At 32.8% G+C, this 59,208-nt stretch overlaps 9 protein-coding genes across 9 annotated transcripts; 5 read left to right on the top strand and 4 right to left on the bottom strand.

The window, feature by feature from the left end:
• Positions 1-5,115: 5,115 nt before the first annotated feature.
• On the top strand, positions 5,116-12,747 carry TRIADDRAFT_24341 (uncharacterized protein; the record flags this gene model as incomplete). The annotated part of the gene is made up of 36 exons (XM_002111873.1): positions 5,116-5,222; positions 5,756-5,812; positions 6,227-6,293; positions 6,772-6,861; positions 7,042-7,170; positions 7,344-7,427; positions 7,510-7,641; positions 7,748-7,802; positions 7,913-7,998; positions 8,096-8,175; positions 8,322-8,399; positions 8,539-8,659; positions 8,775-8,837; positions 8,947-9,018; positions 9,101-9,153; positions 9,239-9,314; positions 9,383-9,442; positions 9,513-9,563; positions 9,656-9,724; positions 9,796-9,890; positions 9,990-10,056; positions 10,159-10,197; positions 10,312-10,368; positions 10,458-10,526; positions 10,607-10,680; positions 10,764-10,833; positions 10,906-11,064; positions 11,175-11,231; positions 11,315-11,410; positions 11,480-11,573; positions 11,666-11,733; positions 11,803-11,851; positions 11,925-12,037; positions 12,365-12,412; positions 12,537-12,608; positions 12,685-12,747. 36 exons carry the CDS (start codon positions 5,116-5,118, stop codon positions 12,745-12,747), a joined length of 2,820 nt encoding a protein of 939 aa, XP_002111909.1.
• A 1,946-nt stretch (positions 12,748-14,693) lies between these two features.
• TRIADDRAFT_55400 (uncharacterized protein) lies at positions 14,694-17,708 on the bottom strand (the record flags this gene model as incomplete). The annotated part of the gene is made up of 10 exons (XM_002111374.1): positions 14,694-14,775; positions 14,935-15,008; positions 15,100-15,270; positions 15,407-15,505; positions 15,837-15,888; positions 16,383-16,448; positions 16,555-16,619; positions 16,872-16,950; positions 17,167-17,237; positions 17,544-17,708. 10 exons carry the CDS (start codon positions 17,706-17,708, stop codon positions 14,694-14,696), a joined length of 924 nt encoding a protein of 307 aa, XP_002111410.1.
• A 3,806-nt stretch (positions 17,709-21,514) lies between these two features.
• On the top strand, positions 21,515-23,272 carry TRIADDRAFT_55399 (uncharacterized protein; the record flags this gene model as incomplete). The annotated part of the gene is made up of 8 exons (XM_002111872.1): positions 21,515-21,608; positions 21,868-21,953; positions 22,045-22,097; positions 22,246-22,304; positions 22,435-22,544; positions 22,736-22,814; positions 22,901-22,973; positions 23,140-23,272. 8 exons carry the CDS (start codon positions 21,515-21,517, stop codon positions 23,270-23,272), a joined length of 687 nt encoding a protein of 228 aa, XP_002111908.1.
• Positions 23,273-25,110: 1,838 nt separating this feature from the next.
• On the bottom strand, positions 25,111-34,097 carry TRIADDRAFT_55398 (uncharacterized protein; the record flags this gene model as incomplete). The annotated part of the gene is made up of 19 exons (XM_002111373.1): positions 25,111-25,342; positions 25,563-25,810; positions 25,909-25,989; positions 26,123-26,239; positions 26,455-26,539; positions 26,797-26,904; positions 27,755-27,892; positions 28,265-28,409; positions 28,513-28,886; positions 29,533-29,681; positions 29,804-29,950; positions 30,070-30,126; positions 30,239-30,367; positions 30,680-30,884; positions 31,497-31,679; positions 31,789-31,885; positions 32,002-32,079; positions 32,201-32,290; positions 33,200-34,097. The coding sequence occupies 19 exons, from the start codon at positions 34,095-34,097 to the stop codon at positions 25,111-25,113; spliced, it is 3,561 nt and encodes a 1,186-aa protein (XP_002111409.1).
• A 2,445-nt stretch (positions 34,098-36,542) lies between these two features.
• TRIADDRAFT_55397 (uncharacterized protein) lies at positions 36,543-37,745 on the bottom strand (the record flags this gene model as incomplete). The annotated part of the gene is made up of 6 exons (XM_002111372.1): positions 36,543-36,602; positions 36,695-36,806; positions 36,910-37,004; positions 37,159-37,218; positions 37,316-37,394; positions 37,714-37,745. The coding sequence occupies 6 exons, from the start codon at positions 37,743-37,745 to the stop codon at positions 36,543-36,545; spliced, it is 438 nt and encodes a 145-aa protein (XP_002111408.1).
• Positions 37,746-39,107: 1,362 nt separating this feature from the next.
• Positions 39,108-40,775, top strand: TRIADDRAFT_24699 (uncharacterized protein; the record flags this gene model as incomplete). The annotated part of the gene is made up of 3 exons (XM_002111871.1): positions 39,108-39,291; positions 39,726-40,040; positions 40,549-40,775. The coding sequence occupies 3 exons, from the start codon at positions 39,108-39,110 to the stop codon at positions 40,773-40,775; spliced, it is 726 nt and encodes a 241-aa protein (XP_002111907.1).
• A 521-nt stretch (positions 40,776-41,296) lies between these two features.
• TRIADDRAFT_63834 (expressed hypothetical protein) lies at positions 41,297-43,254 on the bottom strand (the record flags this gene model as incomplete). Its single annotated transcript, XM_002111371.1, has 5 exons — positions 41,297-41,464; positions 41,723-42,290; positions 42,450-42,524; positions 42,991-43,095; positions 43,222-43,254. 4 exons carry the CDS (start codon positions 43,252-43,254, stop codon positions 41,892-41,894), a joined length of 612 nt encoding a protein of 203 aa, XP_002111407.1. The 3' UTR covers positions 41,297-41,464; positions 41,723-41,891.
• A 2,468-nt stretch (positions 43,255-45,722) lies between these two features.
• TRIADDRAFT_55394 (uncharacterized protein) lies at positions 45,723-47,828 on the top strand (the record flags this gene model as incomplete). Its single annotated transcript, XM_002111870.1, has 5 exons — positions 45,723-45,757; positions 45,943-46,132; positions 46,681-46,768; positions 46,812-46,945; positions 47,094-47,828. The coding sequence occupies 5 exons, from the start codon at positions 45,723-45,725 to the stop codon at positions 47,826-47,828; spliced, it is 1,182 nt and encodes a 393-aa protein (XP_002111906.1).
• A 3,516-nt stretch (positions 47,829-51,344) lies between these two features.
• On the top strand, positions 51,345-51,842 carry TRIADDRAFT_55393 (uncharacterized protein; the record flags this gene model as incomplete). The annotated part of the gene is made up of 1 exon (XM_002111869.1): positions 51,345-51,842. One exon carries the CDS (start codon positions 51,345-51,347, stop codon positions 51,840-51,842), a length of 498 nt encoding a protein of 165 aa, XP_002111905.1.
• Between the last annotated feature and the right edge of the window lie 7,366 nt (positions 51,843-59,208).

Raw genomic sequence — 59,208 nt, 5'->3', positions numbered from 1 at the left:
GTAAGCATAGTTGATTTAAACTACTAGTTACTGTAAATTGATCCATAATTCTACCATCTTGTTCTTACTATGCATTGTAAGTGTGAACGGTGCAGGTATCTAAGCCGCCATTTTTTCCATCCGTAAACTCAATGCATTCGTAGTTGGTTTCCCGTCAACTTTGACTATGCTACTACTCGCTATGTTCAGATCAGTGATGTAATAAATTTAAATTTCTTTACAGCTATGAATTATATATTTAATAATTAATTATAGTCATGTGAATACACGCGCATATCTCCTTTCATGAATTGCTTTTAGTTAACACTATAGAGGTGCAATAAGTTCCTTTGCTCATAGATATTTAATACTTAACTAATTAGATATAATTATATGAAGATACTGGTATATCCCTTTTCGTGATAAGCACGTAGCCAATACTAGAGAGGTACTGTACGTTCCCGTACTCAATTTTATGTTGAATAATTAATTATAATCATATGAATATACGCGTCTATCCCCTTTCGTGAAATACATTTAGTCAATGCTATAGAGGTACAGTACTGTAAATTCCCTTACTCAATTCTATCTATTTAATAATTCATTAAATAATCATCATATATTAACACTATAGAAGTACAGTACTGTAAATCCCTTTACTCAATTCTATCTATTTAATAGTTCATTATAGTACTACATCATCATATATCAATACTATAGAGGTACTTCATGAATTCTATCTATTTAATTCATTATAATCATATTTTATACTATATAGATGAATATACGCGTGTATACAGTATATTTGGTTTGGTGAAATGTATTTAGTCAATACTATAGAGGTACAGTACTATAAATTCCCGTACTCAATCCTATTTATTTAATTCATTATAACCAAATTTTATGTAATATTATATAGATGAACATACGCGTATACAGTGTATATATACAGTATATCGGGTTTAGTGAAATGGATGTAGTCAACACTGTAGAGATACAGTATTGTAAATTCCCTTACTCAATTCTATCTATTTAGTTCATTATAATCCTATTTTATATAATATTAAATAGATGAACATACACGTGTATACAGTATATCGGGTTTGGTGAAATATATTTAGTCAATACTGTAGAGGTACAGTACTATAAATTCCCTTACTCAATTCTATCTATTTAATTCATTATAATTTTATTTTATGTAATATTATATAGATGAATATACGCGTATATATACAGTATATCGGGTTTGGTGAAATGTATTTAGTCAACACTGTAGAGATACAGTATTGTAAATTCCCTGACTCAATTCTATCTATTTAATTCATTATAGTCCTATTTTATATAATATTATATAGATAACATACACTTATATATACTGTATATGCACAGTATATCAGGTTTGGTGAAATATATTTAGTCAACACTGTCGCGATACAGTACTATAAATTCCTTTGCTCAATTCTGTCTATTTAATTCATTGTAATCCTATTTTATATATATATATTATATGTCATTTGATGAAGTGCACTTAGTCAACACTATACAGGTACAGTACTGCCAATTCCCTTACTCCATTCTCGTATTTATTATATAATATCCACGCGTACTGTCTATCCCTTTTGGTGAAATACACTTCGTCAACACACTGGAGATAGCGTAAATTCCCTTACTGATTTCTCTCTCATAAATTATAATTAATTCATGAAATTGATATGAACATACGCGTCTAGACAGTAGTATATCGCTTTAAGTGTAATGCACCCAGTCAACACCATCGAGGAACTGTAAGTTTCTCCCTAATTTCGATCTATTAAATAAATCATAACCAATGAATTAGAACAACATAGGCGGCAATCCCTTTTGGTGAAATGCACCCAGTCAATACCATCGAGGAACTGTAAGTTTCTCCCTAATTTCGATCTATTAAATAAATAATAACCAATGAATTAGAACAACATAGGCGGCAATCCCTTTTGGTGAAATACCTTTCATCAAGGCGATAGAGGTACTGGAAGTTCCCTTAACGTCTATAGTAAAGTGTGATACCGTTTGAAGAAACAGTACCGTACTATCCATTTCTCTACAATGCCGTCGTGGTCAAAGTGGATGATGATGACACGTCCACTCCAGGTACCGTACGTGCTGTCGTCAGTGGTAATGCACTCTTACCATAGTGCTAATGCTAGTGTGGTGCTGTAGTCCAACTCACGTTGTCGCTTTTGTATAGTAGAAAACTGGTGGGTGCAGTACCGTACCAGGTCAACGCATCGATACAGGATGCGGTCGTGGCGCAGTGTATTACGATCAGCCAGTGTGTTCGTGGTGTCGTTCAGTGTGATTGGCTGATGAGGGGACGTGGCATAGTGACACTCGAGCGCGTTGCAGTTGACGCCACTGTGTTCCAACAGGACGCCTAGCAATAGAAGACAGTATAGAGCTGCAGCACAAAGCACAACCCGCTATACTGTGTCAACAGATTGGCCCAATGCCCTGTAGCATAACTGCACGTGTGCTACCCAAGCTACAAAGCCAAGGCACAATTGCTTAGATGGCAATCTTAGAGTCTACTTTTACCCTGTGATTTGCCTTTTTCTTTGCCTCTTTTGCCAACTTTCTTTCCCCCCCTCTCTCTCTCTCTCTCTCTCTCTCTCTCTTGAATCCCTTAGTATGTAATAGAATTACGTGGATACATTATTTCCATCTATTTCTTCACAAGAAAGAATCGTCATTAGGAAAAGAGATGGACTTTCAAGCCATTGCTGCATTAAATCAAATGTCTGATCTCTCCATTCCTTCCAAGGTAACCATTTTTCGCTTCTTTGATTGCAATACCATGACTTGATCTACTGTGGTAGCTAAAATTGCTACCATATCTTTTTCAATGCCTACCCTACTCGTTGATATTGGATTCATACTGTACATCACTGACCATGAATTGATAGAAAGGGTCGAAAAAACGATATCATTAACATTGGAAGCATGACTCCATTGACAGAACTATTTCGTCATATTGATACAATACCCTGACCGATGAGCAACAGTAGGATACATCACTATGCAGGTGCATACCAAACATGTTGTTGAAGGCGATGCTGTTTTCCAGTTTCTTGATCGATCTAATCGTTTTCAAGGCATTTCTCATATCTTCCATCTTAGTTCTTATACGGTCACTTCCAACTGAATCTTGTTCTCAGTTCATGTTGCATACAGTACGATACAATGGAATCGAGTTGACATTGACCTTGCATCACCAGCATTGGTCTCCTCCACCTATTAATGTATATTAACTTAAAGAAAGCAATTTAGCTTATTAGCTTATTATAGCGCTAAATCGCTAGGTTAAACTCAGTAGCGATCATCAAAGTTCCATTAGAAAAGGTGCCCGATAATAAGGATGGAATAATCAATGTATTGACTTGAACCAACGTATCAAGACTCTAGCAGTCAACAGCCTTATTATCAATTGTCTTGCCTGCATCCTCATTCCAATGCATAGGATTAGTTGAAAATCCACACCATGGATCCGTTAGTTTTATCTAGATGCTATAGTAGCTTACAATCAAGGGTATACCAATCAAATGGAGAGCTTAGAGTAGATGTTAGCTAACATATCTCGCTAGATAGTCCTTTCAAGGTGCATGTCGCGCTATACCAATTTGCAGTAGGAATCATCGAACGATAGGGTACTTCTATGGATTGCTATCGACTTGATCCGATTGCTATTCCTAGTTCTAAGTAACTTCTTATTTGCTATTAAAATGCATATATACGCGTATTTTCCTCGGTCTGCTTGGGGTACTTGATTGATACATGCATGGCTAATGAATTACCACAGGATATGAAGTAATATAAATCTTACAACAGACCCTTACGATAACATACTACAGTACTAGACAAGGTTATTTAAAGTAATCTTAACATCCTATTTTTTATTCAGAAATTGTTTACACCACAGTGCGGCGTAGCAAACTGAGTTATGGCAAGTTGTAGCCCGGATGGCTTAAAGAGACTCTTTCCACTCAACTTGACTGCGAGATTGATGATATTCTACTACTTACTGTACAACTAATTTCTGGTTGGGTTGGAAGTACTTATTAAACATTTCCTCTGGTTGGTTTGTCTTAGCTCGTTATCCAAATCGTTCGAGTGTGTAGTCTTGTATAACACTGATCATTTTGATGCCCCCACATACAGCATCTATGTTATAATATACAGTAGTACGGATCCAATCGTGATACGTCTATTTTATACCATATTGTAGATAATTAATTAATTTGCACGATGTAAGCCATGATATACGCATAATGCAATACGAATCTGATTGTGATATGCCTAATTGATACAGGTATTGAAGATAATAAATAGGCACGATGCAAGTCATGATATGCGATATGAATCCAATCATGGAATGTATGATGGATATCAATGCTGGAGATAATTAATAGGCATAAAACAAACCATGACATAATTTACGTGACTTCGGATCTACTCATGATACGTACAGTACAGTATATCTAGTTTATACAATATTAGAGATAATTAATCCGCACGATGCAAGCCATGATGTTTTATCTCCAAAAAATGAATTCTTCTTATACGAGTAATTAATAGAATCGTGTAATTTTATTGCGCTTTTGTGATATAATTAAAATATGTATGTAGTAAATTCGAGTTGAAGTACGCGTACGCGTATACTTATACTTCCACAATACTAAAGACACCGGAGAGAATGTTATTTTTTCAAATTTTGTTTATATATCCTCGTTGCTTATTTTACGCGTATTATACTGTTTATGACCAACGATCTAAGATTCCTGTTAGTCTTCTTTTAATAGCCTGAGATAGTCAGATAGTAAAAATTGAACCTATTTATCCATCAGCTGTATTAATTAGAGTAGCCGAAAAGAATACCTTGATTTCATTATTATTATTTTTTATTATCTTACGTAAAGTAAATTCTTCATACTGCACAATGCATCCAAATGCATTACTTCATGTCGAGCACTCTTTCTTTATATGCCATTATTTCTGATTGGAATAACAATGACAAAGTGTCATCATTTTGATTATTCCTAGTGCAGTTGCTAATAAATAACCTGAGACAGAATTTGGTCGTTGTTTGGTAGTATTAATGACATGACATCCAATTTTTTGCAGGAGGTTATACAAGAGTTGGATCGATTAAAAAACTCACCCCAAGGATGGAAATTGTGTGGCGATAGTCTGGTCAAAAGACTTTACCGGTAAATTACTTCTAAACTGTGTCATCTTTCAGTACTTTGCTATAGGCCTTAATGTAAAATATCGATATTAGAATTTACTATACTGTGTAAGTAAGTGCAATAAGTATTGTTATGAAGAAAGAAACAAATGCACTTAGCTATGAACTAGACGCTAAACCATTTACTATTTTCTTCAACATGATGAAAAATTATTCTATAATCTTACTAGTTATGAATATCGATTACTAAAACGAAATACTTCAGCTACTGTACAATATAATTGTAATTTACTTTTATCTGGTATCAATATTTGCTACAAATACTATTAGCTAAATATTGGACGTAAATAAGAAAAATTGTTTAAATTAATCTATGCTAAATTTGCTATCAAAAATGTGGTTTAATTTCTGTTTGATATATTTTTACCAATTCTTCTGATTTTCTGCAAGTCAGTGAATTATGAATGTAGCAAATTGTTAATCCACTCTACACGATGTTATAGATTCACTAACGTACTAACGTTGTATTTACTTATACTTAAAATGATGTACTAGTGATGACTACATGAAATTTATGTGTATGCAAGTACTGGAGCATTACTTAAAAAACAAGTAAGTCTATTGTTGGCTTTATGGTAACTATCAATTGGAATAAAGTTATTCCTATCCTAACATAAAATATATACAGTTGCATTCCTATTGAATACCCGACAATTTAGCAAGCTTATAAAGAGTTTGGAAATGAATCAGATTTTATTGACAGCAGGATTGAGTGGAAATGCTAAAATAATTTGTATCACCATAACTAAATATGTCTACTGTGTTGAACATACTCACGTAGCTTAAAAAACAATATAAATGTTATTTTCCTTAAATACAGCATATCATGTTGATCAATCATCATTTCGTTACAATTTTAAATTTTATCCTTATTTTTTCAGTTATGATATCACGGCAACGTTTGTTAGGCTGATATTATTACTTGTTAACTTTATTTATAACATTGTCACTTGCAATTACCTATAGCTACTCTTCTGCATCTTACTCTGACCAACAAGTCTTAAAGGAATATTTAATTAGTTGGCTTAGACAGGTAAGTTCCTTCGAAAAATGCTATAACAAAAGCTCAAATATAAACCACTGACGTCGTATATTGTAGAGTATTCTGTAAGGTTATTGTTTTGAATTTGGCTAAGAATTATGAGCCTTGGTGACGATAGTATCTAATACCATAATTATCGCAAAAGACAAAAGTAACAATAGCAAAAACATATTCAAACGTGATGAATTCGTGATAGAAACATATTATTATCATGTCGTAAATGACAAAACAGTCCGGGATGGCTAAAGCCATTAGTAGTTAAATTTTTAGCACTAGATGGGATCTATTGGTAACCTTTAAAGATACGTATTACCTATTAGAATAGATCAACGTACTGTAATAGATATAGTCAGCATAAAAGTGTTGAAATCATTTCTGACGGTGTTAGGCCAGGATTAATTAATTACAGCTTAGTACAATACAGTCATTAAATATGTAATCATTTTTATTAAAAATATTTCGTTAACAGTACTGTTATGAGCCCATTGATGCCAATTATTTAAGAAATAAGATGGCGCAGATCTTCAGCTTGGCCTTCGTCGGCGACTATCCTGATCGGGTACAGTTTGTATACTTACTGTGTGATTTCATTTATTATAGCATTGTTATAACTATACGTTACATAGTTAATTACATTTTCCGATCTAAAGATATAACAGATAGTATTTGATGTAAATGGATAACTTATAAAAATAGATGAGAGACTAATCTAGTAACGGCTGAACGCTATTTTATTTAGTGGCCATCATTTTTTGACGATCTGCTGGGTTTTATGTCAACTGGAATAAATGCGGTGGACTTTTATTTGAGGACTTTATTAGCAATCGATAGCGAAGTTGTCGATCGTGACATCCCTCACACACCAGAGGTATGATAACGCTAGGGTGCTAGAATCAGCTATCCTATTTTATGTAGGGTTAATTTTTATGTCTAAATATATTTTGTAAAAATTGGTATAAAATTGTTACGTTATGAATCGTACAAAGTACTCAAGTTTTATTTTAATGGAATAGCATATAAACAAACTACCTGTTGTTATAGGAACTCGTACGGAACACTGCCATAAAAGATGCGATGCGTATTCGATGTATTTCAGACTTAGTAGAATCTTGGTATCAGATATTGGTAAGCATTGCTGTTGATCGTAACCTTTATTGATTGACTACCGTAATACGAGTAAACGAGTATATTGTTTCTTTATTTTCAGCAAACATACGATAGCTCTCAACATGAATTAACTTGTCTTTGTTTACAAGTAATCGGAGCTTATGTATCATGGATTGATATTAATGCTGTTGCTAACGACCGTTTCATAAGGCATGATATAACTTCTTGTTCTGTCAAATTTTACTTTTAATTTCAATTTTTGTTTCGTTACGACTGAAAAAAGCTAACTATGGTTTACCTAATTTTGCTATTTTAGCCGATTGCTATTGTATCTTAAGGTCGACACATTAAGAGAAAGTGCTTGTGATTGTATTTTCGAAATTATGAACAAAGGTCTCGTATTCATAAGTTGGCAATGATATTTTTAGAAAATGGAAATAACGCGGACTTTTGCACGTAATACTATAATTTTGCAGGTTACTTACGGTTTACTTTATTATAAGTAGGTATGGATGCTGGAGAGAAAATTAAATTAGTTGAATCGTTAGTAAATGTTTTGGACAGTTGTGGTATTTTTGCGTCATTGGGGGTAAGACAAATGATTACATTGTAGTACATTCGAAATGCTTCAATTGTTTAATTGGTTCTAACAAAATTTATGACCCATTTTAACGTATTGTTCTTAGGATATCGATGCTGACTATGCTGCTAAGTTAGGAAAGTTGGTCAATGGTATTGGGACGTCGCTCATTTCTAGCTGGACAAAGTAATGAGAATTTTAAATTTTAATTGTACTTTTTTAGTGATTTATGCCTGAAATAGAAATGCTTACGTATACGTTATATTTATTGTGGCGACAAAATGGATAGCGTTAATTTTATTTATACTGGGAACTTCGATTTCTTTATTCAGGTTGATGCGATCAGGAGACGTTGTAGCTGCTGATCAAACCCTCGAAATGATTGATGTCAAAATTACTTTATTACTTCGGTTAGTATTGGCATATAGGGAAAACTGTTGTCATTCAGTTAAATACAATGCATTGAAATAGGATTAATCAGACTGTTAATCCAATAAGACGTGCTAACTAATTACTCCACTGTTAATTTAATGCTCTGATTTTAATCAGGTTTATGACCAATGAAGACGACGACGTTTCACAGGCTGTTATTGGTTTCGCTCAAAGTTATGTCCTTCTTCTTAAACAATTATCTCCGAATGAATTGCAGCGACGAGAAGATCATTTAAAAGTAACAGAATGTCATTTTGTTGAATTTTGCTAGCTAATGTGATGTTTTTGTCCAGCGTTATTTTTTGTACAGTACATCAATCGTCTAAAGATTATAAACTGCTATAATGATGTAGGGTCTTCTTGAGGCTGTCATATCAAAGTATAAATATGATCAATCTTACGATTTTGAGTGCGAGGTATTGTAGTCATATAGGAATAATAAAATTTTTTATGCTATTTCTTAAATTTGAAGAATAATAAATGTATTTTGGGACAAAGATCATAAAATTATTATTTGATTGTTAGGGAGAGGATGAGATAATGTTTCTTGAATACAGAAAGCAATTGAAAAACTTATTTTATAATATTACTCAGCTAGTAAGTATTTATTTTAGTGAAATAGGTTACAGACTAGCAATTATAATTAATCTACTTCCTTTTCCTGTACGTGGTAACGTAGAACAGAGAACTTGTATTAATGGTGGTTTATCATTATTACGTAAACATCATGAGGTAAGAGTGGTGACTCTGTAGATTTTAACAACAATATTGATTGTCAAGTAATTAACCATTGCTAACGTTGTGTCTATTATAATAGTCAATGGAATTCTAAGGCGTTTATGGATATCGAAGTTTCGATCAAAATTTTATACATGCTCGGGGAGCTTATACCGGTATGCTAAACTAATTTACTGGTTAATTTTACATTATTTCTTACGTTGTCGTTTTGGATACAATCTAGGGCGTTCACTTTACCGATGATTTAAATAGTGCGTCACCGATACAACAAATGATGGTGATGGTGAGTTTGGTGATTTGGTGATTTTTCATATGTTAATTTTTTACTTATTACAATACGATCCCGTTCGCAGTTAATTACATCCGGTATTGATCGCCATGAACACGTAGCCGTACTTATGCAGGTATGTTTTTGTTGACATGTATGACAGTTATGAATAAATCACTGTGTAAAGTTGGACTTAAAAAAATTCTATGCTCATAATTTTTATTTCAGTACTTTGAAACCGTGGTTCGGTACGATAAATTCTTTGTTCTGCACAAGCAGTTTATCGGGCCCGTATTGGTAAGCTCACGCTAACATTTGTTGATATTCAAGGTAGATTATGTATTTACTATAGAAATTAATATTTTCAGAATGCTTTTCTCGGAACTAATGGTTTGCAAAGTACCAATTTAACTCTACGCAGTCGTTCATGCTATTTATTGTCACGATTTATCAAACAACTTAGGTCAGTCAGACATTTTGGTGATAGTAAAAATTCTCGCTGTAAACGTATTTAGTGAAGGATATTAGTTGCTGATATGTAATCAATGCTTACTATATTTAGAAATAGCTTGGATGATTATTCTGAGAATCTTTTGAAGCAAATTCGTCCTCATTTAAGTTTTGAATCGGTAATTTACATTAAAGCGTTTTAAATACGTTAGTTACAAATTATTTGTGATAGTAATACAATGAAGTTGATATGTATGCCACTTTTAATATCAATTGTATAGGTTAATGGCCAGCAAAAAGTTTTAATTGATAGCGATCAGGTAATTAAGAATGTCTTCCAATAATGTTTAAAAGCTCGCTATAATGTTGATATTGCTAATTTATCTCATTTTTAACGTATTATTTTTCATATTGTGCTTTATTTTCATTCATAGCTACACCTGTACGAAGCTGCTGGTATTATTGTAATATCAGGTGGCTTAAAAGTAGAGGTAAATATAGCAGAATTTTGTTATCGTCATTACTTTCTGGAATAGTTAGGAAACTTCCGACATTTATTCAATTTAAACTATATTTATAGGAACGGCAATTTTTGATGAATTGCATTCTCACGTCCTTATCCAATAGATTTAAAGATATTTTGTCAAAGGTATAGATCCTGCTAATTGAATATATTGTTAAGTGAAAGGGTTTTTCTACTAATTGATTACTGTAATAATGTACATTCAGATATATAATGAGTCTGACGCAAATCAACAATTTTCGTATGCTCAAGAGCTAAATCTGATTATGTCCTGTGCAAGGTTAGTATTATAGATATAATATGATAACGTAAAACTACCGACATTTGGAGTTTATAGTTTATGAATAACTTTTATCTATGTAGCCGTGTCAGCAAAGTATTCTCCAGTAGTCAAACTATGCAAGATTGCGGTTGTTCTCAATATTTTATTGAGGTAATCATAATATAATGTGAAATATTGTTGTTTCATCTTTACACTCATCATGATATAAAATTTTTGCTGTAGGTGTTATCCATCTTTTTGCAGTCTTTGAGTGTGCCATCATTTAAGGAGCAAATTCAAGCAGGAGTGCGCCAGTTTTTGCATCGGATGATAATTTGTTTAGGGGAGCAAGTATTGCCTTTCATTCCGACAGCTATGAATTATTTATTGAAAGATCCAAAGGTAAATTGTACTACCTTGACGATAATATTTTATGTAACTATTGTATCGAACTATTGTAATAAATTTTAAATAATTTCGATAGACCTAACCAAATACTTCTTTACACTTAGCCAACCGATGTTCAAGAATTTATGCCTTTAATTAATCAAGTAGTATCTAAATTTCAGGTACTGTATTTAGGGATAAAATCTATTGAAGACTTATTTTAAAATAGTGATTTTGTAATAAAATGCCTTCATCATGCATATAGCGCCAAGTTACTCCTTTCCTGAAAGAGTCTTTTATGCCGATTGTAAATACAATTTTTGCTGCTTTAAATTCTACCACAGATATTGCGGATACGCAGGTTTGTTATTCGATATTTTTATAACCAATTGAAATTGCTGAAACTAACGTAAAATTTTATGTGATACAGGCCACCAAAGATAAGCAACTTTTACATCGTAGCTACTTTACATTTTTATCTACGTTGGTCACTAACGATGTAGCATCGGCAATTCTTGATCAAGGTATTTAATGAGTAAAATTAATACGTGTTTAACTTAAATTGCTCAGTCGCTCGGTAATGTGTTATACTTTTTTATTATAATTGTTATTATAGAAGTGCATAATGCACAAGAAGTGTTGTTAAGTTTAATCCATGGCTGCGTTGATGCAGGAGATCTATCGGTTTGTCAGTACTGAATTTACTAATAATTTCTGTATAGTGCCTAAAATTTTGTTATCTTCGAATTCCAGTCACAGAAGATTTGCTTCTTTGTTCTGCACAAACTGATAAATGCTCATGGTAAATACGATTTTTTATTTAAGTTACTTTTTGTATGCTTTTGTATAAAGTTATAATCCAATAATTGATTTAGATGGAAATAAGAGCAACCTGTTTGGAGAATTTTTATATAAAAATATTATTCCGGCTTGTTTCATTGCTCCTCTTAAAGCCACTTTCGATTTTGATGACAGACAAAGTTTGCAGGTAATTGCCTGACTAATGTAGTTCCTTCTGGTCCGCATATTCGATTTGAATAGATGTACTATATACTTGACTCACGCTCATAAAATACTGTTCATCGATTTTATAATAAGTGGATGCTTTGCAATTAATATGTTCTGTAATGTTTTTCCAGCATAAAAATTCAGTTATTAACTATACGTCTCGTCTTAGTGCTATTCGTGATCTACGTTGGACAGTATTGTAGACAACCTATTTTATCCGCTTTAAATTATTATACAAGAAATTTTATTAAATCCTAATGAATGTGGTCATTATTTTTACTCAAATGTGTTAATATTTCCTGTGAAGGTACTGTCTGAAATAGTTACTTTACAAAAGAGCATTTTAAACTTGGAGGTAAGCAAATTTATAGAATAATTAATTAATAAAAATATTTTCAACTATGGCCACTTTGCTGTAATCGTTATATTTTATGTAGTATCTTTCAATTCTTATATTTATACGTATGTATTTCGCATAGGGACAGCAATTTAAAGAATATTTAAGAACGACGTACTTACCTCAACTTAATCTTTCTGCAGATTTAATTCAGGTAAAAGGATTTGATAGAATCCTAGAATTTAGATTATTAAAAAAATAACGATTATGAACATAATAACGTTATTTAGGCCTATGTTCAAGGACTCGAGCAAATGGATATGAAGTCATTTAATAAGTACTTAAAGGTATAGCACATAAGTAGCTGCTTACTCCTGCTACATATTGTCGTGATATTAATCATAATGTCTAAAATAACATCGATTGCAGGAATTCTGTATGACACTTCGGACGAGGTTGCAGGACATACGGTAATCCCGTGAGACAAAATTACCTGCATGCCGTATAAACTATGCATATGCATGGCCACTATGAAAACCCGCGTAATTACGAGAAATATTTTAATTTTACCTCATCTTGAGTGATTTCTATCGAAAGCTTATTTTTAAAACGAACAATTACAATATCGAGCTGTGACTTATTTTTCTGTATGTAATACAGTGCTATATAATCAGATACAAACTGATTAATGGATCATACTCTGCTCTGTGGAAACGTGACAAATTGACTATTATATGGTATATTTGTTTACTGATTGATCAATTATAATAAAAATTGAAGTGTTTAAATTTTCATGAAAGCACCTAATGTACATGTACAAAGTTAAGCATTTGAACGGTTTACGTGCTATATGATATAGTGTACTTTATATTATAGTAAGGTAATGTCAGCGTTTTATGCTCTTGAACTATGGATGTTTAGTTTATATTCCAGAATTTAAAATGTATAGTGCTCTTTATTTTATGTCGGCGAAAGTGAAATTGATTGTTCGAGTAGGGTATGTAATGAATTGCATCGATTATTATAGTGAAATGCTTCAATTGTACAAAATACATACGCAGTACATCTTTTTTCATGCTGTTACTATTAATATATAAAGTTTCAATGAGAGCATTATATATATACATATAGCTGAAAGAATACACGTTTAAGTTAAATTAGAACTAGATGATGATTTGAGAACAATATCATATCTAAATAACCGCGTAAAACTTTATTGAAGTGCGGATCTGTATTTATTTCAATTAAGTATAGCATGATCAATTAATCTTTGAACTGATTTGATAGTTAATGTTATACTCAACATGTGTAAATAAAAAGATTTATTTCTAAAAATATACACTACTTATTTGTAATGGCAGCGCCTTATTCACCATGAACTTATTAATCAAAGGTGTCATCTCTTGATCATTAGAACATATTGTGTATTTGTGCTAGTACTGTAGGTACCTTACAGTAAGATACTGATTTCTTTCTTCCGTCATTGCAGCATGCACACTACTACCTATTGGATTCCAACTAAATTGGTGAAAATTAATAAAAGGAAATTAAGTTACTCAGTTAGAAAACTTCACTGGTGGTGAAATGGTTTCTGCAGGTCTGAAAGCAATAGTAGTATTACTATATATTATCGCACTGTATGAATTCTTAGAAAAAGACATGATGGATCGACTACATTAAAAATTTGCCCATCGTTTAGTAATTTACAACAATTTAGTCGAATACAAGCTACTGTACGAAATTTACAATGATCATAGGCTGCTAAAGAGATTCCTCACTTTCTAATTATTCGCTTGCGATATTGTAAATACAGTACAGGTAAATACGTCTAAAGCTATATAAATTGTTACGTAAATTGGTGGATTCTGACAGATCTGTTACACCATCGTTGCTAGCATGTCATCCTCAATTCCGAAATTTGAACATTTTGTTTTCAATGCCGTTAACGAACGTTTAAATAGTCTTTATTTAAAGTTTTTAAAAAAGTTACCTAAAATACTACCATCATTACCGCATGCCTAGCTATGTTGTAGGATGAATTATTTATGATAAAGACCTAAACTAGAAATAACCTATCCTTTGGAATAAAGAAATTAAGCTTGTGTCAAATACGGGGGGCATTTTCTGATCATTGTCGGTAACAACGAAAATTTAGATTGTATTTTTATAGTAGCCTCACAGCATACGGGCACTGTAATATAGTCAAGTTATTAAAGTCTTGCTAAAGCTTAGTGTTTCTTTCCGTAACGAATTGCGCAGATTGCTTAATGTTGTAGAAATAATAGCACGATGCTTGAATCTATTGTAAAAAGTCACGCATGTGTTTATTAGTCTCTTCGGGGAATTGCTCGCTGATCCAATGAGTGCCTTCAGCCATATACCTGAAGTATGAATGAATTCATTAGCTGAATCATAATTCAAACTAATTGAAGTGGCATTGTTAGAGATAGTTACTATTTAATACAATGTCTTCCAATTGATTAAATTTATTTATCACTACGTATATTTATTATTATAATTAGTTTATATAATAAACTTACTTTAAGATAACACTATCGACGTATTTAGCAATACCATTATTTAATTCTTTGTTAAGTGCATCATCTTTTTCACCCTAAATAGTAAATCATGTTATTCATAAGTCAAAACTGAAAAATTTTAAAATATTGGTTATAAAAGTTTAGGAGTTGATAATTTGAACTTACCCAGATGATTAAAGTTGGAGCTGTAATTTTGTCATACTTAAATGGTAAAGGTGGGATAAATACATTCTGACGATAATAATTAATTGCGCTTGTTAAGCAACTCGGTCGGCTAAGGTTGTACTTGTAACATTCTTCATCATCTTTAGTAAATATATCCTTAGTTTTAGGGTCCTTTTAAATTATATAAAAGAGTAAGAGTTAGGCTAAAATAGTAAGTTTTACAGTAAAATTTCAACTAGAATAACTATGGGAATTTAATCATAAAGTGTACAACAATCAAAGATAGCTATAACTAGTATTGTCTTACCGAATGAATGACGGAAGTCATAATAATGTCAATCAATTCATAATCAGATGACGATTCCACAAATTCTGGAAGATAGGGGATTTGATAGAAGAAGATGTACTTTAACAGATACGAGTGTAATTCAATTAAAATGATCAAATTACATATAGATGAATATAGATATCCTACAATAGGTTAACGCAGCAATGATACAGTTTAAAGTCGGTTGTGTGCTATTTAGAATTAAAAACATTAGGTATTAAAATGCAGGGTGAGCAGGATGTCGACTCGAATGTAAACTTAATTTAGATTCAATAATGAATGGCACGATTATCGACAAATTCAGTATACGGGATTGACATCACTACTTCTATCCTCATTGAAAACATCTATGAGTAGCTTGTTTCCTCAATGTTATATTTTAAAAGATCAAATCGCGCTACTATCTTACCCAAGATTTTAGCGCTTGAGTTATATGAGTCTCCATGTATTGCTTGAATATCCTAACAAGGTAAATAATACAGTTTTTCAAGAAAATATCATCAGTTAGTCTGGCAGGGGCTGCAAACTCATACAGCATTAACATAATAACACATGGTCGGACAGGTCTAATAATTTTTATATCATTACTATCATATATAGAGAGCGAGATAAAAAACAATCTTTCACTTTGATACGACCAGATGACAAAATTTCAATTTAAGATTTATGGGAAAATCAACGACATTGACTTGCTTGATAGTTATTACATGATGTACGGTTTTCTAATTCATATTATTGTAACATAACTTTAATACAAGGTCGTCACCCAATCTATAACGTAATGTAGTATGTTATTTACTGTGATTCTTCACTTGATATACCGTTAACCGAATTCTAATTGAAGATCATTGATACAATCTATAGAGCCAAATAGCTTCATTTTTACTAAATACAGTTAAACAAATCATTCAGTTTACATTAAAGAATAGTTACATTGTGTAGCAAATAAGTATACCTAGGATGCGGAGCATTCATAATGATTAATTTTTCAAGATATTCGGGATGGAAATGAGCAAAGTGCCTACATTGGATCAAGGTAATTATATATATCAATTAGATAAACTATTTTCCTAATATGCAATAAGAAATGCCTTTAATAATTATAATTAATCAGTGTAACGTTGTACCATGCAATGAATCCGCCCCAGTCGTGAGCAACTAATGTGCATTTTTCATAGCCAAGGCCTACAATCTAATGCGAAAGAAACAAAAAAGAATACGCTTGCAGTTTACCGTCATTGAGAATGATCATGAGGGAAGAATTTTATGCTTATTACGGATTTACTATTTCTTAAAAGTTCTGACATGAAATGCTTGAATTATTAAGTACATTTTCAACAAATCATGACTAGTTGTACTTTGAATCAATTATCCTGTTCCATTATTGTGTATGATTTAGGTAGTTAAATTGCGTCTCGGTTCTGACAGTAAATGAATAACTTACAATGTCTTTAACGTCTTCAATTAACTCCTTGATATCATAATCCTCCATGTGAGTTGGACGTCCAGTGTCACCATATCCGCTGATATAAAACAAAATTTATTATCAACATAAGAGACGTATTTAATGTGCTCAGTAAGGGTAATATAGACTGTAAAATTGACTGCTATCCTTTCTAAATCATCGTTGAAATACGACTACATAGTCGATAATCATTCATAAGGTAGGCGTAGGACATGGTTTAGACTACGATCGTCAATTTATTTTAGTTCAATGTGGGTGTCTATCCAACTCTCACCGATTATCCACTGCAACTGCATAATAATCTTTACCGAATTCCTTTAACTGATGCCTCCAGCAATACCAAAACTATATCCAATAACAAATATTTATGTTGAATTAGTCTCCATTTACAACTCGGTTCCAATTTTTATTCTAGTTACTTTGAATCTCTACATTTACACACGAAGCCATTATAGATTGTTATGCACCCTTAGTACTATCGTGAAAGTGATACAATTATTGATTGGAGAGATTATCCTATTTTGTAAGCGGTATATACGTATGTATGCATATTACAGGGTACAGAAAGTTGGATCAATTTATCAATAAGGATAAAATAATGACAAGTTCAATATTTTTATATGAGTGTGTTGATTCAAAGGAATAGCCGACCTGAGGATATCCATGAATGAAAAGCATTAAGGGTTTTCCTTTTTCTCCATTGGCAACATAGTGAATCCGCAAACGACGGCCATAATAGAATCCATGCTGGCCACAATCAGGTGTAGCAAGTGCAGTAGGTACTAAAATTAGGGTATAATAAATGAGGATAGCCATGATTAGTTACCTGTAGGCAAAACAATCTCTAAAATTAGAATTCATTTTTTGAGCTTGAATAGGGCAAGTATTACTTTATTCTCAAAGTCGATACTAGTATATTTCTTATTACTCATGATCATTTTTATATCATCATGAAAATATAAAGATATCCATGACTACGAGTTGTGTAGAACTAGTCGAGTGTTGATGATGTATGCTAGATAGTATTCATTTTCCAATCAGGTACACCGGTAACAGCATTACAATATTCCATTAGTCTATTTTTAAATCATAGTCCATGCAACTTATTTCATCTATGATTGCACGTTGATTAGCTATACCAATACTGTTCCTATTCCAATGTCCTATGATGTACTGTAGGTTTTCTAAGTGGGTTTATTTGCTACTATGGCGTTATCATCCATATTGTCCATGATGGCCTGTGCAATGAAATAAACACACGACAAGAAGTTGACTAGGACTACAATTAATTAAAATAATACAAGTATCCATGATATTTACAGAATAGTATTTCTGCTTGTCATTTCAATGAGCTTCTAATGTATTGGTATCCTGATGTTCCTATCATGATCATTTTTTACACAGGCTTATTACTACGATTCCAAATTGGATTAGCTGCAAAACTACTCGTATAGACTACAGTATGCCAGTGTCGATAACATCTGTTAGAAAAGTAGAGAGATCCAGTCCTATAAAATACTAGAGTTTATTACTGTAATGGGCTACTATCGTCCTTCTTGTTCTGTATCTATTGGATTGACGATTGCAAATCGACTTTCTACAATTATAATTATCATTGCCCACGACAACGTTCCTACGTGACCCAATGCATTGTATTGATAGTGTTCAAATTTGCAAAATGTTTGTTGGGAAGTGGAGATATCCAATGCTATAAAGCTTATTACTGTAATAAGCAACGATTGTCCTTCTAGTATTTTCTATCTACTTCATATATGATTGCAAATCGATTGTCGATCACTATCCCTGTCCATCATAACGTGCCTACCCAAGCTGCACGTACGAATGTATAGGATCGCGTTTCAATTTACACATTGCAATTGGAAACAGCTTTTCATCCTATCCTCAATCTACAGTATAGTCGTGGATAATTTCAACATAGTAGTTCTTATGTTAGATGACGATAAGAATCGATTCATGCATGGATTCTTCTCGTTGTCATTAAAAGAATGAATTGTATCAAGATGGAAATAATCATCAACAGCATTATCAGCAAATACACGTACTCTCTCTTCTCTTGCGTTGCCAAAACAACTTTGGATTCTTGACAAAAGCAATGACTTGCGTTACAAGAATGAAAGCAACGACGAAAAAAGTATAAACCATGCGAAAGATCAAGGCAAGCAGCTGTTCTGCCATAGTTGATTACTTATGATGATAGTTGGGCGAGTTAAAATGGTGATTTCCAAGTCGATGAGCAGCTAACCAACCAGGAAAGAAGCAATAGATCTCCGCCCCACTCCTGTTCAATTATTATTATTATTATACTAGCAATCGTCGTTGGTGGTCTACTTACCTACGGTAAGACAGACAACTGTTGGTACACTGCCTGCAGTAAAATATACCAATGTTGATGATATACCTCTCACTAGTGTTGAAACTATGGAGGTAGCAGAGAACAGCCTAGGACATAGGACTTAAGCTTAGTAAATAGTAGAATAACATCGAAATAGCAGCCTACGGTAAGATATGCATAACTGTTGTATATAAATAAATAATAGCTGTCATGTATGAGCACAAGTGATGATCCAAAGTAGTAATAGATGTAGTATAGTAAGTAGCTAGCAGTGGAGTAAGTGGCATGGTGAATCAGGATTTTCTCCCATTTTAAATAGCCCTTGGTTAAATCAGGACTATTAAACTGTTGATATGTTTCTTTTTGTTAAGGAAGAGCAAATTTCTTTCTGGAGAAAGGGAAAATTTTCTCTTGAGTAGCCCCTGGCTCAATACATATACTGGATACGTTCTGTGGAAGCATATGCGTATATTCATGCAAAATGCAGCATGTGGCTGCAACTTAATATCTTGGTAATGGCAGAACGTTGAATTCTTCATTTTAATCGACTGATAGACTATCCTTGTACTTTTTACTTGACATTCTGTTCAAAGCAACTCGTTTACACTGCATATCAAATAATGATATAATATAAATGGTCGTGGAAAAAAATCCATCAAGCTACGCATGAAACAGTCTAGCTGTTGAAGAAGAAGCAAGTTGCAAAACACTGCTGATCCACGGCTAATAATCATCCGCTTGCTTGCAGCGATCGATTCGATGATTAATTGATAGAACTAGTAATAAATCCCGGTTATAATAACAAACGATCTGGTTCATCGTAATCGGATTGCAGGCTGCACTTCTACTAGGCCTATCGCACAATTACCTGAGCTTACTATCGACTCACTCAGTCGTTCTGAGTCTACTGTCGTAGAACTGTAGAGTATGTCATAACTGATGGAAGTACTTCTGATTTTGCCGTAATTGCAACTCACAGTCTAGCATACTGCACCATGGACTACTAAATGCATTCCGGATGGATTTAGTAGTCCATGAATGAACACATACCATTGGAGGCATCACTGCGTTACCCTTGCATAATAAAGCTTAGAAATCAAGCTACTATGTAACACTTATTTGAATGCAGTGGAAATAAACTTAACTTAAATTAATTTAATAATATACATATAGAATATAAATAAGGGTTGGCCTGGGATCTCTGCTTACGAATACAGTATATGCTATTCATCGAGTATACTGCATATCAGTCTGTCTTTGGCTCCTCAAATCTGGAGCAGCAAGTCAGAAGTAGAGTAAAAACCAAAGACTGCTACACCGTAGTTGCTGTTAATACCTACGAATGAGTGCTATAAACCGTATATCAGTCTGCCTTGAGCTCCTCCTGAAATCTAGAGCAGCAACGCAGAAGTACAGTGGAGTAAAAACTAAAGACTATCTGTTACACAATATTTGCTGTTAGAAGAGTAGTGAGGCGTGATATATAACGAATATTACTATATATATATATATATAGTATCAGTGACAGTAGTAGACCAAACCTGGACCTTTCTGCTTGCAAATGGATACTGTTAATCATTCTTAATAATATACTCCTAATTATATGCTGTATATGTCTATCAGTCTGTCTTCAATCGACGAAACCTGGCACTTTTCTGCTTGCAAATGGATGCTGTTAATCATTCTTAATCATATACTCCTAATTATATGCTGTATATGTCTATCAGTCTGTCTTCAATCGACGAAACCTGGACTTTTCTGCTTGCAAATGGATGCTGTTAATAATATACTCATAATTCTATGCTGTATATGTCTATCAGTCTGCCTTCAATCGACGAAACCTGGCACTTTTCTGCTTGCAAATGGATGCTATTAATCATTCTTAATCATATACTCATAATTCTATGCTGTGTATGTCTATCAGTCTGCCTTCAATCGACCAAACCTGGCACTTTTCTGCTTGCAAATGGATGCTATTCATCATTCTTAATCATAATATACTCCTAATTATAGGCTGTATAATGTATATGTCTATTAGTCTGCCTTTTAAGGCTCCTTCTCCAATTTGGAGAAATAATTTCTAGGTTTGCCCACAACAATTGAAAGCTGACCAAATGACTACAGTGCATGGCACTGTAGACTACAGTATAATGTATTGGCGGATTGCTGATGGTTACCGGACATCATCTCGGGATTGCCATCGCCATTAGCATCGTTGATGATGATTGTTGCCATCGGAAGTGAAGAATATTAATGTGGATTGGGCCAGATGTCGACAAATAGTCATCAGCAAGAGGGAAATTATCCATCTCTTCCTCCTGCTTTGCTAGCAAAGTTGCAAAAACGAGGGATCATCAACCAAAGTAAGCAAGAGAGTACATCCACTGAACTTTCACTTCTCCTCCGTGCAGAATGGAGTACGATCCAGTATCGTAGACTCTCTTGCCATTATTTCTTTAGGAGAATTTGGAATTTTGTAGTCTTTTTTAAATCATCATATTACCTATTCGTTGCATTGAACAATCACTAGCTATGATGTGTAAATGACAGTAGATAGAGGTTAAAATTGATCAGATATGGATGCATTCTTGATTGATCTTATATGGTTAATGTATGCTTTAGAAAAAGAAGAAGAAGAGAATACTTCACAACAGCCACAACAACATCATCAGCATCCTCAACGACAGGAGCAATTTCAGACCACCAATGTAAGAGAATTCTACGTATAATCGATCAATTGACTGCAATAGTGTTATTGATACCAATGAAATAGCGTATTTCTTGCTATCTCACACACAGCCAAATTTACATCATCTACCTCCACCGTGGCAAATGCTCCATGATGCCAATTCGTAAGTTTTTGAATAGCTACAATAACTCATTTGGATGATACCTAGCAACGTATCTTCGTCATAATTGCCTTGATCAAGCCATGCATGTATATTCAATGGTTGTATTCAACTAAATTTCATTATCCATGGCTTTTCAATATTGATACAGTGGCTGTCCCTATTATTGGAATACTGCTACCAACGAAGTCTCCTGGACTTTACCAAAAGGTTTGCTGCAAAATATGAGCGAGTATTTAAAATCATTTTGCCATAGTATTAAACTGTATAGACTTTACTATCTTAAAAGCGAATCAAGAAATAGCATAACTGCTTTCGATCTATCACGTCCATATTATAGAATTGGACTCAAGTCTACTACCATCAACTCCACCTCAGCCAACTCTAGCCACGCCAATTCCAACTCATGAAGCACTTGGTCATGATCCTAACTACACTTTCAAGATGCCGGTAAAATGAAACTTTTCTCTCTTGCATATCATATAGTTCATGAAGAGCAAATGATTAATACATGCAATGTAGATCTAAACTACAGTCAATAATTAATGCCATACACATTTCTTATCCACCACACCAAAATACCATTGGTATCGAATGTTGGCCTAATCGTGCCTCTATTTTAATCTTGCTTGCTAAATAAGGAAAAGCCTGATATAAATAGGCGTCAGCAGGCCAAAGATAGACCCAAACCGTATACTAAGCAAAATCCTCGAAGGAGAGGTATATCTGTGAATATTCTTTCTCGACTTGGTCGTCGAACGACATCAATTTTAAACATTTTAACCCGCTTCCCGTCTACTTCCTAGATCATCAATACAAACCGAGATCCTCAGATGAACTAGATCCGTTAGATCCATCGAGCTACTCCGATGCTCCTAGGTAGGTTATAGCCTTATATATCAAACAATCAATTTTACTTTTCAAACAACACCGACTTATACCGACCCCTAACGCTAACTTGTATAATATACAAGTATATGGTTACAACAATCTAATGGCAAAAATAGCAAAGAATAGTAAGAAAAATGTTAAATTTTATCTTCAGGGGAAATTGGTCAAGTGGAATAAAAGCGGAAGGCAAAGCAAAAACTGGCGTTGATGAAACTGCCAATGGACCACTTTTTCAACAAAGACCATATCCATCGCCTGGACAAATTTTAAAAATGAAAAAGAAGTAATTGACAACGGAACCTGGTATTCATTTTATCATGGTCAGCTTTTGCGCTACGTACAAATAATGAATAATTCCGTATATGAAGTAACCGTGTTCCCTAGCACATAATATTATTTGCATGCCTATACTGCCTTTACCAATTATATTTGGTTAGCCCAAGCTAATTATAGATGACAATTCTGAATGATTCTATAAGTTTTTTTTTGCAATCCTTAACTTATACAGTACAACTATTACAATCCTGACATTATTTACTTCTTCTTGACTTGAATATAGACCTTGTTCGATAACTTGAACATGGAATATGGAATTAAGGCAATATATTGTAATCTGCTATAGAAATAATAAAATTCTACCCTTGCTCCTGTGATATCAGCAGAAGCAAATGTTATTTTGTACATACCACGTAATGAATAGGATTACATCATATTATGTCACAAAATGTTTTATATGCGGTATCAAAGTGTGTTTATATTTGAATATTATTTTATAACCATACACGGCATCTTTTAAACATCTTGTAATATACAAGTTATACAACAGACCAGTCTGTTCTATTCTTTGTGCTATTGAATTACAATAACATTTGCACTTCAAGATAAAGTATTTTTTAACTCTTATTGCTAATTTTAAATAAAGGAACTTGCCCACGTTTGAAAATTGACGTTTACATGCATAATATCTGTAATAATATATATATATAATAGAAGCCATTTTTTTCTCCTTAATGTGCTATAGCTATCGTTTTGCAGATTATTTATTCTTTATCTATCCAATCTCGACTGTCGTAAAAGATATTCTTCGTCGTAAATAGTCATACGTGATAAAAATTAGGGAGTTTCTAATACTGTTCCGCTGCGATGATGAAGAAATCTATGACGACAAAGAGCTATTGCATGGGTTAACGATATTATGAGAGTATTGGCCAAGGCTTGAGAGAATAAATGACAATATATATATAGAGGAAATAGATACCAATATATATATATATATCTTGCTGTTTATTACAAGTACAGTTGCGCATCAAATACAAAGCTCGATTATGTCAAAATTTACTACAATAACTCAGAAATTTCTACCATTATAAAGATGTAAATAAGATATAGATATACTATATGTACATAAACATATGCTTGCCTAATCATTTTTTAAAATGAACTGAGACATAATATTAAATTTGCTAAAGTCTGATTTCGCTTTTGAAAATTATGACTAATCAAAAATTGTCGTATTGTATCATAGTAAACGAAATTATCGTTTAATTTAGTTACACATTTATATGTTATTCTTTCAAACCTAGATTTGAAGATAAAATAATAGTCAGCTACGCACTGATAGACAATAATTTGCACGTTATAGAAATGATCAAAAATAAATCCATCCATTCAATTATCCTATCATATTGTATATAATTTAAAAAGCTTACTAACTGTAAATAACGTTCATCAGCAGTCAGCTAGACTGCATCAACATTTCTAGTAGATGTGTGCATACAATATTAGGACTATTAAAAAAATAAGCCATCAATTAAATTGATTTTAAGGCTTCGATGATAGTCTTGATATTGAATATCTGATTTCAGTCGTAGTATACAGTACTGTATTAGTCAATGTTATGGAAAAAAAACTTTTATACTATCATAATTTACGGATTTAGTCAAGAATAGAGCTCAATTACAAAATGAAATAAATTTTTACATGATATTATTTAAACGAAAAGCGATGAAAAAATAATGTTGATATATTTCTATAATGGAATTATACCGATTAGTAGACAAGAAGAATAAAGATTAAGGTCTATTTTGTGCTCAAAGTCTACGGCATCGGCAAATTTATTTAATAATCATGTACGAATTTTAGCTGCATTAAGGCTATGGATCGACTTTCTTGCTGTTGAAAGCTGCGTTTCTGGACGTTCTTTCTGGTTTTTATCAGGTTTAGAAGAAACTTCACGTAGAGGAGATTGGCGACTTGTTTGAAATTCTGATTGTGCCATTTTCTTCCGCAAATGTGCTAAAATTTCATCATCATAAGATAGACTGACGGTAATAAATTTGGTGGCCGATATAGTTGTGCTATAAATTCCCAGAAAAAAATAATTTCAGTTTAGTACGCTGGTTGTAAATTTCATTCAGGCATCATCACAATTTTAAAAATCTATATTACTAGTATCGTTGAGATTAGTTTATTATTTACCCTCATGTCTGTATGTATACAGTTAAATCTACGTCATTGCTATTTGTAAATCTCAAGTATTGCTAGTTAATTATCATGCTATTCATAATTTTTCCTTACCCTTTGCCTTGTGGAATTGTAACAGTATCACTATCGGTAGATGATAATGCTGATGGTATACGGGGTAGATGTGAGAAACTTCCTTTGACTGATTTTGGCTTAAAAATGTTATTCCAGTGGGCAAAATTTTCAGTGCCCATATCTCCACCCCATGGCGCTCGAGTTCCTTTCTTACCTCGTTCCAAGGCAAATTTAAAATCTTGCGGTAAGTAGCGTTTTTCAAGAGCTAACTTTCGACAAATGATAACCTATAGAAGAGTGGAGAGAATGCAACAGTAATACTTAATTATAATGTTTAGCTCAACTTGGTACATGAAACTAGTGCAAAAGGACACAAATAGGTTACCTGTTTCATGAAATCTTTCTTTTCGCTACTGTAGCCATTTAAGATATGATCAGCGAATATTAGTCTGCCATGATTATACATCTATAAGTAGATTAGATGAAATGTAACCAGATTGCTCTTTAATTAACCTGTCTGTAAATGACTACTAATACTCTATTTATTGCTATTTTTCAGTATCATTGATAGAATTTTCTACGATTGACTTTAAGCATACCAAAAACATTCCTGGTATTACATGATGTCGCTTTAGTAGTATCGGAACAGAGTGATCGCAGCCCTTAGTAGCAGATACCATATCATATTTCAATAATCGGAAAATATCACGGCGTGCCTATAGTAAATAATAATCATTTTCGTTCACTTCTTTAAATTTAAAATGATACTATAATTATTTTCAAAATTGCACATATCAATCATTCGTATATTATATTTGAATAGGTGATACTCGAAAGTAAAATTTTGCAGAGAATTTGTAATAGTAGAAAGTGGTTATAAATCCAGTCAATGAAATACAAGTTGCCTTCAAATTAGAGATGAATAGTTTACCTGTTGGCATGGCATGGTTCTATTGCGATTCATGGAATAATAAATCCTCTCTAACATTTCTTTATCTTTATTTGCTACAGGAAACCTACAGGGATGAGAGGAAGTCATAAGTATTTAACAATATTGAAAGAATTGACCGAATTTCGTTGCATGAGTAAGTAGACTATTTACTCATAAAGCTATGCGATAGGGAAAAACGAATACATTAATGTGCCTGATATCGCATTATCTGTCTAAATTGTTATCTCAGATGATTTAAGTAAAAGTATTTTATAAAATGATAATAAAGCTTAGCTAAATCCTTTTTTAACAAGCAGTTGCCATTTTCTTAGATGTACTTACATCGATGAGACCACATTAATAATTAACAATTGCCCAGGGTAGGTTTGCTTATTAATAAATTCATCAAACTCCAAGTCTGAAACATAAGGAATTTTATGTGGGCTGCACCTATAAATACGTTCAATTAAGGGATGAGAAATGTTGATAATGTAAACGAAATTGTATCTAATGCGGCTTTCTAAAACAAAAAAAAAATAGTAATTTGCTTGGGCATGTCTATGAAATAATTATAGGCTAGATCAGAAAATTTGATAGGTCTACATAATAGTCCGAAGATACTATAACAATCTATAGTACTAATAAGTAAATGAAAACCGTATTTGACTTTATCTAATAAAGAAATACAACTAAATAGTAAATTATAACATGGCAATATCTAGTACAGTAAATTTAAATTCTAATGTGTGTAATTAATAGCTTGAAAATACTACAATAATTTACGGTACTAATTGAAAATTCCACTAGATTTCATCTATAAATGGTTACAACCAAACGATAAAATTTAGTATGGTAATGTTTAGTATAGTAAATTTAAATTTTAATACATCGAATTAATAGCTTGAAAATACTGCAATAATCTACGGTATTAAATGAAAATTCTATTAGACTTTATCTATAAAATGATTACAACCAGACGATAATTATAACGTAGTAATGTTTACTGTAGTAAATTTGAATACTTATCAGTAAAACACACGAATTTAAAGGAATACGCGGACTAAGATCTGAATCGCTGTCTAATTAAAATCAATCAAAGTCACTGTCATGGGATATTAGGTATTGAACGATAACTTCCTAAATTAAGCAATGGCGAAGTAGCAGTACATGCAATTATACTGATAAATTTTGTTCGAGAAATAACTACATTGTCCTACTTGATTAATCAAACCTAAAGATTAGGCAGAAAGCTATACCATAACGTTAACAAAATCGATATAAAATCGATATGGGCAGTAACCTGCATTGCTCTTGTGCTTGGCCAAGCAAAGACGATCGAATCATAATCGGACAAGCAATACTAGGAGTAATACTTCGCCGTGCCATAATTTCTGAATTAATAACGGAACCATCCTCCAAAATGGATGGCAAGCGAGGGCTAAATGAGGCAAGTGAATAATTCGTTATTAGAAAGAAATAGAATTAAAGTAATGTTTATCTAGTAATCATAGACTTGTTAGAAAATTACTAGGATACAATATTCATCAAATTTGTTATTTTTGTGGCAAAAAAATACCCACCGCACATCAAAGTAATTTTGCATTTAATAATCATCGAAATAGGTAGAATAGAATGTCTACTGAAGCATGATTCTCGATATTTAGTAAGAAGAAATGGATGAAAATAGTTTGTCTTGAATGATTATCAATCCATTAATGGGGATTAATTAGTATGTCTGTTGATATTACTATCTTTATATTCAGATTATATGTCAAATACAACTACCGACTGGGAATTTAAAATAACATACTCTAGATTAATTGGGCTATTCAGGCGATTCCTAGGTTGGAGATTTGCCGATAACGGGGATGATGGTCGTGCTTCGATAATTTTGACACCATGATCACCTTCTAAACGAATTGTAACTGCTTCCGAATCTGCAGCATCAGTTTCATCTAGAATTAGCAAAGATTCATAATTATAGTTAATAAATTAAGAAATAAAATCTTTGATTTTATATAAGCTATGATGAAATCTAAAAATCCACTTTTAACATACTTTTAGCGGCATTATTTGTTTCTGCCAATTTTGTATCAGATTTACTTATTAATTTTTTCAATGGTGCACTTTTAGGACGAATAAGTGATTGCAAACGCTTAGGAATAGGGGGTGCAGAGCAAGATCGAGGTACTCGTAAGGCATCGGTATTGATATTGTCGAAAGAATTAGAGTTGGAGACAAATTTACTGAATTTACTCTTGGAAAATAAGTTTACAATCTTAGAGACTGTCGTAGCCACTCGAAATTTATGATGAGCCGATTTACTTCGAGGATGAGTAGAATTAATAGCAGGATTAGGGTTAAAATTCATAAATGGTGAGCTAATATCGGTTGCAAATCGATAGTATTCTAGCCAATCATCTACAATAGTCCTGTAGTATCATAGAGATCATTATCAGTAAAATATCGTTTAAATTTTGTCAATATTCATGAAATGATACTAGTACAAAATCTAAATCAATAGCCAGCTTAATTATCACTAATTCGATAGTATAGCAACCCTTATGTGTGTATTTCAGGCATTATACATTTAAGAATGATCAAGCTATATCTGATAGGAACGATGGTACATTTGATTTGATAGTTTTTAATGACTTTATATCATCTATAACTGAAAAATTTAGCATCTAATGATCACAGTATGCAGTCGTTGCAATTAAATAGTATCTTATGAATCAATGATATACATCTTGAAATCTGCTTTATGAAGACTAATCATGAAATATAATTGATATCATGTAGTCCAGAGTAAAAATTAAATTAGAAATCTTAAATGATGGCAACAGTATTATTTAATGATTAGTAGTTGGTACTTTCATCAGCTCTACTCTGTTGTGAATATTAATGATAATCTAGACGCAAATAATGGGTTGCACACAGTTGCTTACTTAATTACTCTTATTAAATACTAACTCTATTACTATAATATCTACGTCTTCATTAACTTGATAATTATATATATCTTCATATCATATAAATATTCCTTATTAGCAGTTTCATCGATAGCAAGATTCGTACCTAATCTTTCTTCGTAGTCGATACAACTCTCGATCTGCACGAGTTTCTACACCCATTCGTAGTAGCTCTGGAAATTTTTTGATTAAATCCTTATATTTTTCATCAAATATAGGTTCATCTTTTAAGAATTCTGATCCCATGCGCGTTAACTATATCAGATCCGAGACAGGCAAGTTAGTCATGAAAATAGATCTAATCATTAACCTTGATTTTCAGTAAAATAATCCTTGAATCTGTTAGACTCTGTTCCTATAAGTCTGTTTCTGCTTACTGTTTTCTTTCTCGTTAGAGATCTAGTAGGTTCTATGCTGTCGTTACTGCTGCCTCTATTTTTCGACTTTTTCTTTCCTGAAGTAGGCGATGTTGGGGGTGATATTGTATTCGTTCCGCCAGTTTGATTCAGTTGAGGTTTTCGAGACTAAGTCAAAACATGAACAAGCAAGGAAATGCTAAATTTAGCTTAACAATTATTCTGATTCATTTTATTTGGTAACAGGTCTTTGATATAGATATATCTTATTAAAAATGTAAACTTACTGCAGCTGCTGTATCAGATGAAAATTGTAAATTAGTTTTTAAATAGCCTAAATCCGACTAAAAAATAAGAATAAAAAATCAGTTAGAATCAAACTCATCAACTAAAAGCTTAGTAAAACTACAATATATCAAGAAGATTCTAAATGATCTGTTTCAGTATTAAATTTACCAAATGTTCTGGCGGTTTTCTTGCACTTGTAACAAGGCCCAGATTAAATTTGATCACTTCGTGTTCATTACTATATTGTAGTGTTATATGAGTGCTGGAATGGCAGCGCAGAACAAGATGCTCGTTGAGCTAGCATGAGAGAAAGTAGTAATTAAATGAATTGATTTTTCTCTAAATTTACATTAAATATAGCATTTAAATGTCATTATGGCTTTCATTTACATTTATGATGACAGTATGTTGCAATTTCTTAGTAATTGCTGGCCACTTATTTTTATGAGATGTCAAGCCGTCCTATTGATGAAAGATAGTAAATAGGAAACGTTCCATTATACGCTTAATCAATTTTAAGAATCACAATCGAAGTCATTGGCATTACTTATAGTAGATAAAAATGCAGGAAATATCTTGATGTTTAGGCAATTGCCTTTGAAAACTTACATCATCAAATAGAGTATAATTTTGATCATTCCAAATAAATTTAAATTCTTTGTTACTCTTGTAGCAACAGCCTTTGCCCGATGGGACGGAATACCCAATTAAGGAATGTTCTTCATTATCGTCGTAGATAAAACTATAACACCCTTGCCCAGGTTTACCCAGGCCTGAATTGGCTTGAAGAACAGCAATTTTACCAGTAGGATAACTGTTTAATTTGGAATTAAGGTCAAATCACAATTTATAGATAATTCTTACACCTAAAATCATTGTGTAACCTATTCTATTCTAGTATTCTAGTAGAAGCTTGTGTAGCACAATCCTACTTATTATTCCATATCATCATCTAAAAATTTTCCTATGAATGCAAATTATCGTTACGATACCATTGATTATAACAATAAATTACCTTAAATGTAAAATTAATATTCAAATATTTGATTTATAGCTTGGTAGTCTAGCATTAACAATTTACAGAAGTCTGTGTCTTTAAAATTGCTCGAGATGATAAATACTGTTTACTACAATAAAATAACTTTAGGAACTAAAAATTGCATTAGAGTTATTCTTCCATAAAGATAGTTAAAGTATAGAACTAGCATACTAGAGAACAGAATTATATGAAACAAATTTCTGAAAAATGTATCTATCATAAATACTTGTATACGGTCATACTATATAATGAAACCGGAAATGATATAAATTTAAAAAATTTGGTCACAGGCATACCTTGCTAATTAATTGATTTTTTATATTAAAATGATGAAATTCAATATACTATATTTCCAATAGATGTTATTAGAAGTAATAGTTTGGATACAATGCAGTTTGACATCCGTCTGGCAATCTTGTCCAAAATTTTTGACGTTTGTTTTCTTCAAGTATCTTTCGTTTAGTTGGCCTTCCTAATCGAAGCAAAGCTCGATCGCGAGCTTCGCCATAAAAGCGAATAGCGAATGGTCCATCTTCTCCACGAGCTTTTGCTCCATCCAACATTTGATTTCTTATATAGAATAAGTACAACCAGTCATACATAATAATTATTATAGCAATAACAGATATAACCGGCGATTATTTACTTAAAAGCATAACATTTAACTAAGTCGTCATACCTTTGATTTATCATGCGAGTTAAGCGAGCTTTCAGCCATTCTGCTACACTTTCTTGTTCTGGTTCTTTTCCTTTAATATTGGAATATTGAATCCATCCTATCGTGGGTAAATAAAATGAAAGCGAACTGTTTCAGAAAGCAATCTCATTACCATATATTACTCTGATTGCGTTCATAATATGATTAGTCTTGCTATTTCATTTTATATATTACCATTCTCATGGCACCATCTTGACTGCATTGAAAAGTAAATAACGTTATTGGTGGCTATTGTGATACTTCCGTGGCCCGCTAATTGAAAATATTTAGTATAAAGTAAAGCATAGCAATTTTTTTTTATTCATTAACTTGGTCGATTGCTTACTCATTAAAGCCAAAGTATCAAGAAGTACGATCAAAATTTGTTTACTACCTTCAGATTCTGCTTCTTCTCCAATCATTCTAGGCAATGGTCGACCACCACTAGTAGCAATTCTTCGATAGTCAGGCTTATTTCCAAACGCTTAATAGGAAATAACATGAACAAGCAATTAATTTTATTCAAGTAATAGTAAAAACATCATAAACTGTTATCTAAGTAGTTTTAATTTAACGATTGTCTTAATATTAGATAATATCTTTACAAAATGCATCATTATTAGCCTGTATCAATATACTAAGTATAGTAATTAGAAAAAGTGATCTACCCTAATTCTAATCGATGATAATACACTTAAATGCCCATAAATGAAAAGATTTTGTAAATGGTTACACGGTATAAAATATATTTTCACAATTGCAGTAATTTAAACAGAATGCTGTGAAAAAATACGATACTTACAATATTGTGTTCCAATGTAAATTTAACACTTTTTCAGCTAAACTAACTTTACGATATGTCAATCATTTTAACGGTATCTTGAAATAATGCTAGAGATTGTAATATGTATTTGAACTATTTCAATTTAACTAGCTATTAGTATATTAATTTTTCGGGAATATATTGAAAATAATTACAATTCTGATTTAAATTTAAGCAATTACAGTAGAATGCATTGGCCTAATAGTATATCGATCTTTGATAGCATTTTGAAAAATAATTATGCATTTCGATAACAGCAATATTTAATAAAGGAATTCATCATTCAATGCAAAGGGTTAATTCACTTTTAATGGAAATTAAATATAGTCTAAATTTTTCAATCAATTGTAATCTGGCTAGATAAGGGATACGTAAGGAAATAGATCGACAAATTCGACTGTTGGAGTATAATATAATGTCAATACCAAAACAGATTAAAATCGACGATAAAGAGATAATAATGATATAGTTACAGAATGCAACTAGTTAGCAAACGAAAATTCTTAACAATCGTTACTTCAAGTATTTACGCTATGCATTGAACAAGTCGGAATAATACTCTTCACTTACATCGTGTTCTATCTCGAGTTGTAGATAATCTAGTGCCTCGATCCGAAATAGTGACCGTTTTGGGACTACCTTCATTATCTTTCATCGATTTGCGATTAATATTATTGTTATTAGTATTATTGGTCACAAGAGATGATTTTAGTACTTCTTTATTTTTGTCATCTTTAGTACTATCTTCAGAGTTGATTCGTGATTGGCGTGAATATTTAGCTTTAGACCGCTTTTTACCATGGGATTCTGCTTCTTTAGCATTTTCGGCTTCTTCTTTCTGTCCAAGAGCTAGATCTCGATAGATTGCCGTTTGCCATTCCCTCTTACTATAAACTGCATCTTTAGATAACTGATTAAATGTATAGAAGAGTTGCTTTCTTAAATCATCAGGAATCTGAATAATGATATTCTGATCATGGAAAAGATTTAATAATTTACTAATTTGGACTAAGACACCGGGAAAAGCAAATTTAGCTTCTTCTAATAGAAATCGTTGAGTATCTTCTTCTTCAATATTTCTAAGATCGTACTTTTCATTTTTATTAGCAAGGCCAACCTGAACGTATTGCTCAGTGGGTATAACTGGTAATTCTGCAAATTTAAGACCATTCTCGCCAGTAAAGTAACCCTTAGAGGTTCGCCAATCGTTGCCCTTGACTTCGTTTGTAGGTTTACTCGTGTCTTCAGTCGGCGCTTTATTAATTTCTTTACTTGGACTACTTTGATTATTATTATCACCACTAGAATGCACACTAGCCTGATTAATTTGGGCTCTTTTAATTAATTCTGCTGCTCTAGCATAGCCTTGTCGTAATGATGGAGGCAAATCGACTGTAGATTTCCGTTGGCGAATTCTATCCTTTCTTGGATCGATCTGATCGAAAAAATAAATTGTTTTATCGCCCATTTTAATCGATCTCTACCACAGTATAAGTGAAAGCCTTTAGAAAATTCCAAAAGTAGCTGTTTCTATGATGATTATCTTGAGATATGATTATTATTATTGATAGGTCCGATCTTGTACAGACGTCATGGGATAAATACCAGCAGACAAGATCCTACTGATAAACTTGTTCACGGTGGCAGCTTGTATCTACCGGTACAATCATCACGATTACAAATTCGTTCAACGATGACTCTCTTCTATTTCTCTTAACAATTATTAATGGAATCAACTTTTAAGATCATCGATTATGTCAGTAGATCTTGATGACTATTACATGGGAGATTAAGGATGGTTTTGATTTACACAGGCGTCATTTGTTGTTAGGAGATGTGGTAACAATGGCAACAGCACAATGGGCTCGTACAGTGGGTCGTATACAATTGTTACTTAGTTACACCGGCTTCGTCTAGTGTTCAGTCCGTCCGATCGCTATCCTGCTGGATTGGATGAGCTCCCTTCTTTTTTAGCCTGTAAAAGAGATCCTACAGCCATGGACGACTAAGTGCATTGGCAGTAGTAGGCTATGATTCAAAGGGAAAAATTTCCTTTTATCTCGATGTGCTTAATCGCAGTAAGCTTTCTCTATATATCCACAGTAAAAGGACTGAAAGTTGTAATAATTGCGTGGATAATAACTCATAGTAGACGGTGGTGAAGGCAGCTCCACGCGCAAACCAAGTAAACCGCCTACAGCCATTGACTACTAGGTGCATCTGAAGTAGTAGTCCATGCATTGATACAACATACGTACTTTACCCTAGAAATGAAGTGAAAAATTCTCTTTTACCTCGATGTGCTTAATCGTAGTAAAGCTTTCTCCATATGTCTACAGTAAAAGAAGTGAAAGCTGCAATGATTGCGTGGATAATAACTCACTGCAGGCGGTGCGAAGGCAGCTCTATGAATGAACCAAGCAGAGCTCCTACAGCCATGGACTACTAAGTGCATCTAAAGCAGAAGTCCATGATACAGCATACCCAACCCTAGAAGTGAAATGAAAAATTTCCTTTTACCTCGATGAGTAAAAGGACTGAAAAGTTGCAATGACTGACTGAATAATAAGTCATTGGATGCAGCGCTGAAGACAGCTCAATGAATAAACTAAGCAAAGAGCTCCTACAGACATACGGGTACTAGGTGCATCTAAACTAGTAGTCCAAGATACAGCGTACCCAACCCTGGAAGTAAAGGGAAATTTCCTTTTATCTCAATGTACGAACAAATGCTCAGTAAGCAAGAGTGAGCACTAAGCACCCTCGCGTACAAAGCCCTTGCTATTATAACTCACGACGGTAGCAGCCGTTTGCAACTATACAACATAGATTGACTACCGATAAGTTATTGCGCTATATACGTAAATGCTGGTTATTAATAAGTACTACAAATCCGGGAAAACTTCGTATTATGAGCTTGCACATAGTTTATCCTCTAACCTGTTGCTGGATTAGAATATACCTCAGTAGTCTATCTTTGCGCTTAGATCTTGATCTTACACTGATTTGTGTCAATTAAGACCACTACCCTTTGTGAAAGTATAGTATAATAAACGTTGAATCTTATTATGGTATCAATTGAATAAAATTACTTTACTTCCCCCATTTCTTGCATGAGTGGTCCTAATTGAACTACGAATTTCAGCTGGTCATAAATGGCAAAATTGATATCTCATACGCAGGATATTTTATACTAGGTATTTAAATTAACACCTGCTCCTCGTTACATGAAGTAGTACCTACAACTCATACAACAAACTAAGATATATGAGTAGCTGCACATGCATACCTCTATGCAATAAGCTTTTGTTTAGTACACTAAATGGATAAGGTGAAAATCTTTTTTCCTTCGCTATGAACCGAAACAGGGATCTTACACTTCATGAACTGTATTGCAAAGCTAACAATTTTCTCGGTGCAAGGCAGGATTAGAGATACTTAAAGGCTGCATACGCTATGATACGATCTTATTATTAATGATACACGCAGAGATTGAAAATTTCCACAATGAATTTGATAAGATTGAAAATAATGTATTTTTCTTGACATTAGAAGATAGATATATCTTGGCGTTGTTACAGTTTCTATTATTTGCAAGTAGAAAGTGTACTATTTCACGTACTCGGCCGTTTTTTTAACAAGGTTAAATTTCGATTCTGGAAACAAAGCAGCATATTGGTAATTTTCTAGCTTAAATAATAAGAATGGTACAATAATACAGTTTTAGAACTAACATTCAAATTGTAATTCTCCGACTTTGAATAAGCAAACAGTGATTCACTACTTGCGTACTATCATTTAACAGGATTATCTTGAATGATTCAGGATAATAAATAGATTTACGGTAGTTTTATAACAGGCTTAAGTGCTTTTGGATATGTGATGCAAGTACTGTATTAATCATATATAGAATTTATTGTTGACCCGTAAATTTCAATTTTTCAGCTTCCTCTTCTAATCGTTTACGCCGGTGCTAAATTTACAAAACGTAAATATATCGATTTAGCTATAAGATATTGCAAACTTATTTGCTATTCTGTCGTATAAAAATTTGCATTGGCTTACTAGATGCAGCAACCTTCTGTACAATCTCCTCTTATGTGGGCGAAAAAATTTTAAGGCTTTATTTTCTTGTTCTAGAGTTTTCCTTTGTTCTTTGGTTAATCGAACATGTTCCCTAAAGTTGTGAATATTTTCGCATAATAAACTTAAATCAACTTAAAATCAGTTCTATTGGATTTATAATTAATCCTATCGTTTAAGGTGATTCAATGACCTACCTGACCGCGGATGGTTTAATATTAAACAATCGGCCAAGCAATTTACTCCCCCAAATTCCCGGTTCATCAGCTTTAAGTCGCAGTGATTCCTGGATCTATAGCAAGCGTAGGGATATTAAAAAGCACTCATACGTTATCAGGTATTACAATGTGACGGATTCTAGTATACTAACAAATACTTTAGCAGAACATCAATGCAAGCATGTTCTAAACGTAGGCATTAAATCCTCTTCAAGTTACGAAACATACCTGAGCCTTCGTCATAGTATCGTTCATATTCTCCCATGGGTCGTTCAGTTTTTGAAGTGACTAATTTAAGGAACCAAAGTAATTCATTTATAGAAAATAATGTATCTGAAGAGATTAGTTCAACCAGATTATCAACCAGCTGGAGGCGTCCGTTTACCTTAGTATATTCAATAGGAAATTTCTTATCAGGATGATAGCAAACAAATATTCTACCATCGGAAGTTATAGCCTGATAGCTAAAAAAAAAAGATGACATAGAAATCAGTCGATTCTAAATAATTATTCATATTGATTGAAAGATAATAAAATTGGTTATTGTATGTCTAGCTACCGTTCATTTCTGTTGGCTTTGATCAACTTTGGCTCTGCTTTAAAACGTTGCACAAGTCTATTGGTAGCAGTCGTATATTTACCACGATACCATACTAAAGTAGTTGCATTGTAGAATAAGGAGATTAATAACATGCATCATTCTTATTAATAGCAGTACAATGCATTAATAAAACAGATTTGATTTCCATACTCTTTGTGAGAATATTTCTATCCAACCATAACCGCATCGCGTTAAGTGATGAGGACGCAGCCATGCTAAGTTGCAACCGTTTCCTCTTCCTCCTGAAAGTGGTCAGGGAGGTGGATGGCCGGACTGCTGTACCCTCTTAAAAGACTATGAGTCCATGGCTACATCCTAAAATAGTATGAGTGTACGCAATCAGCCCATCAGGAACTACTAAAACACCCGTTAATTATTACCGAGAGAGAGACGTACTCTACAGGACACTTGTAGTCCGTGAGGCTGTACACACTGTAGACTTGTGAAAGAAATTCGCTACCGTCTGTACGTCTGTACGTCTATACGTGATTCCAGTTATGACAGTTCGTCATTGGTCCAATCCTGTCCATCTTGCTACCTCAATAACTATAACGGATCTGGCTCATCATATTAGGATTGCACTCTACATATGCAGTAGAATGTCTATAATGTCCTGTTTCATTGTGAGAAAAGGCTCGGATGCAGTCTGTTCTACTCAGGGTAAACATGAAGCAGTATAAATAACCATCAAGAGATGCTGAGTAAAGTTAAAATCTTAACAGTTGTCTATTCTCAGCAAGGACTGAACATGATAATGCATCGAGTATATCAGCAATGTTGACAACAGCAATCATAAGTCATAATCATAATACAGTAATGATTGCTACTTCAATTTTACTAGTTATGAAATGCTGGTATTCAGGGATTGCACTCTACATATAGCATGCCTATAATGTCCTATTTCATTGTAAGAGGAGGTTCGGATGCAGAAATGCATCTGTTCTACTCAGGGTAAACATGAAGAAGTATAGATAACCATCAAGAGATGCTGAATAAAGTTTAAATCTTAACAGTTGTCTATTCTCAGCAAGAACTGAACATGATAATGCATCGAGTACATCAGTAAAGTTGACAACAGCAATCATATGTAATTATCATCATACAGTAATCATTGCTACTTCAATTTTACTAGTTATGAAATGCTGCTGGTATTCTATTAAACGTAATATCAGTACTGTGTTGATTAACTGTCATATAATATAACAATATTAATCGAAAAGTATTTATACAGTAGTAACAGTCATAGATATGGAAAACCAACTCTCTGTATTAACAGTGATCTAATATATGACAAGTAAAAATGGCTGCTAATGTAGTCATTCTGCCTTACTAGCGATGAAATGTTGATATTTTAGGGAACATAATATCAGTTGTTTATTAACTCTTATACTGTACAGGGTACCCTGTATAGTATACCGTACTATACAGTACTGTACACTACGGACCCACTTGTACAATACAGTAGTGTACAGTATTCAAATACCGTAGTGAACGCTGTACCATACACATTAACTGTAGTAAAAAGTTGTTCCATACTTCAGTCTGGAAAATTTTTTTCCATTTTAAAAAATAGAGTATGGCCGGCCAAACCATTGCTCTTACAAAGTGGATAGATGAGAATGAATCCTCGTTTAAGCCTCCTGTCTGTAATAAATTGTTGTTCGGTGCCGGTCAACTCAAGATTATGTTTGTGGGTGGACCAAATAACCGAAAAGATTACCATCTTGAAGAAGGCGAAGAGCTATTCTACATGATTCGAGGTAGCAATGTCTGCACGCCATTTTATAGTTACTGTGTTAAAATTTGATTGACTTGCTTGATTACAATACTAAGAACTTGGTATGACTGTTACAAGTGCACAGAATGCAGTAGTATTTTGCGTTATTAAACTTAAACTTGATGCAGTACGTGATTGAATTGATCAGCTCTATGCTACTGTACACTTTGATTGCTATGTACTAATTTCCATCAATCATAGGTGTAGCTAGACAAATATTTTCCTACATCATACAGCAAAAGTTCATGTAGATAGGCTTAATCAAATTTGTGCAGAGCTTATAGAGTGCAAAGCTGATCAACTAAACCAAATCGTGTAATCTATTGTGCTTAAATGATAATGTACTGTATTGCTTTTATTATAAATATTGGTGAAAATCGCTCATACTGCACTTACATTTTACTTTAATTACTGCAGGAGACATGTGTTTGAACATTATAGAGAAAGGTAAGTTCAAATCTATTCCCATAAAGGAAGGTCAGATATTCTTACTACCTCGCAAGATTCCTCATTCACCACAACGACTTGAAAGTACTGTTGGCCTTGTTATTGAACGCGAACGACGTATGCATGAAATGGATTGTTTACGATATTACTGTGAGGATGGTAACTCGCATAACAATATTCTATACGAAAGATGGTTTCATTGTGAAGATCTTGGCTGTCAGTTAGCTCCAATAATTAAGGAATACTTTGCATCAGAAGAATACAAAACTGGAAAACCTGGAAAGAGTGTGTATTGATTTATTTTGTAAAGCAATCGTAAAATCTTGACCTACAACATTTTTCTGTAAACATCGAATGCATACTTTGCATGATAGGAATTTGTACCTTGATAGAGAGGTCGAAGGATCTTCTTTTAACCTCTATCTTATGTACTGTAGAAAGCAAAAATCTCTTGCGTACCATACCTGTAGGCATTGCTGCACACAAATTTTATACCAAATCTCCTGTAATAAATATCATCCAGATCAAGGATGGAGTAAGCATCTACTGTATTTTGTGGTGGCATTTGCATACTGTATAAGTTAGAGAATTAACTATGGTGTAGGGCTTATTACATAAGCTTAGGCCGTAGATTTAAGTATTAGAGCAGCACATTTCCGGTTAGTGATGGGTGCTTATAGTAAGAGAACTGCATCGCCTTAATACGAGTATTCTAATTTTTTTAATCCAATTTTGGTATCGATTCAATATCTTGAATGTTATGTTTATTATTACGGAACAATTACAAATATAGATTCGATAATACAGGATCCAGTTTTTCACCCAGATGAAGAAACTACAGTGAAGGAACCTTTTTCACTTAAAGAATGGATTGATAATAACCGCAATACTGTAAATAAGCAGAATGAGCTAATGTTGTTCAGTGAAACAGAATGCCAGTTGCGTATAGCTACAAATTGCACTGTCAAATGTGGTAGTAGTAGCGAAGAAATATGGATTTGGATTTACGAAGGTAACTGAACTACAGCGCTTTTAAGTTATTTATTTTAAAGTCCATGTCCTTGTAAAATGTACTGAAATAGCAATTTAAATGTTAAAGATTATAGTATTTACTTATGAAATTACTTTGACGATGATATCATTAATGGATACAGGATCACATGCTACCTTAACAACCGCAAATTTGACGATGGCAATGAAGGAAAATGATGTTCGTCTAATCGCTGCCGGACAAAGCTATACACTAGTCATAGGTAAAAATACCATCGCTTTGACTGTTATGTTAAAGCCTAAATGTTAATTTGCTATTGAGTAATGCTGTAAATAGATTACTAGTAACTTTAGATGATTTGTCAAACCCTAAACTCAGTTATTTTACTTTGTGATTATAAACTACTGTTAGCTTTATTCTGTTTGGCTTTATTGATCAATATATTAAGATCTGTTTTTGCAAGAGAGTCATCCATGTGATTGCTACTTAATAACTAATATGCTTATTGAGGCTTAGGTTAAATTTTTTAAATAAATTATGATTGGACAATGTATTTATTTTCAGTATTTGAGTTAATTGCGCTGAATTTGGACAGATTTGCTATAGTCGACGATTGTAGGATATTCGAACTTACTATATAGATAGGCGGATGTAAATGTTAAACAGACACCTGCTTGTAATTATTACTATTATATCAGATATAACCTTTGAAATAGAGATATGCATAGGTATTTATCATGTTTAAATGACCTGATATTGATAATCCCTACTAATGAAATACCTTTTTTCTAAAATTCAAATGAAAGTGGTCATAACAATTTTTGATGACCACAAGCCGAAAGTCAGTGACATATACCATTATTTAGAATAGAAATTTGAATTACGGTATGGCTTAGAGATTTCAGTAACATATATATATATATATATATATATATACGTATACGAGTATATACAGTACAAGAAGAAAGCAATATACTTATGTCGTAAAATTGCATAGTCTTGTAAGATTAACTTATTGTTTCTAATTATAATTTCTCAAAGTCAAACAAAATCAGATTGTCAAAACTGTTATAGTTTATAGGCTAGATATTTGGTTAATTTAAGCAATCATTTAAATGTAAAACTTTGATATTGTAGCATTTTTGTCATGTTTCACGAGACTTTTCAGAATTGATATCCCACTTTAATAAATTAGAGGTGTCTCTCCTGCAAAGTGACATTGCACTCTGTGGTCTTCTAGTTAATCGCCTTTTCTGAGGTTGAAATGAAGTTGTTGGTCTACTGATTGCATGATGATTTAATGCCATCGTTGATGGATCGCACGAATAATCCGACTGAGTTTGGGTTTGTGGTTTCAATTTTGCGGCCTTTTGAGATTTAATAAACTGCGTGCATACATCTAATGCTGGATTTTCGGTCCCGTTACGATATGCTGATCGATATGTTGACAGTAAAGAACCATCAGTGTTATTCCCATGCCAGCTGATTAGATTACGAGTTGAAGTAAACTGAGTCCCGGTAGTAGATTTCTTTTTACCTAATGCCTGAATAAAAGAAATTGCAAGATTAATATTAAAGTACTAAATGATTAAAACTTAGCTTCATACAATAACCAAAGATTGTACTGTTAGGGTTACTATGTATGGGTACTTATTTATGGCAATATTATTAAATAGTATTATACAGGTTTTAAGTTACATTACCGTTTCAAAATATGCTCCTTCCTTGGAAAATGTATGTCTGTTATCGTGTAACGAGAACCGATGTTGCCGCACCTCCTATTGTGGAATAGTGAAAGACTTAAATAAACTGTAAGCCAGTCTATATCAGTTTTATTATTTTACTATCTTACTTCAGATCGGAAGACATGCAAGTTATATTACGAAAGTGTGGTGTATTTACAACAAAAGCTTGTAATTTTATTGCATAGAAATTGGTGCACTTTGTTAGAACAGAAATATGGTTTATTTGGATCAAATTAAAATATCTTATTCGATCAAACGATAAAGAGGCATACATTGCCGGGGCCATAAATTATCTGTTGTTAGAATGTAAGCTAAGGTATCACTGTAATATTTATCTAGGGTCTATGGCTAGCTAGCTATTACAGTCGGAATGGATACTATTCTAGAGTGAAAGTATCATCACAAGTAAGCATACTTCAGAAGAACAAAGTACGTCGCTAAAACAGTTGATCAAAAATACATTACATTTTTCTATCAATGGTATAACAATTGTTGTTACCTCCGATCGCTGAGCAAATTTTACTGGTGGTGGGGGTTTTGCTATATGACGAAAGCGATCATTCCAATTATTAGCTGCGATTTTAGTAAAATGTCTGCGCGGGTGCTGTAAATGTAATAATATTAGATTAAAATAATATAATTAATGCATATCATATTTGATGGGTGTTTATTACATTATATTGATATTGAAAATTATAGTTTATATGAAAGGATAATTAATCTTTCTTACCCAATGGCCATGTAAGGTGTCTTTAGTAGTCATTGTGAGTTTATTGTAGTTATGTCAGATTTCAAAATTTATTTTGAAATCGCCAGGAAATCTCAATAGTTATCAATTTATATTAACTTAATTGCTCTTGATTGTTATCTATATCGGTAGACAGTAGCGCTAATCTTACTATGCACTATATAATAAATTAATATTCATTCAATGATATTGTAGTTCTACCATATCAATATCCTTGGAGAACGCGTAGTTACTCAAAAAATTGATAAATAATATTATTTCGATAGTTATCCTTAAAAGTTACTCATATCATACGAAAATTTAGTTTTACAGAATCAGTAGTAAACGATTTAAATAAACTTAACTAATTCTATTCTACTGTATGTCTTGAAAGGTATAACAGTACATACTGTGAGACACAAAATTAACAGATTTTTGAATTATTCGTACTCCATGTTGTTGGCAGTCACTTTCAGTTTAAAGTTTTCTAAGGCTGATAATGTGTTTACTGTATTCCTTACAATATTCAACTACAACAGTAAATCCCTTCAAGTTCTCTCTATTACGATAGTAATAAATCTACGCAACGCTGTAGTAGTTTCATTTGAAGATATTCCGAGCGATGTTACCGTTGCTAAGATACGACAGTGTAGAATTCTGGGTAATCTTTTCTATATTATTGTACACTATACTGACACTAGAGCTTACAGTAGCGTATTGTATAATCCTCGTTTCCATATAAGTTTCACGTTGACACTTTATTTGCACTGTATAATTCACCAGCTACTTATATGATGTGCCTAGAAGCCATCATCTATATAGTATGGTGATGATGTTGCCTGGACATGGGATCACGATAATATTTGTTGCTAATACTACGCTAGATTAAACGATTGTGTTAGTGTACAGCATAGAGTTGTTCTCCAGCATACAAGTACTATTACCGATGAGATGGATAACTGAGCGTTATAGACTTTGATCTTATGGATATAAAATGAAACTGAAAGATAGAGCTAATAAGGCATAGTTTAAAAATGATCCAATAAAATAGGCAATGTAATTTCAATTGAGGTATAAAATATATTCGTAATTTCGTACATATACTTTCAATAGGTAAACAGTAGAGCTAAAGATTATACTTGATTCATTGCAACCTTTTAAAGCCAAAGATTATGCCTGATTGATTGCAACCTTTTAATGCCATTATGGCTCGATTCTACTCTATTTATACCCTTCCAAAAACACCCTGGGCTCAATGAAATCGTACTGGTATCTTCATTAGCATCCTGTGTACTGTAGTCAGTCATCCCTAGACTACACCATTTAAAAAGTAATCAGTCTCTACTTCTGTTGTGCGATGATATGTAAAGGGGTCAAATTGCAAATATAAGTAAATCTTGTCACATTTTCCTTGTACGAGATACGCTCATAACTGTGATGTAATAATTTCTAAAGTAGAGATTACCTATTTCTAGCAATTATAACTAGAGTTGTTGGCTAGCTTTTTTGTGTGATCATCGCTAGACTACGCCATTTTAAAGTAATCAATCTCCCAATTTCCGCTGCATGACTCTATTTAGAAAAATTAATTTGCTAATATAAATCTCACTACTTTTTCCTTTTGCAAGATACTTCAGTGATGTAATAATTTCTAGGATAGAAAATTAATCACTTCAAGCAATTGTTACTACCATCTTGTGCAAAATGTGCAGTCATTAGTAGCAATCATGGCCAGGATTCTCTTCTAGCATCATATGCATTGTGCAGTCATCACTAGGCTACTCTATTTTAAGGTAATATTTTAAGGTAATCAATGCCTCCATTTTCATTACATGACGACATACTCGCATAGAATAGTTGACTTGCTAATATTAATCTCATCACATTTCCTTTTACAAGACAACAGTGATATAAATAATAATTTTCAGGAAGGAATTCGACCATTTCAAGCCATTGTAACTAAAATTCTTGACTAGAATCTTGTACAATCATCACTAGCAATTTCCTTGGAATTCTCGACTAGCCTCTGTATAGTCATCACTAGTAATCTGAACTAGAATTCCTGACTAGCATCTTGCGTAGCCATCACTAGATTACACTATAGAAAGGTAATCGATCTTGTGCTGTCATTACTAGCAATTATAACTGAAATTCTCGACTAGCATCTTATATAATCATCACCAGCAATTGAACTAAAATCCTTCTCTTGTCTAGCCATCACTAGGCTATGCCATTTAAAAGTAATTACTCTGTCTATTTCTGTGGTGTGATGCTATACCAAGTGGTTGACTTGCTACTCTGGGTCACCTTGTAATACGATCGTCCTCGATGAATGGCAGCAACATAACCCTACGCTATAACGAATTATATGAGATTTCACTGGTATTGGAGCAGAGCTCGGTGAAAAATTTCTCAAAGATCACTGAAAATTTCATTGGGACGAAATTTCTCTTTGAATTTATTTTGGGTAGCGACGAAATCTTACTAAAAGCCAGAATAACGTTATGGCTATGAACGAAATTTATAGAGCTAATATTAAGTAAGTGATTGGTGATTGCATTTTTGCTTTAATCTAACTTAAAATGAAGCCAGAAAAAGGGGTAAAGTCTTTAGAGAGTTGTAGCCAATTCATGTGTATTTTAGTATGGAATTTTGTCAATTTTGGCAATTGGACTATCCAATTAATTTGATAATTACTTAGAACTAATATTTTCCTTTACTTAGTCGGCATTTGCAACGTTCTCAAAATCAAACTGGCAAAGATCCAGTACGTAAAACGCCTTCTTATTCAAGCTATAAAAATAACAGCATACCGAATAGCCAATCAAGCAGCAATGAAAGTTCTCAACAAGGCTCGCTAGAATTATTTTCTCAATCAAAATTATCTCAATCCTATTCTTTACATAATTCTGAGGTAATTGGCGATTTCGTTCAATGATAAATGGATAACATTAAAAATACTGATAGTTTTAAGGTCTTTAGTATTCAGTAGAGAGTTATCAACCTAACTTAAAAAGCCAATCTCAACGCTCGAAAGATGTTTACGATAAGAAGAAAGACGGCGAATGGAGTGATAAAATCGATAAACTACCAATCGAATTATATCGAAAGAGAACGGATGAAATGAGAGATAGGTCGAGTAACCTTAAATTTATTATATCCTTAGTAAGACATTTAGGCTTCAATAATAGTTAAAATTCAATCTGCCCCTTTATACGACAGATTCTCTCTTGAAACTTTCCTTCAAGGTATCCAGCAACAAGTAGACAAGGTGATTTTAAGCACCTAGTCTTAGAAATACATATATTAATTCTGGTCGTACGTTACAATAGTTTCTATCATTTATAGCCATAATTTTGCTCTCAACTTAAAATATTTAATTGTTAGATTCAGGAGTGCGCTGATATCGATTGATAGTCAATAATCATTTGTACATGTCATAGTAGTAATCTTTATTTACAGATACAAAAGTTCGCCGATGTGCTCAAGGAACAGTTGAATTATAATTCTGAAAGTCATAAGGAATTTTGTCAAAGCATAGGAAATACAGGTAGTATTTTATTCATTAAAATTTAAAATTTTCTATTGCATAGCTCTAAAATCAGTGCTTATACAAATGACAGTAAATGAGAATTTAAAGCAATCCATGGAACAATGTTGTCTACAGATTCTGGAATCAAAAATCAGTACAGAAGATTTTCAAAATCTTAAAAGTTCTATTGCAGTGGTAATGTAGCACACATTTCAATTAATCCCACGTACATTAAGTTAATCCATCCAAATAATATGTTAGGCTATACCCATATACCCTCAATATATCACAAAGCTATTTGGTATTTTCTAGTTAACATGAATTTTTGTTAAAATTTTTCTAGTTACGAAGAGAAAATGAACTCCTTATTTCGCAACTAGATGAAATGCGGGAAAGGGAGCAAAGATATCTCCAGTTGTTAGATACAACGTACCAGAGTCGATCTCAAGTTAGTCAAATGCAAATTAATGATCGACATAAAGAAGACACTACAACTCAATCTAGCTTGGAATTTAGGAAAACTAATAGAATCCTTGATAGCGCCAGTGGTATTGATCGTGTATCATCTGTAATGCAGCGGTTGAGTAGCTTCTGTAAGCCCGAAGATAATTACAATCCGAGACAGCATTGTAATGAAAATTCGAATAACAGCGAGCTAAGACAGACAATTAACAGTATAAGCAGCTATTGCGAAGTTGATACACCAATAAGCGCAGATACAGGTTGTACTGAGGAAAAGAATAACCACCAAAAACAGACACAAATTTCTTTATCAGATGTCGCGTCCCAATTATTTTTTGAGTCGGATAGTGATGAAAGCATTTGTATGCACTTTCCAGATGACTCTAAGAAAAGCAGCTGTAATAATGACAGAAATGAAAATGCTAATTCTGAAAATGGTAATTTTTCTATAAAACATGAAACAGCAGGAACTATTACAATTAATAGTGCCTTAGGACATCCATTGACTTCAAGGTATAAGACTTCAAAATCAAAGAAAAGGCCATCATTACCTCTGAAACAGTCACCCAGTAAGCGCCAGCTACGGTACTCGCTCCGTAAAGTAAGGCAATGGTAATTGTGATATTAACAGCTATAACAAGGATTTTACGAGACAAAAAATAATTTTCTATGACTAAAAATGATTGTTATGGATTTGTGCAAAACTTCTGTAAGGATGCAACCGAAAACATAACCGGTGTATTAGCTTTGACATTCTTCACCATCAGATCGATTTAAGGATGGCCATTCTCGATTTGATCCATCATTGAATTCAGTATCAAATTGACGAAAAATGGACTAACTATGTTAGAATAGTGTAGTTAAAATTTTACGAATCTGCGTAAGTTAGATCTTACATTCTTAGATATACTACGATAAACGCATTTAATTATAATTGGATGCGGTAGCTTACTTTTTATACGGTTGTGTATAAATCAAATTGTAAACATTAAAAAATTGGTGCAGATATTACGCATTCACCTAGCTAATAAATTGTATGATAGACTCTAATGAGAATGTATCTCAGGTTATCACTATATTGTTGTAATTTTCACGTCCATATAAGTAAGAAGCACTTCGGTTATTTTATAAACTACTCGGTGTAAATACAAAGTGTTAGGGATTTATTTTTTTTTGGAATGAATAAGTTCATTCCAATCATCATTTCGTCTAAAGATAAATAGCTTTGCGTGACAAATTGTTCACCACTACGATTATGTTTACATAAGAATTAAACGCTATTCAGTTGGCACAAGCACTTCGATTTCTAGACTATGACTCAATTTACTTTGAGTATGTATGCAAGTTAACTTTACAGTGATTGTGATTGATTGATGGACTGTATAACAATCAAATTACTGCGATAAACTGTAAAGGCGACTTAATATCAATCGCACTATATATTCTATTTATTGATCGTAAGCTTGTCCAATCCTCTAATCTTATACGTGTTATACCTACAGTATGATTAAGAGGAAGCTTCTACTTATAGACTACAATTAAGTTCATGATCGCTTATACTCTTTTACAAGCAGAAGTACGTAGTAGTAGCAATCGTATTAATTGTATATTCATATGGCAATAAAGTCACTATTAAGACTCGTACATATTTGTTTTAACCCGATCAACTTTCTAATACAATATCAATGGTAAGGATATGTATGTACGCTTACTTTTATTCAGTTATACCAGTACAATATATGATCTGGTTACTGTAATCTTGCTAATATTAATAGCGTACATGTTACGTGAACATACTTAATCTCAATTGACTGTAATCTTAAACTCAAAATTCTAGGACAGTAGTATTAATAATTTCACATTTTCTAGGTACGCAAATCTATTTGAAGATAAATATAAGAATCCGGTTGTAATCAACTTGTATACATAATTTACAGTAAGTAAATTTATTTTATTTATTGTAAACCAAGTGCATAATTGGTGCTCGATTTACAACGGAATTAATCTAGGCAATCATGTTATCTATATCATATGATATTTTGACGATAAATACAAAGAATTCTTCACCATGAACTATCCAATTTCTGCAACCTTATAAAAGCCAATAAGACTACTATTATGCCAGAAATTTTGTTATGGCCTATGATATTACAATTGCTATCACCTCTATACCTAGGAATCATACAACATTATAATGATCATATTAGTGCAATGATATCAATTATGCCTATTGCACTACAATAACTATTACTTCTAAGACTAGCAGTTATATAATGATATAATGATAACTTAGTGCTATGAAATTAATTGCAGAACAATTAAATCGTAATTATAATTCGCAAATGATGAAATTGGTATTACCCATAGAATTGATATAACTGTTCTAATTTACACATGCGCAGTCTCGTTTGTGATGCTAACTTTATAGCCACATTTCTTCTTAAAATTCTAGTTGTATTTTAAGCTTCTCCTCTGATTTATTTTTTGATAGGATGAATTTACTAATCAATATTTTCAGGCTATGAAGAATCAGCTAAATTGATAAGTGAGTTATCGGAATTGTTAGATATACTGTATATTTATCGAGCAATATATGCTGGTTTAAATGTGGTTTATTACACTAATCTGTTATATAATATTGTAACGGCGTATACGTATTCACGTATACAGTAAATACTATCATCGAATGCAGTAGAGATTGTCGTAACAAGTACATTAAGTCATTACAGTTTAGTACAATAATTTTATATATGAAGAACTCGTAAACAATTATAACCCATAATAAATAAATAGTATTGAAATTAGAACTTTGTTATTGTCGTTGAATGACTGCGTCTGTCTATTGACTTTTAGATTTGGAATGTGTATCGTGACAAGTTGGGATTAAATTAACAAGCTTCATATTGTAAATAAATACTGTACAAGTACTGCTTATGTAATATCTGAATACTTAAAAATGTAAGTTGTTGGTAATATAAATAAATTTTCCAAGATTTTATACCAGTTATTTTATTACATATTGTCATATATTGTCATATCAGTATCTTAGCTTTCTAGTATACTCAGTAAGTTTACTATCTCCAATTAATTAACCTCTAATCTTAGATATTAAGCAAATTATAGATCGACGATGGTGCCATGTTGAAGTATTGAAGTGCATAGTATCTATGGCACTCTAAATTAAAAATGAACATCAACTAAGATTAGCATAAGGTCATTAAGCAAATTATAGATCGACGGCGGTGCCCTGTTGAAGTATTCAAGTGCATGATATCTACGGCACTCTAAATTAAAAATGAACATCAACTATGTTGTGTATTCGGTAAATTATTCCATTATGAGCAGCAGTTTGGGTACATTACAGTTGCACCACCACTCATGTATATTCTTGTAATTAAGCCAACAGCGTAGCTTTTTAACTTTGCAAGTAGCGCCTTTCACTGCAATAGGGCAGTGTTACTATGTGGAGCGTATTAGATTAAATGAGTAAGGCCTAAAAGCTGATACTGATATTATATTAGCATATATTGTAATATGTAACTCATGTACAAGCCCTTTCTACTTAATAATTTGCAATTCAGACTACTGTTTATCCGCATATGTCATAATCATCAATTGCAAAGTTTCTTCCAATCATAGATCACGGTTATACAAATCTCTTCAAAGATGAAGATTCATTATGCGATCTTTGCGAAAAGTCTTGTTCTCCTTTATTTATACAGTCCTCTAGCTCTATTTCTATTCGATAAGTTGATAAAGGAAGGGAATAGGAAATTAAGTTGTTACATAGACATGCGAATGAATGAAAATATCTTAGTTACGAACGAGCTCACGGACATCAGTAGGATCTTCTAAGTTATCATGCTATGCTTTAATCAGATACTGAAGAATATATATTTATAAATTTTAATTTCAATTTAGAAAACTGCTATCAGAAAATCTTGTCTCATTTTATGGTTGATAAACAAAATTTAATTTAAAATCTTTTACATTGTGTAAGAAAGAGAATTAGGGATTGCTAAATTTTTTATTTGATTAGGTATATCCACTGCGATCAAAAGAAATGCTATAATTAGCCTTGACTCAGGTCTATCTACTTTAACATACATTCTTGGCGATCGCAACATTAATCATGTCTGATAATTATTGGACGGTAAGCTATGGAGTAGCTTGTCGTACTGGATTCAGTTGTCGTGAATGCAAGAAAGTGATTAACAAAAATGAGCCTATTGCTGTGCGGGATGGACGTAAGATGCGTTTCTTTTATCATCGTCAGTGCTTTAGTGGTAGTGGTGATCCTAGAACACAGAGTGGAAGCACTTTTAACCAAGGTAGGCTACCTTCTAATTCCTTTCAAGGTAAAGCACCAGAGCGAAAGGGTCAAGGGAAATGGTCTGTTTCATCTTATGGCTATAACCCCAGTGGAACCACAGTTGTCGAGACTGTCAAGGCTAGCAAGGCTCCTACTAAGACTCATGGTACAACTAACGCTCAAGTAAAGCGAGAAGTTTCGAAAAATAACTTTTCTAGCACAAAATCGGGCCAAAAGTCATTCCAAACGAAGAGTGACAGGATAATAAAGTCAGAAACAAGCAAAAATACAAGAAATAATTTCACTACGATGAGATGACCTACAAGACCCTAGCATAGTCTGTGCTTACCCCAGCATCAGCGTAGATACATGACTGGTTATTACCGATATCATAAATATAATTTAATATAATCAAAGTCTTACAAACTTCTGTATGTTTTTAACTTTCGATAAGTTATTATACTATCCTATATGTAAGCAATATCAAATGATCTAGCTATAATAATGTTTAAAAATTGTTGGTTCGAATTACATTATAACTTTTAGATATACATGTTTCATATGTATGCACTAAGATACTTAACTTTATCAGTTTTTAGGTATAGAATTGCAATAAGTATTTGTATATCTCTGTAAGTACTTATTACTATCACTACAAGAAATGGCATCAATTAAGTGGATTAGCCAAGCAATTTTGTAGTTCACCTCGCTGCAATTCTAACTATCGATACCTGTTGTTAAGCTAGTTTGATGTCCTATTGAGATACTGTAGTATATCGATTTCTAGAAACTTAAAATTAATCAATCCTTCCGGAAAAAGAGATATCGCAAAATCTTCAAATAGAAAAATAGTACTGAAACTATGTTTACTGAAGATATTGATTACGATGTTATTGCGATTATATTATTTCGTTTAATATGTTTAATTCAGTTTGTAAATACTGGTGTAACCTTACCGGCTAGCATCTCGAGCACAAATTTATTTTTATCATATTAGCAATGGAATCGATTCTGTATACAAAGAACTGTTATAAATTTTATGTAGGATTTAGCACTTACTTAACGTATCGGAAATATGTTTGGACTGCCTGATGTAATGCTAATACGATACATTACTAGCAGGGATCTATATGACAATAAATTGTCTAGGTTAATACTCCGATGCTAGATCTACTACACTGCTCTGCTTTGGAGTGAAAAATAAAACTTGTTAATTAAAGAAGTGATCACAGAATTCTATTTTCTGAAACTTTTATCCTATCGTTCAATATCCTGATAAATCCTCTTACCAGGAAGGAAACGAATCAGTGCGATGATATAGTAAAGGAGCCGCTATAAAATTTCGACAGTACTGGTCTGCATCATCAACCCTTATTTTAATCGTGTACATGGAAGGCAAATTAAATCAGAGCTCTGGATGAAACGAATGTTTTACTTTAGTAATTATTGTACAGTAACCTACTCTAAATGAAATTAAGTAATACTGTATAATAGACAGCATGAGCCGTATCCAAGTTGCTAGCTGCAAATAGATGTCATCAGGAAATGAATTTATAAAATTAAGTTTGTTGAGCATTGAAGTCTGAGTTAGATATCTAGAGAGTATAGGCAACATATCATTTTAACAATCCATAGCTAGGTGTACGAGATCGATAATCTTTCTATACAAACTGAAATTATGTCACCGCGTTCATATTAATCGTCTTTAAAAATTAAACTCCCATATTTAGTTTCACCTGATTAGAAACTATGAGCCAGACCAATCACTGGTTTTAATGTTGGTTATACTGTAGAAGCACTTTCAAGTCTTGAATTTTTCGAAAAGAATAAAAATTTTGTGAAGTAATTCCTGCTATTGCTGTCGTACAAATGATAGAATTCTATATAAAGAATTCTGCTAAAGGTAGCTTGCTGTATATAACTATAAGAATGATTAATCTATTCAAATCGATACAATTTTACTCTAGTACTTAAGTTATTCATAGCGATTTTGTTTATTTATTTAATAGGAGAAATGGTACAACAACGAAAAGAATGGAAAAAATATGATAATTCCTTGTAGATTTATACGCTATATGTATATATTAAGAGAGAAAGAGAGAAGAGAATATACTGTAATGATTATTTTACAGTACCAAATTGGTTACAGGATTGGCAACAAACTATAAATAGAGTCAAGTTTCGAAGACAAAGGTAGCATATAAGTGAATTAAGCTTGGCACCCATTTTAACATTTGAGGTATGATTTTACTGCTGCCCTTCCAGTCAAATACTAGAATATAATTTTTTATTGCCATCGCCAAAGCTGTTGTATTTAGAGATTGGGGTATGTAAATGTTGCCTGTAGGTCATTAATTCAATACTAACAGCGATAGATGTATTCTATTGCTCCATTTTCCCTAAGTTTTCACGGAAAACTGTAACGATAGCTTATGCTTCGCTGCAGCAGTGATTGATTGCCATGGATTAAACCATGAATGAGACTTAGCGAAGTTTGGACGCAGGCTATTCTCTAAAGTGAAATTATACTCTATCGCAATTATAATTATCATTGGTAATATGGTACATTCGTATATTGAATTTAATGGAGACAGAAATCATAAATTATGGAGATTATAGTGTTAAAGGATTGCATTAGAAGTGATAAATGTGCTTTACTTGAGGAATATTGCTGTTGTTTTTCATTCGCAAACAGTAATCAGCTGCAGTGTTCTTTGTTATTACTGCACTATATCTTAAGTGCATATATCAATCTTGTACTTGATATGTTATAATCATTCGTCTATTATTTTACGTAAAACTGCAAGGCTGCTCCAAACTAAAAATCTGTTATCCATTACAACGGTCATTGTCATAGATCACTGTTGCAATGGAATAAGTTGCTGTCGTAAAGTTAAAAAACTTAGATTTAGCGTTAGAGAGATCTTTAGGTGATAGTCTCGAAAGTAATTAGATGTATGTGAGTTCTGTATTGAAGAATACCGGAGGATTTTTCGTTGATAAACGCTAAGCAATGATGCAGGTATCCTTAGATATTGCTATCATGTATTAGATGGAGGTTAATCCTTTGGCGTGGATTTTTATCCAGTACATCTTGAATTTAGCATACGGCAATCCAGTCGGCTTTTGATACATAAGGGCTCCATTACCAGTTTCACTGCGTTCGACTGTTAGAGCTTTTCTTCATTTTTGGGGGGACTAAAAACTGTCCAAATCCTCTATAGTAATATCCTAAATCCACTTAAATGATAATGTTAATAGACTACGGTTGTATTTTAGAGTCTGATTACTGAACTTAGTAGCTATAGATACATATCTGCTATAAAGTATAGTCCAGGCCCTCCTTATTGACGAATTCTTCGATATTTTGTACTAAGCGATCGGTGCTGAAATAATCTATACTTTACTATACGCCTATTTTTTTCCGTGCCTTTTTCTTATCCGTGGATATAGGGGTTGTTATCGATGGCAAGCACTTTTCGAATCCAATATAGCTTTTGACGATCATTAATAGACTTTCTTGTACGAATGATTTTGACCTATTTTGTAGTTGTAAACTACAAAGTAAGGCATTTTGAGTTGCCTAGTAATAAGGGCTACAATAGCGCGCCGTTAAATAATTATGCAGCCTATTGCCGTTCACAAATTAATGAAACATTAGTGATCTGTTCCAAAATGATAGACTGTCGAAATAGCCGTTTATTTAAAATGCAAGTGAATGCATTTTAAACGGTAATTGTCACTATTAGGACTGATTATCCAGTCCTTTTCTAGTTTCTAAATAAACGAAATTCTGTCATATAATAAATGTAAAAGGATCAAAATCCAAAGTAGTTATCAATAGCAAGGATAGACGAGTTTTTACTCTACACAGACGGCGAGATAAAACTAAATGGAAATTACATAATTTATTATCTTGAAGATATAGACTTGCAGGACATGGGACGAGAAGCGGATCTTATAAAAGCTGCGATAGCTGGCGATGTCTCAAAGTTAGAGGTAAATCATAGAGAATATAAAGGTAGAATTATCTAGACTGAATATAATGGCGAATAAAGTATACTTTGACTAGAATAATGTGTCAGATCTCATTTATGAATTTTGAATGTAATGAGAGGTAAAATGGCCAAGAGTAGCTTAGGTAGAGTATTGATTTGATCCAATTAAAAAATGTTTCATTATGTTTGGACCAGAAATTACTCAATCCAAATCGAAACTTTTTTAAGAAAATTATCCCTGGATCGTCTGCTACCAACGATCATGACGATGGCGAGGTTTCCAATCATGGAATGGAAAAAATTAAAGTTCATCACATCGATGTCAATTGTCGTGATGAGAATGGTTATACACCATTAATTCTGGCTGTACTACATGGTTAATTAACAACTTTAAATTCTTAGATTGTTTCAGTGGTGATGGATTTTGATTGGATCGAATTTTTCTGTATTTAAATTAGGCAATCATGATGCTGTAGAATGTCTTCTAAAATATTCTGCTGGAGTAAACGAAAAAGATCCCCGAGGGTAATAGCAACGGCCTTAATTAATAATATCGATTTTCTTGAAGAATGATTTGAAGAACTACTTAATCTAGTCATAGTGCGATAAAGTTTAAACTTTATTCCGACCAATTTTCTTCACGAACTACTTGAAAGCTAATTGATACCTAAAATAAGATAGCTTTTAAACACTTTTCAGTGCAGTATTTCCCTCTCAAGTAAATCACAAAGTTACTGCAATAGATCTAATAACTAAGGCGATATAGCTACAAATATTTCTTAGGACAATCTTGGCTAATAAGTGATTGAAAGAATTGATTGATCTACTGTGTGAACGAGATTGATTTAGGCATCTACACCAAAAATTGCTTCAATTAACCTGTTGAATGATATATTATCGTCTTAAATTTTCATCGTAATAATTTTTGTCGGAGGATGATTTATAGTGTTGATCGCTAATCGTTTTATTTAGTTTCAAGCTTGATTAAGTGGTTGCATTGATAAACAATTTCAGTAACTTACGAATTTATTGGATTTTATACCTTAGCAATGGGGCTCTCCATATTGCTGCATGGAAGAGTAAAAGCGATATCGTGGATGTACTCTTGCAAAATGGCGCTGGAGTAAGTTGAAAGAATAACGTTAAGTTGCATTGCAAAAGTAGAAGGACAACCTAATGATACCTTGAATGGCTTAAAGAGCATGTTCATGCAGTTAATAACACTTAATAATCATCCATTGCTGATGTCGATGAAATATTAGGTCAATGATTCCAATAATAACGGCAATTCTCCTCTCCATTTTGCATGCCAATATAACAGTGATGGGAAAATTTATACCGTTTTACGTCTATTACAGGTAAATTGCTACCAAGTTTTAATGTAACTCTTCAATACGTGAGGATTTATCTTGGATTTGTCTGTGATTAACTGATGTTTTCACTTCCCGTTTAGTGGCCAAACATTGATGTGATGAAAGTAAATAACAGCGGTCAGACTGCTCTTGATTTAGCTGCTCAATACGATAAAAAAGGTAAACAAAGAATAAAAAATAATTGATTGATCGAGGGCAATTTAAGATTTCTGCGAGGAATACTTTCCTTCGAAATTTTCCTCATCTGTGTTAGAACAATCTGTAGCATTTTGATCCATTCAATTATAGTAAACTTTTATGACATGTCTGTATCATTTTACGTTATTTTAAAGTATCAATCTTGCATCAGTTTATAACGAAGATATTACACCTAATGTCGAATACTAATTACACCAAGTTGATGAGGTTATCAATGGTTTAAATCAAGAGTCTAATTTTTATAGGAAAATGTCATACATACAAGTATTATACAAGTATCGATTTTAAAGACTGTTAGCAATTTAAACGCATGCCTGATTGTATTTAAATACGTCTATTTTGCTTCTTTATCAAAGTAGGGACCTTTAAGAGAAAATTTTCTCTTAAAAGTCTCTAGTCAAAGTATATTTGGGATTATGTTTTAGAAAAATAGAGACTGAAGAAAATCTTAAATTCAGATTTAAGAATCATAATCACATTGATAGAAACTTTTTATACAAAATTTAAAGCTAAAGTAATTCTTAGTAGGCATAATTTTATCAATCAGAAGCTATCTTTCATACCGATTTAGTATAATTAATAGCCTAAAAGGGATTTTATATGCAATAGATCATACCTAGTTATGTTGCAGATAGAACGCAAGTGGAATTTTGTATCCTTTAATTTCAATTACCCGATGCACCAAAGAATCTTCTCCATTTTGCACGTTGATAACTTTTTCCTTCTTTAATTATGTATTTAAATATGGAATTCAACTGGTAGAAATTGTTTCATTATTACTGGATCATCAACCCAAACTGATTTCCTCGACCTATTCATTGATAGAAGCATCAAAAACAGGTTCTTAACCTATTCGGCTCTTCCTATCTGTAGAAAATTATGCGGAACTACTATCGTATTCATTATTATAATTATTACAGGTCGGACTGCTATCGTTGAAATCCTTCTGGATGCTGGCATGGATCCCAACTTGGACGATTCATTAACAGGTTAGAAGTAATAATAATTTTCGCTGATTCTAGCTGCATTTAAAGATATCATGATAAAGTTTTCTTATCACATTTTCACTACTTAGTTTAATTAGACAATTTAGCGGAAATTGTATTTCATTCATAATACCCAGTTCAGAATACAAGACTTGAGAAAGTACTCATAGATGTCTAATAATTTCCATTTTTTTCAATCAGGAACGTGTGCTCTTCATGAGGCAATTCGGTATTATAGGTAGGTAGATGGAATAAATCAAGATGCCAAGATAAAACTGGAAGCTGTAACAGCGTTTAGTTGCTGATTTTGAGAAAAAATTTGGTTTCATTTTACTAAATTGCTATAGAACGGATATCGCTAGGCTATTATTAGAATTTGGTGCAGATCCCAATCACAAAAATTGGAAAGGACAAGTAAGGAAAGCGATAATACATTCTAGTGGCTTCTATTCGATTACAGATAGAAAATAATCTATACTGCAATCCTTTTAGCTTGTTCACGTATACGTGTAATGAAGTAGAAATAGGCCTTATAAATCATTTAATTCATTATAAGGGTACTTTTCTAATCACTACTCTACGACTACAGATTAGTAAGGATTCATGTGATAGTCTCATTTTATAATTAGAAGTTATAATAGAAGGAAATAGTCATTGAAAACGGTTTAATAAAATTCAATTACATAACTTTAATAACTTTTATTAGATATTAGAATTTGTAGTAGAATAGAAGTAGGCATTAGAAATTGACTAAAATTTTGCAGAGCATTTTACTGGTTAATATACCAAAATGACTAGACATATTAATTGTGCTTTGATCTCAGCTCATTTTAGTGGAACAGAAATAACTGTTATAGTCTACTTATACGATTTCAGTATACAGTTTTAAGTGATAATTTATTGTTATTTAAAGGTTCCACTCGATTGTTTAAAGACCATTCCCGAGAATATTGCAGCTGAATTTCGCGAAATGATTAAAGGTTTTATATAGCAACAATTTCCTTTATATTATATCTTCCTACGAACACTAATAGATCTTGTAATGATTTATCATAGTTTACTATGTGCAAGAAATACTAATATACACAGCGTAGGAGTGTCTTACATTCAAATCGGTATTATAATCTTT

The sequence above is a fragment of the Trichoplax adhaerens genome, genomic scaffold, assembly GCF_000150275.1.
Source record: "Trichoplax adhaerens TRIADscaffold_4 genomic scaffold, whole genome shotgun sequence".
NCBI classification, from domain to species: domain Eukaryota; kingdom Metazoa; phylum Placozoa; class Uniplacotomia; order Trichoplacea; family Trichoplacidae; genus Trichoplax; species Trichoplax adhaerens.
The sequence above is the reverse complement of the archived record's forward strand: the minus strand, read 5'-3'. Positions and strand labels throughout refer to the sequence as shown.